The 58790-nt window shown below is 31.8% G+C and overlaps 2 protein-coding genes across 2 annotated transcripts; both read left to right on the top strand.

Moving 5' to 3' along the window:
* The first annotated feature begins 27526 nt into the window (after positions 1 to 27526).
* Positions 27527 to 41452, top strand: LOC132719749 (uncharacterized). The gene is made up of 7 exons (XM_060703599.1): positions 27527 to 29638; positions 30020 to 30641; positions 33990 to 34253; positions 34865 to 35134; positions 39669 to 40222; positions 40420 to 40593; positions 41267 to 41452. Exons 1-7 carry the CDS (start codon positions 29624 to 29626, stop codon positions 41450 to 41452), a joined length of 2085 nt encoding a protein of 694 aa, XP_060559582.1. The 5' UTR covers positions 27527 to 29623.
* A 482-nt stretch (positions 41453 to 41934) lies between these two features.
* LOC132719750 (uncharacterized) lies at positions 41935 to 58182 on the top strand. Its single transcript, XM_060703600.1, has 5 exons — positions 41935 to 42011; positions 42802 to 42867; positions 43410 to 43835; positions 48216 to 48333; positions 57223 to 58182. The coding sequence occupies exons 2-5, from the start codon at positions 42825 to 42827 to the stop codon at positions 58085 to 58087; spliced, it is 1452 nt and encodes a 483-aa protein (XP_060559583.1). The 5' UTR covers positions 41935 to 42011; positions 42802 to 42824; the 3' UTR covers positions 58088 to 58182.
* The last annotated feature ends 608 nt before the right edge of the window (positions 58183 to 58790 follow it).

Genomic DNA, 58790 nt, shown 5'->3' with positions numbered 1-58790 from the left:
CATTTCGTCACTCTGGCAAAAATACCAGCAAATATACAGGCTAAAGGAACACCGACTCTGCTTTAGCAACTCCCTATAAATACAAAATATCTCAAAGAAATTGGTGCTCAACCTTGTAGATTTTTTGCTACAGCTAAAAGTTTGTACCCCCCCTGTAAAATGACTTGTTTTTACCGTGCATGCTGATTAAAAGCAATGTTTACAAACAATGGCGGCCTTGACATCTATAATCAACAACATGTGATTTCTGGTCATGTTTTCGAATTTGCCAGTGATCATATTAGATGTCACAAAAACAAATTTCATGCTGAAAATGCACTTTAAAGACAACCAGTCATTTAACATTTTCCCTTATATAGACGTGTTTTGACGGCTTTTTGTCTTCTCCTTTCTGAGGCCTCAAACAGTGAAAAAATGCCCTATTTAGGTCCCCAACACTGTTTTTCATTTGAGAAATGTTGTTAAAACATTGACCACTCTTCGACGCAGCCCCCATCAAAATAGTACATCAGGGGGTTGCCAGAAGGGGGATGTGCCCCCTTCTGTTTGGGGGGGGGGGGTTGAAGGGGGCGGTAGACCCCCTCATCGCCAAGAAAATTTTGGACATGTGACAGGCTAAAAATGGCCTCAGGTCGATCTCAGGGTAACTAGTAACCGACGCTGAAAAGCCTTTTACTCTATCTTAATTCATTGAGAAGTTGCAGCACTTTGAATTCAGTTTTGATGGGAAAAAAACAATGCAAAAAAGTGATTTTTCGCAATTTTGAAACGTCCCCACGTTGCCATGGTAACAGAAAATATACGACTGAGCATGCTGATACAGAGGTTATGGTCCAGTCAACATTTATGCCAAGTTTTATCAGTATTGAAGCATTTTTCATAGCAGTTTGAACTTGTAACAGGAGGCTTTTCAATAAAAACGGCCATTTTTCACAATATGCTCATGGGGTAAAAGGTTAAATCCAGAATATTCACTATATCTAAGAAATCCTCCCTGGCCATTCGAAGCTGTGGCTTACATGACTGTGGTTTGCTACCTATAAACTTGGATTAAATCGCCGCTCACGGAAAATACCGAAGCGATACATGAGTTATCTCCCGTCACTAAGATTTTGCGCTAAAATTTAGGTCTGGTACCTAGCTAGGACACAATAAAGCAAATTTTAATCACGTGGTTTCTAGTTTTTTATTTGTTCTGCTGTTCTTCTTATTGAAATGAGTCAGTTTTATTTTGCTTAATGTTGTTTAATGTTGATAATTTCATAAAGTTAGAATATGGATAAATCTCTATAACAACAATTCTTATAGCCTCTACATACAAATTTATTTTCAGTGTGAATCGAATGGGAATAAGAGTTGCAGAAATACATTTGTAAGAAACAAGTTCGAGAAACACTTTCTTTTAAATAAGTAGAAATAGCACATGTTTAAAACAAAAAGTAATTTATTGGTATCTAATATTAAATTAAACGAATTAAGATGAACTGTACTGGCATTGGCTTTAGAATATTACAACTTATTATAAACATAGTAAAAAAGAATAAATAAATATTTAAGTAAAGAAATTCGATTTACTCACAGATGAATCAAATTTGTAGGAATATGATTTAAACTTAAGCAAATGAAAACAACAAGTAGTCAAATGAATAAATACTCAAATTCTGCTCCATAATGGGTTGCTGAGTCGACAATGTAACAAAAATAATTATCAGAAACTTTATCTATCTGGTCTTGATTTTTTTTCTGTTGTAAATGGCGAAATCTGGATAGAGACTTCATTCCGTTTAAACTGTTGTCGTTGTCGTTGTTTTTTGTTTTTTATATGTTTTTATATGTTTAGTCTCCTGGACCGCCAACATCACACCGCTAGCCCTTGGCCGCTTACTTCCCGTCAGTATGTCCCCATGCTGCTAGGTTGCCAACTTTAAGCTGAAAGGCCACTCGGCAGCCAACTTCATACATCTGATAATAAAACATTCACAAATATGTTTTGTGGAAAATCTCTATGCTCATGGGGTAAAAGGTTTAATCCAGAATAAAGCTGTATACCAGACCTAAATTTTAGCGCAAAATCTTAGTGACGGGTGTAAATTACTGACCCAGATACTAATTACAAAAATATATAAATAAATAAATATTAAATAATAAATTAAATTAAAATATAGTAAATATATAAATAAATGGATAATTAAAATGATGTTATTGACATAGCAAATTGTTATTATTTCATAAATATTATTTTCTAGGGTTATACGAGTTTGAAGCTTTTTCGAGTAGTCGTATTATAAGATGTCTTGCAATCAGAATGATTGTATTAAATCCGCCATGCGTTCGTGACATTTTAGCATGTTTTAGTCACTAAGTCTTTTAGTTTCTGATAAATAATGTATGTGATTGAACTAAAAATCATAATCATAGCCAGTTAGTAGTTTAAAATTGGAATTTTGAAACTGTATGCTGATATATCGTTATTTTGAAGTACATAGCATTGCGACTAGTTAAAAGTTTCAGTTACAAATGAATTTTGTTATCACTAGTTTATTTTCCAGTATACATAGATCTACCCGATCAAAAAGCAACGATGATTGTTGTACCATATTTTAAACTTTAAAGAACAATGTCGCCAAAATCATTCGACCGTGCATGATGCACACGGCATTTATTATGATAGTGACGGCCATTTAGATACTTATTAAATATACATGATGAACGAAGTTAACAGTTATTTCGTGGCGTTATAAAGAAAGCATAATTATGTACAAGTATGATACCTTTTTTTGAAAATAAACCTACAGTGGAGTGTGTTACAATAATAAGACATATTTAGTAAATGATATTATTCATATAAATTTATTTACTAACATACATAACAAACGGAAACTCACTATTAAATCCTTGTATAGACTGTTTGCTCGGCATCATTATCAAGTTTTAAAGAAACGGATTTATATCTGTAAGTCTGATTCTGATTCGATTAATGCATTGTTGTCATTATTTTAATTAATAAATGATTAGTGGAAACTTTGTCAATTTTGTGTATTTCATTGCAAAGTATGTTTCATGGTGGAATTAGTTTTGCCATAACTTACATTCATACAAAATGAGCTTTTCAAACCTGAGTTATAAGCAAATGTTTCTTCGACCGAATTAAACATTAAAAACAAAGTCTTTTACTGAGTATAGATACCTCAATATGCTTTTATAACGAAGTAGGTTTTACGATTACGATGATTTAGAAAATTAATCTAAAGGATCCTAATAAACTATGTTTTTCTACCAGCTTCTTCTGTCAGTCAACAAAGTTTTACAAAGATATTATAGATATTATTTCGGTATAATATGAAAAGAAAACATTATACGAACTGAAAATATGAATAAAAATGCTTTTTACAGTTGCTTTAAAATGCTTTGTAAACTATACAATCGAGGGTGTAAACATAACAGCGCATATACAAGTAGTCCCTAACCAGTGTTTATTGGCAGTTTAACACTTGTCTAGATTTTTTCCTTCTTTGTCTATAGTGACAAAATCACGTGAGTTATGTTAAGAGAAGAATTGGCCTTATAATGTTTTTTTTTTCTTTTATAATAGAATAACAGAAACAATTTTGGATTTAAAAGTATTACACTAGTATACAGATACATTGAAGAAAAAACAAAAATAGTATCCTTAAAAAGTCCAAGTATCAGATTTTTTATTTTTGTATAACAATGTCTATTTTTCTGTGTAACGAAGCTATATTATTGACCCTAAATGAAATGTAAGAACAGATACAAGTATAATTACTATAATTCATGAGATATCAAACGTTCCGGTAATTGCCGAAGTCTCTCCTTATTTTCCTCTTCAACCGCCGTGATATTACTGGTTGATTTTACAAATTGAATAATGTTTAATAATGTTTGATTAAAATTAATTTATATGTTAACAGGACGAATATTTAGATACCATCAAAATATAATGGCAGAAAATTGGGATGTTAAGATAATGCGTAATCAGAAACAAATGTGATGTGCAGTTAAATTTAGTTCAAAGGCAAGTGAAACAGTTCTTACTTCTATAGCAAATCATAATATATTGCGTAAATTGTCAATTCGATAATTTTTATTTTTTAAAAATCATCTTATTATTATCTCCTTTACATGTGCTATATTATACATTAAATATCACGACAAATATATTCACTGAGTGATGTCAAACAACCGTATTATACTACATTACCCTATCCAGTAACAATTTTTTAATTGGTGTCCTTAATGAAATCATAAAGGAAGATTTTTTATGAAAAAGATTTTCTTTTCATACAAAAATGTACAACCACTTTTACATGGTACATGTAAATTATTTTAATAATAATTTCTAGTAGATCAAACATGCTCTTAACGTTGTTATGAACTTATTGCCTTTGGTCTCAGGCTAATATGACAGTCTTCAGCCCAATAACAAGGCCAATATGAAAACGCTTAATTATTAACATTATAATATTGCTAAATATTAATAGGATATTTTTTCGTTTGAGTGAAATATGGAATATATTTTCACGAAACATGATAAAATGCCACATATTTTCACGAGCCGGGACGGCGAGTGAAAATATGTGGCATTTTATCATGTTGAGTGAAAATGTATACCATATTTCACGAAAAACGAAAAAATAACCTTTTTATTTAATTTCATTATCAAAGAAAAATGGTTACGAACCCCCTTGCTTGCTACGCTACGCGCAATTGTACAGCGCGCAGTAATATAGATGCGTCTTGTTTTGCACGCGATATTTGGCGCTACATTGTGACGTCACGTAAACAACTCTTTAAACGTCTGTACAGCGTTAATGACTGAATTAAAGATATTGGTGTTCGGATTTATTTTCTTAGTTAGACCATTTTCTATCATTCTAGATAGTTTTCAAAACGAAATTCAACAAAAAGTTGTTTTGTATTTATCAGATTTTTCAAACAAAATGGCGAAAGAAGTCCCTTAAAATAAATATGAGTTTTGACTCCGCCCACTTTCATATTTATATTTCATATTTATTTTTAAAAAATATGAAATATATTTGACTGATATAGCACCATATGTAAAATTAAATAAATATTGCTAAATGTAATATATACACCAGTCATTTGTTAAAGAATATTTCAGAAAAACCGTGGCGAACGGTCGTGACTTTTAGGATAAAGTGCACGGCGAAAAATATGCTAACAATAGCACATATTCAGATCTGTTCTTCGTAAATACCTTTCTGAATACATTATGAATGTCCTTCAAGTAAACTACAGTGAAAACATTGTCCTTAACTGTTGTTACCGTCTTTGTATGAGGTTCTTTCGATTTTGTACAATCTGTTCCCAACTACTTATGTCGATGGAATGGTTTCAACAACGTGCACGGATGAATTGACCTAATAAGTAAGTAAAAACATAATGAAAATGACAAGAGCAATTTCACATAAAAACGAATGCTTTCATTGAAGCTCTTTCTATTTATAGGCATATGCTAGCATTGTGTTTACCCAAAATGATTGTTATACCATTATCTAGGACCTTACAAACTTGTAATGTAATGAATGCTTATATGTAGTTTTCATTATGTTATATGTCTATAAGTTACCCCAGCATACGCCGTTTATTTCAAAATAATCTGTTTGAAATGTATCAACAGAGATACTTACAAACAAGAATATCTTGTCGAAGTAAAACCGGTTAACTTGCAAACGTTTTTCGATACATATAGAAATGTAAGCAATCCTTGTATAAAAATGACAAAATATTTTTTTTATTTCTAAGTTTTGAAAAAAAATATAAACAAAGAAATTAAATTATAAGTATATTAATATTGATGACTCTTGAAAATACAACAACTTCGATTTTACAGTATTGATTTAGGTGTCCCTTTTACATGTTTTTACGTCTGACTTAATAAATTTTGCACTCATGTGCAACATTGACTGTATTATCAAAGAATCACATATCAAATAAAGCCAATAGTATGGAAGCCTTGGAGGGTCACTTTTGAGTTTCGACTTACGAATGTTTTACTTTTGACTTTCGACTTTTTACTTTTGATTTGTGACTTACGTCTTATGACTTTTGGCTAACCCATTTTACACGTGCTTTAGAAGCTGAAAGCAGCAACTTTGGTTTCAGGTATGTTTCTTAAACGTTTTAAATAATTTCATTGAGATTTGTCATGGAGGAGAGGATGTGTTAAGGGGGGAATTTAATGTTATTTGATATAATCCCATAGTGGTAATATATCACAGACTTTAATTCCACAAGTGTGACTGTGTGTTTTGTGCATTCTGCTATGTTAAAAATATGTTCATTACATTAGTGCTTATACATTGTCTTTATCACAAAATCTGTTCATGAGTAACAAACAAATAACTGTTTTACAAGTAGACAGGGAATACAAGTTTTACGTCTTAAAATGACATGGTGCACAGTATTAAACATGTATCGCAATTCAGCATTTTATTGAGCTAACACAGAATCGGTATTTCTCTGAAGTACTTAGATAGTGTTGACCAATTTCATAAAGAACGGCAAGTGCTATGTTCATACACACAAGTACAAAGTTAACTTATAATTGTGACCGAGCACCATTTGCATTTAGCATTAATGTCAAATTTTGTTGTATATTTTAACAATTGAGAAAAGAACACTTAAGAACAAACATAGATATAGGACCAGTTAGAACAAAATATCCTACTAGCATTTTAAATGTTATATTTTTTTTTCGCACCTATCAATCTTTAAAAGACGGAGCTAAGAGATTTACCCATTTTATATACTATGAATGTATAAAGATTAAGATAAAAGATAAATTCTTATTTCAGACACAACTACTGGACAAAGGTAACGAGGATGAAAACCTTGATGTTGATCTGTGTCTTCATCATTATACTGTCCGGCATTACCAAAGCTACCGTGCCAAGATACCTACCTTCAATATCTATAACAAACAAAACTCTGCTGATAATAGAGTACTTTCTGGTACGGTATGCATTACGACGTCATTTAGTACAGAGAACAAAATTTGTAAACGCTTAAATTTAAAACGGCATAATGGAATATATAATCCTTTTGAGACTGTGTCTGATGTTATAAACAGAGAAATACAAACAAGTGGACAATGCATAGGATACCGTACAATGTGGCGTAGGTTAATGCTGGATTACAACATGTACGTCAAGGGGGCGACGTCATGGAAATAATGAGAGCGCTTGATCCAGATGGTAATGAGATGCGGAAAGCTCATCGCTTCTGCCGCCAAAGGACTAGTTTAATATGACATATGGACGGTTAAGACAAACTAAAACCAAAAGGATTTTGTATCCATGGTGCTGTAGAAAAAAATATGGTTAGAGGTTTCAAATAACGACCCACACCTTATTGCAAGATACTTTTAGACACATTTAATGAACATTATTAAGTCCCCCCAACCCAATACTATAAACGTTGTGATATTGGTACGGAAAACAAAATGCATTGCTTTACTATTGTAGCAATACTTCAGACACGATTCTACAGATCCGATTGCTGGTACTCGAAGCGTTGTAGTTAGAAAAAGCACATCTAACCAACGCATTGAGAAGTGGTGGTGTACATTACGGCAAAATGGAATCTATTGGTGGATTAATTTTTTTCAAAGACTTACGCGATACATGTGCATTTAATGATCTGGACCCGATACAATGTGAGAACTTAAAATTTTGGTCAATGGACCTCATACAAACCGAGTTAGACCGGATTGCACATGAAATAAGGCAACAAACCAGTTATTCTGTTATTTGTGGTAAACCTGAACCAGGTCTGTATGAAACTCACGACTTTTGCAATGCAGTTAATTTGAGAGGCAAATGTTTGCAAAGAACATGTATTCTAGCCCAAAAAGACAATGTGAGGTATTCGTAGAATTAGCACCCCTTCTGAAGCTAGACCTACAGATGTCATGGGACGCTGATTCAGCACTACAACTGTGTACCGAGTTGAACGATTTAATTTTGAGAAAAGATTTAATATAAATACGCTTTGAAACGTCTAATACTGATTTTTTTCGTGTTATTGATATATACTAGGTACTATAGGTTAAGTTTCAAAAAAATGATGTTTTAAAATCATAAAGACGATAGTCTACGATTTCACTTCATTATATGGTTGTTTTAAGATATTGGTTTGTAAATATTGAGCAAATTACAATATATTTGTAAATTATCATTTAAGTTATAACCACTCTAATTTGCACTGTAAGGGATTGTAAAATTGACAATATTGTTGAGTGGTATATCTAAAGGACACCTGTATGCAAAATTTAAGCAAAATTTACCGTTGTAGGCATTATTTTGAGTCAGAACATATACATTAAAAAGGCTTTTTAAAAGAAATACATGTATTGAAAGTCTAAAAAAATCCGTGTCATCTCATTTAAACAAGTTGTTTTAACAAGTATTTAAAAGGCATATATAATATATATTTATTAACACGTCAATTGCAAACTGATAATATCATCAGTGAACGTACAGAACATGGTAAACATCGACAGATATATGCAAGCGTCCGGCAATATACTTGTACATTCAAAGGGGGGAATTTAATGTTATTTGATATAATCCCATAGTGGTAATATATCACAGACTTTAATTCCACAAGTGTGACTGTGTGTTTTGTGCATTCTGCTATGTTAAAAATATGTTCATTACATTAGTGCTTATACATTGTTTGTCTTTATCACAAAATCTGTTCATGAGTAACAAACAAATAACTGTTTTACAAGTAGACAGGGAATACAAGTTTTACGTCTAAAAATGGCATGGTGCACAGTATTAAATATGTATCGCAATTCAGCATTTTATTGAGCTAACACAGAATCGGTATTTCTTTGAAGTACTTAGATAGTGTTGACCAATTTCATAAAGAACGGCAAGTGCTATGTTCATACACACAAGTACAAAGTTAACTTATAATTGTGATCGAGCACCATTTGCATTTAGCATTAATGTCTAATTTTGTTGTATATTTTAACAATTGAGAAAAGAACACTTAAGAACAAACATAGATATAGGGCCAGTTAGAACAAAATATCCTTTTTTTCAGTAAATTGCAGCTATTGCTGAATGACCCCGAAAAACATAGTATTGAGATATTGAAATCATTAAATTCTTTAAAATTTCATTGTTAAACATAATGTTATGATATCGTTAAAGCAGCATACCTCAAGATCCATGTTTATTTTCATAACAATTTGGAAAATGTATTTAAAAGAACAATATTGTGAAGTGAACAAAGGAAGCAGTTTACATATTGCAAACGGCACTTACAATCTACGTAAAATAGCCCCTACTGTATTATATTGTTGATTGCTTTGTTTTTCTTTTTGTTCTTGTTTTTTTTCAATATGGTATACATGTACATTTATATAATCACACAACGACGTGACAATCCATCAACATGTCCATACGCACTCGTGAAAAATAATTCTCTTACTTCTTTGTGTGATATAACATAGCACTTTTACAAAACAACTAAATATCCTCTATTCACATGTACGTACATTTTTGATTAACACGTTTATGACTATTCACGGTAATAGGTAATAACGCCGTCCAGGAACCTATCAGATGACCTTGTATCGACCATTATTCCAGAACAATTTCTCGTAAAGAAGACGATTCATATTACCGAAGCTTGACTGAGCATTCAGATTTTTTCACCATATTTCTACTGCGTTACTAACACAGCAAGGGTTGTTTTATATATCTAAAATTTTCATGAAAATTAGAGCAAAAATCTTGAGCGTGCTGCCTTGAGGATATGATATCACAGTTACACAGTATTTAAATTGTATGTTTATGTCATGTCTTGGAAATAAGATGATTCTTGAATGTATTCAAAAAGTGATATCTCATTTTTTATTTATTCCTGCAATTTTTTGAAACATAAATGTTGGTATTTATGAGCACATTCATTACCTGAGTCGTTTGACCTTATTTAAGAATGGTTCCACATACTATATTCAAAAATGCACATCGTATAATGATATATTGACATCATATAAAGACACATTGAAATCAAATATTGTTCAGTTGACTACATATAAAGATGGATCCACATAATATATAAATGAGAGTGCACATTGTATACGGAAAGGTTGACTCAATATATTGCTAGTTGGACATAACAACGTTCAGGTTTATAATAATAAGACAGTCAAGGCTTTCCATATACTTGTATATGTCTATTCGTGCAACAAGTCGTTACACGTACTTAAGATGGCTTACAATTGACACGGTACTCTTTAACAATAAAAATGTGAGCTTCGTCGTTAGTAACGTTAATAATTTATATGCTAAGATACATGTATATAGGAGTATATGTCAAGCAAAACGATGATTCAGTTTATTCACGTTGCATTTTTAATCCGTCAAATAAAACGACGTCACTTATAATGTTAAAAAGCGTTATAAATCAAGTTTTCTTTGTCTAAAGATAATAAAATTTGTCTTGAATGATTTAGAAAAGATTGCATTTTGAGAATCTTTGAAAAAAGTAAAATGTCAAATTTGACCACTATGTTGGAAATGTCATGTCACGGCTCATATGATTGTTATTTCAAAAATAATAATTGATCTTTGTAATAAATGCTGACTTATTTTTTGGGGTTTTTTTTAGGTTTTGCCTTGTGACTTTTCACATATAATTTATCACTTTTTACTTATGACTTTTATCTTTTGACTTATAACTTTTGCCATTTGCTGTTACCCTTTGCCTTGGTATAAACATTAGTTTTACTTGATTTTAGATTAATGCTAAATGAGCAAATTTGTGATACAATCACCAAACGCAAGGGAGCACATCAGCCGAGAGTGGTGTTGAAGTCATATAATGTTTACATGTACATTAAGCCACTAGCCTCATTTTTGCATTAGAATTATTGCATTCATATGTTTTTATCATAGTTGATCTTTTTTACGCGAAGAATCAACATCAATTGTTTATGTGAAAACATACGTATAGAAGTTTTAATTCGGGACATTCATTTATAAGTGCCGTCTGCAGCATTAGGTATTAAAGTAAATTAACTATTTTTAAAAAATAACGAATTTTTTATTCAGAGTAAACAGTTCTAAGCTATTTCTAGATGTGTAGCTTTATTACAAATTTTATTAACATTTTACATCTTGAAATAGATTATTTAATTATTTGTTGAATTTAGTCACGGTTGACTGGTACGATATTTTCCCGTGTTCACTATTAAAGAGGCAATATAATACATTAAATTAAAGGAAATATATACGGAATATTATGTAGTAGTAGCTTTTTAAGGCTTTGTATTTTGCTACGAGCAGCGGTGGAAAATTGATATCTCGCGACACCGAAGGTCGAGTTAGATATCAATTTTCCAACGTTGCAAGTAATAAAATACATAGCCTCAGAAAGCTACTACAACATAAGTTTACTTTTATTATATACCTTTTCGTGTTTAGTAAAATGATTTTCAATACACTACACTTCTATAAGAAATTTCAGAAAATGAAAAATAAATTTATGACTGACGGATGAATACGTAATTTATGAAAAACCGGCGACGCCTCTTATAATTTTGGTTCACGTTTCCTAATGCTTACGTTAGACACAGCTAAGATCGGAACCAACGTCAAAAAATAATCCGGCATTTCCATATACGGTTCTGTATTTGTCACTAACATAATACGGAATTTTCTATCCGTTGGGAGAAAATTTATAGGTATTAAATAAAATTTAGAAAATGGTTTTGACACAAATATGACTTGAAAACTCTTGATGATTTCTACTTCAAACTTTTACTTAATATTTACATTATCATATTAAATCTTGTCCTGAATTGTCCTAATTTGCTGACAATTTATTATTGTGTTATTGTACTTTGTTATAACCAAAATAAACTTGCAATTTACTACCGGAATAAACAGAATTTAAATGTTACAGGGAATTTATTTATCTATGTAGAGATAGTGTTCCATTAAATTATAAGTAAGAGGTTGAAATGAGCAAAGTAAAAATAGAATAGCAATCACTATAGAAGTAAACTGTGTGGAACCAGCCAACTCCCTCAACAGACTATCAAAATATACCTCTACCGGGAGACCACACTACCAAAGGTTTTAACCTCACGGTCTAGACCGTGACAGGTGGGCAAAGCTATCAATAATTTTTGCGTTTAAACAGATAACAACAACATTTTTAATTCTACAACCGTGCTTTATTTTGTTTAACAAAATTGTTGTCTTATAAGAAAACAAATGTATTAGATATGCAAAACAAACTGCTTTTGAGCTTCATTATATTTAATTAAAAAAAGAGATAAGAAATACAGAGGTAAGCATTTTTTTTTCTAAAATAACACATATGACTCACTTAAAAGCTAACACTAAGGAATAGCTAAAATAAACACTGCCATCAAGAAAAACTTCAAGTACTTACGTCACAGAAGACATATATACATGCAATATTTCTACAAAACAACACATTGTTGATACGTTACGGATAAAAAACTAAGAAACTCACGAGTGTTCCATCGAAGCTTTTGAAAACATAAGATAAATTAGGTAAACTAGCAACGCTAGAGTGTCTGAATTATTATTGAAGTCAAGATTTTTTAAAATTATTGTCAGAGCTTATTTCTTCATTTCTAAATGTTCAAAAGAAAGAAAAAACAAACACAGTGTCTAGCCAAAGATTTCCTAGTTAACTTTAAGAAACTGTATACATTGTATAATGTATATATTAAATAACGTCCACAAGTTTTTTTTTTTCGAAGAATGACCGATTTTATATGTAATGGAAATCTCACAGTAATTCGTAATGAGCATACCCCCAACCGACAGCATGTCGAAAAAGGGAATAGAACGATTAAATGTTATAATCAAAAGTTTTGTTAACAACACAATGCACTCTGTCTCGCCGAGATATATCTGCCAGTAAATTCAAGTTGATGCCTTCAACAGTTTTTGAGATAATTATGAGCTTAAATAAATCTAAGTATGAAAAAAAAACAAAAAAAAACGGGACTTTCTAAAATTTATGATAGCTATGATAGCAAGAAGTACGAGTATGTTTCTTTCTGCCTCGCCAAGCTATATGAACATGCAAAGTTTGATTTCGATACCTTTCATATAAGTATGGAAATTTACACTGGGCAAATACATTCCGAATATACTACATTTAATACATGTATACAGTCAAACGCCTGAGTTACCGAGGATGACATGATATTAATCAAGGAAAATATTGCTTTAAAACGTATTTACCATTAGAATAACAAAACAAAGCCAGATATCTCTATTCTAATCAAAATGTTTAAAACAACATGTTTTGTTTCATTTTTTTCCTTATTTCAACATACCTAAACATGAGATATAATCAAGTAACAAGGAAAATATCGCTTTTAAAACGATCTGTATGACCATAAAACGAACACAACAGATTAATTGTATAAGTGTTACAATAATCTATAGCATCAAAACCACACCTTAAAATTTATTGATACGCGATCACTTAGGTACATAAAAAATTAATAATTTTAAAAGTGCATTATGTTAATATTAGAGCATAATTGTTTGTGACAATATTTCCTCAATTTTACTCTTTAAAATTAATCCGATATACTTTAGTTATATTATTACGCAGTTAAAATTAATGCCTTACTAGTCTGGCAGAAATTCAAGTCAAAACCTTAAAAAAAGAAAAATAACATATAGGATTTTGTATCGCATACAAATATCTAAGGAAAAAGAAAATACGGTTTATTTAAAGCAAGAGTGGAAACATATTTTAGTTTTGTAAAAAGAAAAAAGAAGAAAGAACATTCTCTCATATGGCTTTATTTTGTTTTTATTGTAATTTTATCTCTGTTCTATATGTATATATAGATGAGACTATTATAAAATACTGTAACGTTTTGACATTTTTATAATAACCTAGTTTTGAATAAAGATTATCGTTTACTGAAATGATGTTAGGGTTACTTAACTATTATATTATTTGTTTATATTGCGACAATGTATTTTAGTTTACGGTACTTTACAATATACGTTTGGTATACGTATTTTCAATGAACGTTTGAAATTATATAATGTAATAAACGTCTCAGTGATTATGATCATTCTTATCAGCCAATGAAAATAAAGTCATGCTTGAGCGATCATCTCAGCAGGTATAAATACGGCGATTTGAGCAAAATAATTCAGTCTGCAGAAACATTCACCGAGACCAGGTTATTCTATGTAACTGAAGCCTCGCTTCATACATAGAGGATAATTTCGTCAACCTAACTGAAGCCTAGCTTCATAGGTAGAAAAGAAGAATTGGCCAAAACTAAATACCCTTGTTTATCCAATTGAAGCCTAGCTTCATGGATATAGTGTAGTTATAGTTTAGTTGTGAAATTGTATTTGACTCTGGGTACTTATAGACCACCACATTTTCTGAAAGCCTCGCTATCAGGGAATTGGTAACATATAGGTATTAAAAATCCAGAGGTAGATTTAAAAAGAATTAGATTTGTATAGTTGGAACTTTGTTATAGATCCCTACCAGCAGCTAATCTTTCTATCTAAATAGAAGCCTCGCTTCATAGATAGGGAGGTAGTGGCTGGACTAGAGGAAATTATCGGGTTGCATCTTGATATGTATAGCTTTTGAATTATTTCATAGTGTTATATTGTAAACATATTTACTGTATTTTGACTTTTGATAATTTAATAGTGTATTTTGGAGTATTGATTCAAGCTGGTTGTTTATGATATATGATAATTTCATAATCATTTGTATCTAATCAAACGGCAGATAGTCCAAAGAAAAATTTATTATACATATCTAAATATTCGCTCGGTACACGTTACAATACATAAAAGATGTCATTGTTTGCGGAAATATGCAACTCATGTCCATAGTCAATGAAATATGTTTAAATAGCTTTGTATAGTGATATATCTTGAAAATCTACTATTTTTACGGACATATGATTAAAAATATTATTTACAATAAGTTGAATTCGGTTTGTGATGATAGTTGTTGGCAAGTGTTTGCTGCTAAGATCAGATTTGTAGGAACCAAAATATTCTACACAAAATGAAGATGAAATGAATGTGACAGACTAATACATTGACAAACAACCACAGTATTAAATATGAAAAGGCTGACACGTATTCCTTTGTACTACAAATGCTCCAGACAAACATAAAGTTCAGTAAGGTTTATAAGCATAAAACATTTTTTTTTAAGTTTTAAAAATTATTATTCTTAATAAAATCCACATAGGGTTGTATAAATTGAATTTTTATAGTAATTCAATCTACTTAATAATTGATTATTTTTATTACAAATAAAAAACACAATAGAAAATTTCTCGCTAAAATTTCTTCCCGTGTTCTTTTCTCTTACATGAATGTGCTTCACTCACCTTTGATTGTATGAACATATATTTGACAAAGGTTACATCGTTGGCATACCTATGGAATCAATAAGCAGCTACGCAACTATAGATCGATCTACATCTTTTTTTTCACGTCATTTTTTTAAATTTTAATTTCTCGAAACTCAATTCATTAAATACGCCCGTGCGTATTGGCGTATCCGCAGGCACGCCACTGCTTATATAAGAATAACATTCTGTTCTTGCATATGAGCCCATAAATATTGTTTTTTTTTAAATAAGTCTCCAGGAAACTTATGTAAGTTTACAAATCTTCAATGTTAAGCTTTGTTGATTGCCATTGGTTATGTCATTTAAACATAAAATTTTGTGTGCAAGTGTCTACAGCTCATATAACGTCAGCAGCCATCTTGAAAGTCACTGAGAGTTGATTATTTTGCACGTGCGCTCATTCACTCGCCCATTATAGAAAAATAATGCCGAGTAGCAAGGCGGCCGAAATTGCATAATGACCTAGATCTTGCCATAATGGCCCTGAAATACCCTATATTTTTTACTATATATAGTAATATAGGTATTAATAATATATAAACTTAAGGTATTTTAAAAAATAGAAACATCATTGAACACATCATTGATCATATTATATTGGACACTTATTGAACATCATAAACTATGAGAACCTGATATGTCCGGATATTTTGGTGTGTTTTCAGTATTTTCTTGTGCATGAGAGATCTAAATGCAATGTGAAGTGGTTTCTTGGAGGAAGTATGGTTAAACAGAACTTTAATATCTCAGCAATTAACAAGAAGGGTAAATAACTATCCTGTATAATTTATTTTAGAACTATACTTTACATTTATTTGATAATGGTAAGACGCATTATACACATTTTATTTTAGAACTATATTTTAAATTTACATTTAGAATGGCAAGAACTATCCTTTACATTTTAGTTTAGAGTTTCAGATTGTTACTTTAAAATTACCAATGGAAATTCTCCTTGTATGTAAATTTTATAGAAAGAGAGATTGATTTTAGATTTGAGCTATTTTTAGAATTTTCAGCGTACACGTTGTCCACAAGTCAAGTCGGTTCGCCACCTTGTAAATGTTATGCTTTGTGTTCACATAAGAATTTGTTAATCATATGCTTTCAATTTACACATTGGTGTTATTTCTTTAAGAAAAAAAACTTCTAATTGTAGTTGATATACGTATTTCCTTGTATTTAACAAGCAAATGGTGAAACATTTTCTATTCGTCTATCTTAATATTTCGGACTTTCTAATTGTAGTTGATATACTTATTTCCTTGTATTTGACAAGCAAATGGCGAAAACTTTGCTATTCGTCTATCTTTACAGGTAGAAACAAGATAGGATTAACATAAATCTATTCATGAAAATGTAACTGACATAATTTGATATTCCTTTTTTGTCATACCTGTAAACATTTTGATAGTTACATCATTTTGTTCGGAAAATGATTTCTTTTACCTGTTAGGCTGTTACCATTTATATGTCAATCTAAAAGGAAAAGGAATGGATAAAGTTAAGTCACTCTTATATCAATATCTATCCTTGAAAATGAAATACCATAAAAAAAATTTTGTTGAAATCAACCGTATAATAAAGAAATTTGAGTTCTAAGACAATATCTATTACTTGAGAAATAAGTTCATTGGCGCCGCCATTTTGACGATCTTTTACACAATTGAGACCAAAATTATGACGCATTACACGGTAGCGTACGCTAGTACAACAGAAATATATCTTGATGGACAAACCCTTACAGCGTATATTATATTCACATGCATGCATGCATGATTTTACAAAAATGCGTTGACAATTATTTTTTTTTCTCCGAGAGTATAAATAAGAATTATATGTAGCTACCGATATTGAAATAATCGCATGTTTTGGGACCTAATATGGATGCTTTTGGAATGATTACTATGGCATGTTAAACGTTGCAATATTCAATGAATAAATTTTTTGTTCTATATCCAATATGTATATTGTATAACTCTAATTTTATATTCTATACTGTACCATTATATTTATTTAACCCTGCTGAATATTTGTTCATCTTAAAAATATTAAATTTTGTGTGCAATAATTTTCTATATACATGTATATGTTCTATATTTGAAAATATATATAATTGTATAACTGAAATATTTATTGTATAGATCTACTGAAAAATATTTATTCGATAATTTGAATCATGGGATAGAACACTAAGCATACCAAGCCCCGCATATAAAGTAAGCACGAATTTCTAAAGCATTATTATTCTGATTAAACTAGACTATAGTGAAGTGGAAATAATCAGTGCCCCTGTGAATGTCACTTGTAAATAGTGCATATGCTTGATTTTCCTTATAAATGAATATGTATATGTAAAAATGGAAATAGATTTTATAGTCTTCAGGACATGCAATCGTATAATAATGGTTTTTCATATGCCTAATAATTTAACCACGATATGAACCTATGTGAGGATATCATGTAAGATGCATTTACATAAAAATACACGGAACATAAATCGGAATACATCCCCTATATGAAACGAAAAATACCAACAAGAAACATAAACAACTGAAAATGTTATGCCGTTAATGCAATGTGCATGCAAAGCGACCCGGCGCACGGTATAGCTTTAAAAAGGCTAGGTTTAGCAAGAGTGAAAAATTACCTTGCGTCAGAAATTCATCAAAATTTCAGTAAAAGTATATATTTGTGTGCTTAATCAGAAACAAGAACACACTTGGCGAATATTTTATTTATTTGGTTACCATAGCAACAAAGCTAAATTCAGCATTTCTTTTTCAGTTTTTGAACATGTTTCGGTCTCATAATATTGTTTGTTTAACAATAAATGAATTCATAAACGAAAAATTCCACGGAAACATATCTTTTGACACTGCAAAACAGCGATATTTACCGAATTCTTTACATTATTGCAATCTAGACTATTGTTAATTTTATCAAATGAATAAACTGTAAACTCTTAGCACAATGAAAAAAACTAGTAAAGGTCTTATATTAATATATTTTTGCTGCATGATAATGTATCATACATTCGAGAAAATAAAAGAATAATACAACTAAGAACAAAATTGTCATTATTTAAAAACAAATGTAACGCATAACCAATTTTGAACGGGACTAATTAATTGTAAAAAAATCACGATAAGACTATTGCGAATAATAGAAAAATGATTTATACAATTGTAAACCAAGAACATGATAATCACACTGGCCATAGTTTACGCAGAAGCGGTGCGTCAATCGAAGCCGCGGTGGATATTTCGCCGCAGAAGCGGTGGATAAAATATGGCCGTTTGCTTTTGTCGATAAGTTTATGACTGAATTTTGCTTTATGCTTGAATGTTTTACTTGAAACACCTAGTGAGACTTGAGCCCACATATGTACTTTTCCGACTTATTACAAGCACACGGTGCAAGTCATTGCTATTTGTGCAATCACTTCTGTACAGTTTGACGAGGAGATGCCATTTTTGCCTAATTTTGGTTAAAACACGTACACATGTGTGCAAAACGACCACTTAATACGCCAACATTACATGGTATGTATGATAAATGCACAAAACAACCATATTTTGAAATATTTAAAAACTGTAAAAATTGCCTTTCTTACAGGAGAATTGACAAAATTGTTTACAACGCAGACGGAGGAGGATTCGGCTGCAACGCCGATACAATTATTGTCTTTAATGAGGGTTTACTTGACATAACTCATTTTTCAATAGAGTACAACACTTTTCTTACTTTGGCATCACAGAAACGTGTTTCTTTAGTTTAATTAAAATAATATATATGATTATTTATGCAAATAGATGTTAGACTTGCGCTTCCATTTTCCTTCCAGTGTAATTCCTTTGGTAGAATAGTTTACGTTCAACCTGGGACTTAAAAAGACCTTGAGTTCGAGATTTAACAACAAACACACAAAAAATTCCCGTAAAGATTAACAGAACCAGCTTCTTAAATATGAAAAACAATCTCAGTTTTGAATGTCACTGTGTTCTATTACCATACTGAGAACATCAATTCATACTTGTATATATATACCATACTGAGAACACTTATTCATATTTGTATCATAGTTTGGGGACCTCTTTGTTGAAAATGTGTCAGAGTTCAATCGTATACATATACAGTCATAGTGCGTTAACTGGAGTGCAGTTTTAGTTTCCCGCACAGAATTAAAATTACCTCTTATGAAAAAGGTAACAGAAATATTTCATGGATTATTTTTGTTGAAAATACACTGAAAAACATTACAAAAGAAAAAAAAGAATTTTCAGACGTATGTATAATGTATCTGCCCCTGAGATTACCGCAAATAAGTAAGAAAATGAAATTCAAGTGCAGGAAATGAGATCGGTGATCCCTATTTTTTTTGGCTTGAAATGTTTTATAAAGTTTGTTTCTTGCATATCAGACAGGATTATCTACCGTTTACTCCGATGCTAGAAAAATCTGTCTAACACCACCATGTAAGACAAGTCGCGCGCTTTAAATAACGTCATTGCTGCGCGCCAGTTATTCTCAGGAAGGCGCCATTTTACAATTATGAATGAAGTGGTAATTTTATACGCTACTATAAGAAAAAAGTGCGTTATGAGAATATCAGTTTACAATATCAAATACCGGCTGTCGGAACAGCCGGGAATATCTTGCTCTTGGCAAGAGCCTCGTTACCACAGTAAACAGTTAACCTCGAGCTAGACATTCTGGTCTATACCGGCAGCCATTGTAAGATTCTTATAATAGATAATCATATTGTTTCAAACACTAAACGAAAGCGTTTCTCTGATGTCAACGTAAGAAATGGGTTGTTCTAATTTGCAAAATGTATCATGTCAAGTTAAACGCTCACAATAGACATTAATAGTATCGGGTCCACCGCACTGCGTTGCAACCGAAGCATTTTTGTCAATTCATTTATAAAAAGGCAATAACAATTTTCAAAAATTCCAAATTACAGTTGTTTTTGGTGCAAATATTATACATATGATGTAATGTTGGTGCATTATGGGGCCGTTTTACACACAATTGTACGTGAATAGGCAAAAAAGTGGCGTCCCAACGTAAAACTGTACATGAGCGTGAGCAGAAATCGCAATGAATTGCACCCTGTGCATTTAATAAGTTGGAAAATTACATATGGGGGGTCCAGTCGCACTAGGTGTTTCCGGTAAAACATTAATTCAGTCATAAACTTACCGACAGCAGCAAACGGCCTTATTTTATCCACCGCTTCTGCGACGAAATCTCCATCACCACTGCGATTAACCAACCGCTTCTGCAAAAGATATGGCTAGAGTGATAATAATTGCATTAATATTTGTCATTTTAAATCCCTTAGTTGGAGTTGATTGCACAGTCCTGTAGCTACTGTCGAACATCGTTTATAATGTCCGCAGTCAATCGCCTGTCACTTTTCAACGTCTCTGTCGCGATTGACGTCACAAACGTCCTTGAAAATTTCTTATTTCTGTCTCTCCCTTATTTTTCTTTTTGCAATTTCTCAGTCACCCTTTCTTAATCATTTATTTCAATAAAAAACTGTGCTGTGGCTACCTGAACCTTTCCCCTTTTTTCCATTACCCCTTTCTATGTTTTAGACAGTTTCTCGACTTACTAGTGACAAAATTTCTTATTGATCGAATTTTGTGACGTTCCGACGGCATAATTGTAATGCGAGTTTGTCTTTTGAAAGTTACTTATGAATTGTGATTGCAGAGATAAATGTGGTTTAAATGATGTCATTTTTTCTGACAACACCAAATATGTCTCATGACGTTTCGGCGTATTTTGAAATCGAATTGTGTCATATTGTAAAATATACACTTCATAAAGCGCCTATTGTCAGCGCAAATTTATGCACTGCACCGGGTCTGCGTTGCTGTGTTTTTTTTAATTCGTTGTTATGTACAAGACATTTGCGTTATCAAATTAGATATGGTATAGTTTTCCGATTAATTGTGATATACAACAATAAGTGATAGTTTGAAAATTCTTCAATTGACAGCACCAGTCCGGTTTATTTTTGATCATCCATCGTATGTCCTGAAGACTTTAAAATATTTTTTCCATTTTTAGACATACATATTTATTTATAAGGAGGATTAAGCTTATGCGCTCTTTACAAGTGACATTCACAGGGCCATATATATATAGAAACTTATCGCACACAAATATTTTTTGATAAACAAATATTTTTAGTAGGATAGAATAAATATTATGGTAAAGCATATAAAATAAGAGTTATACAATATAAATATTGGATATAGACCAAAAATTTAATTTATTGAATATTGCAACGTGTAACATGCCATAGATTGCATCGAAAAATCTTTATTCACACATTTTTATTTGAAGTTCAGAATAAAACTGTAAAGATTAAATTGCTATTAAGTAGGATGGTTATCCCCGTTCGATCATTAACAGGCCAATTATTTGTTGGTGCATTGGTTTATTTAATTGCATTGATTGATAGTGAGATTATGTTATATTATAGCATATGTATTTGTTAAATCTGTTAAAAAGTGTTCAATTATATTTAATACTACTTAAATGAACCAAGCTTTGTTTGGAGTATCGGGCATCATCCGGTCTGAAGAGGTGTGACCGGTGCCTAACCAGGCCTTATTTTTTTCTTGGATATTGTTACGCATTTGAACCATAAATACTTGTTTCCTACACACCCTGTTGTAATTTATTTGTCTGGTCAATAGATTTGCAATTTATAGAATACTTTTTCTTATATTGATTTTTCATTTTTACATTGCCTTTCACTTAAAGTTAGCTCTTTATATTTAACCTCAAGCTTGTATTCGTTATATCTATAAATGTTTATCAAACAAAAGTACATATAAGAGGAACATTATGTTTATTATATCTTCATCATTTTAAGATCTCTTGTTAAAGAAGTATGTGAAGTTTACTGGCAAATATATGTTCATACATCCAGATGAGCCAAAATATTCTTGAGGAAAATGTATTAAGATTATAAGTAAAGTTAAAAGATTCTACTAATAATTTACATGTAATGTGTGATTATTGACGGATTTTGCAGTATTAATTGCGTTTCTAACTAAGTAATTGATGTTTTTTTTTGCATATGTTGTCCTCTTCTTGGTTATCAACATGGATTGTAAGCGCCGCCTACAATTTGTAAAATTCTATCTTTATTTCACACAATAGACGAGGAACTGGATGTATGTCTTTTTCCTGAATTCTGAAGAATTTCTGATTATGAAATACAAACAAAAATATTTCTTTGCTTAATACTATTTAACAAATACGTTATAAAATATTGAAAACATAACGCACAAAATAAGAAAAAGTACAAACCATTTCTCATTTTTCTTGAAATAAATGTTATGCATTTTGAAGCTATTATAACTAGTACTTAAACAGAAAAATATGTTTTATATTAAATGTCAAATACGGAAATTCGTATTCATAAAATCGTCTTCAGGAAAGGATAGGTCATTGAATTTTTAAAAATGTATACTGACTCGTATAATTGGTTTTAAGTGTTTCAATTTCCGTAGAATTCAATAGATAGAAGGAAGCTAATGCACTCCAGTGCATTTCATTCTACATGTATTTCAAACATAACCTAGGTCATTGTTAAGTTGTATTAACAATGATGAAAGACTTGACTTTTATATTGAAATTGAAAGAAGCAGTGACGTGATATTTCATAAATATTTAAATTGTCCACAACCTTTTATTCTTCTTTATTTTAAATCTTTCATTTCGGACAGTTTCTAATTTACCATTTTAACCATACTTATATGACTGAACAAAGAGGTACAAAAACGTTATCGTCTCAAATGTATTTGTGTAGAATATTTTGTATATCTGGACCAACATTACCTGTCATGTCAAATTTAGTGTAAAGAAATGTAAAGTATTTAGCATTTCAAATCGAATATTTCTTTTGTATTTTTAATCAAGAAAGCTTTTTTCTATGTCTAAATTGTGGGTATTCCTAATAAGTTCATAATCCGATCAGGACAGTTACAGGTTCTTAAGATCATTATGTTTAGAAACAATTTGATTTAGACTTGTGTCCTTGCATTTTAAACGAGGGTCATCAACTCTGGTGTCGCCAACACGTGGCCCCCGTCAAGTTGTTTTTCCAGGATAGGTAAAGAAACGTAACATAAATCCGATCCTGAAGGGCTTACATATGTTTCACATGTTGTACGCGAAATATGACTTACCGTGTTGATTAGATTTCACGCATGCGCTAACTTCGTCCTTGAATATACATGAATATGGAATAAAGGTCAGGTAGATAGAAATATGTTTTGAATTGTTTAAACTTTAAAGTTCTGTTTCGAAAATGTTTTGGACGATATTTTTCAAATGAAAATATACTTTTTATTATTCAATTGTATTGGTTAACCTTTTTATAGGAAAGTACAGGTTCAAACTTTTAGAATTGCATATTCCCCCGTCCAAGATTGTTTAAAGAATATTGACTCCCAGGTAATGATATTATGACCCCCTTCAATTAACATGATTAACATACCATGACCTACCTAACGTCATCGCGGAGAATGGGAACCCATAAATAATGGGTACAAATTATACTTTGCATAGAAACTTAAAAAATAAGGATTTAATTTTACACAAGAGAGAAAGACTTTAAAATTGTTTCAAGTCAATTTCAAGGAAATCGATAAAAGACATGTAAATGAGTCTGTTGCTCAAGTCAGGGATCATGAATTCGAGCCTTACTGGGGTCACGAATACGTTCTTCAAATTTGACCAGAACAAGCAAGTTACAGGAAATGGACTTTTGAGGGGTTTAAATAAGCTGCATACAATAAATATGCTTCTTTTGACGTCATATCTGTGATATGCAGGCTTCATAACATCAGACCCCCTTTCAAAATTCCATTTTATTTAGTTCCGCCCATTGTTTTCTCGTTTAGGGCACATGTCTTTTTTTACTTAGGGGCCATATGCCGCTTTTCATGGAATGGCACTAACGTGTCACATTGAGCGTTCCATGATAACCGCCATATGAGCACAGCTGCAGATGTTTCAAAATTCTAAATTTTACCAGTTCATGTTAAATGTTGAATTCTGCTTAAGCCGGTGCTAGGAGGCGTGGACGGTAGTTTGCACTTGACAGTGCCGTCCATGAACAGGCTCAATCAAACCGAGCCTGCAACATTTTCAATTTTGCCGTGTTGGGCTTTCTTTATGGATTCTTATTTCTCTCTATTTCAACTAAGGCATTCTTTACTATGAAGGGGGAATGTTTTCCTCTCGAAATCCGACTAGGGTCAATATTAAACATTTTTCAGATAAGGTGGATGTTAATTTAGTCTTAACTCGAATTTCCGGGGTAATTATTTCTCAGCAGGAGTATATATACCTAAAAACGGGTAGTTTATTTCCAAGTGTATTGAAAACGGTGTCAGGATTCATTGAATTTCGTCCGACTTCTTTTCCGATAAACGGATGGACAACGATATCACGTAAAAACACCTTTGATAAGCAATAAGCAATTTTTGCAATTATAAAGATAAACATTGTTTAAGCCAATAGTTTTGTGTGTGATTAGACCCATTAGCTTATGTTTTATTCTATACATTCAGTATTTTACAGAAAAGGGTTCACTTTTACCAAAGAATTATTACCTAAAAGTCAATATTAATTAATGTTATTGACCCTCCATACTGTTTTATAAAAAATGTATGTCTTGTGTGTTCTTACATGTGTTTGAATGTTTGCACGTTTTGTGATGATGTTAAATTGTCGTGAACCGTAAGTATTATTTTGCCATTCTCACTCTTATCGTCTTGTGCGCCCTGCCCCTTTCCTTAACCTTACGCACTTTGTCCCTTTAAATCCCTTACAGTTCGCCAAAGTTACTCTGCCAATGAAATCGCTCTATTTTTTAAAATTTTGCTAAAGTATTTTCCATACAGTGCTGTAACTCAACTGTATGTATTAAATTTATACGTTAAATGAGCCGATTTAATGGACTCCGCCTATTTATATAATGAGCATGCTCGCTCATTATTTTGTAACGTTTCTCGTATTTTTAAACATTAAACACGTACTTGGAGTAGCTGTTTTATGGCTATGATGATGGAAAAGGTGTTTTGTTTAAAACTTTGGGATTTTAACGTTCTTTCATGGAGAAATGACAGGGAATTTGGCCAGAAGGATTAAAAACCATTGACTGTCATCTTTTAATATACATATACATTGTACAATGAATCCACAGACACATGTTTAAATCAAGAACTTAAAAACAAAATCCATACAGAAACTGACTGATATATTAGTAATGGTACACCCGATTTTTTAATATCTTTCATAATAAATGGCAGTGTTTCTGACATTAATATTGTCTACGTGATAAAAATTATTATAATCACCAGCAGCAAAAAAGTGAGTTAACATAGTCAATATTGCACATGCAGCCATATCATATTTGAATAAATATTATATTAGTAATAAAATTTAAAATCAACTCAGAAAAAAGTAGTCGATGTTCCTTTATCAATTTCTTTAACAGTAAAGTTGTTTATTTTGCATACACTTTTCATAGCGACATAGCAATTATATAACTGCTTTACAAATACCTACGTGTATGAACATTTGAAGTCGCAACACAACTTTTGCTTTTATCTTAACTTTATTAAACTTTCTCCATAAAAGTAAATAAAAGTAATTTCCTTGCTTTTATGATAAAACTTCTGGCATTAAAAGGGATCAAATGTTATGCGCTACTTAAATGTTATGTGTAGTTATGTGGCAGTGTGGTGTCATTTCTAGATCACAAGGGAGTTAGCACTACAACATACACTCTTGCATAGTTTGCCAAAGTTTTTCTGCCAATGAAATCGCTTTTTTTTGTTTAAATGCCGAAATATTTACCATACAGTGCTGTAACTTAATTGTATGTATTAAATTTATACGTTAAATGAGCTGATTTAATGGACTCCGCCAATTACATAATGCACTCAATTTCTCAATTTGAATGACGGGGCTAACTATAAGTCGGTAATAGGTTATATACAGAGATTTAAGAAACTAATTTTTTCGCTTCACTTCGTTCGTACGAAAATTAATTTCTTAAAGCTCTGTATATAACCTATAGCCTATACGTATTGGCCATTTTAAGTTGTTATCATTTCACGTATTAAATATCCCTCCCTTCACTGCCCTTTAGCTTGGTGCCTTCTTGGTGTCCAGCTGGTGTGACTAAAATGTATTCCGTGAACATCGCCTTTCCTTGTTGATAGTGTTTCTCTATTTTGAAAGAATGTTGACTCCACAGTCAAAACTTTACTACTCATATATACGAAGTGTAAGATGCCCAGTCTAAGAATTGCAAGTGGCCTTCTCGTAAACCTCAGATGAAGAGCACGATGAGAATAGCAATGGCAAAACATTTAACTTAATCTCACTAATATTTTCGTTCTCTTCAGAAAATCTCACGGGAATCAATTTTAGACGTTACTATAAGATTTGATAATATGACTGGCAGCTAGTGCAGTTGAAGGTCTTTAACAGGTTCAGTGGCTTCTGAGTGCCCTTTTGGTATCACTTGATAATGTCTGGGGCAGCTTTCTGTGAATATCGCCTTGCCTTGTTGATTTTTGTTGATCCTTATTTCCTTTAAATTCATGACATAATACATTGTGCTATAAAATTTGTATGAATAACCAAATTATTCATACACTGAATATCATATATATATACAGTATTACTGTTCAAATGTGGAACATCAAGCATATACATTTATGGTGTAGTTGGCTATCCTGAAATTCAAAAACATCTAAAAATACTATTGAATATTTTATTTGTAATTTAACACAAATCTTATATCAAAAGTGAAAAATATTAAGAGTAAGCTTGTCTCCATTTGATTTGAAAACAAATGTGGAGTATTTATCATTATCACCTGAGTAATGAATAACATTTGTAAAAAAGACAGTGTCGGTTAATGTCAATAAGTGCATATCATTACTTATTGAAAATGAATACATTTGTACCGCTAAAACCGGTGCTTAATATTAATTCATTATATCTCAAGAAGAGTCTCAAGCAAACCATAAAAACAACAAGAGCACAAAATGTAAATCTAAATCTAAATGTTATTCAGCCTTGGTAAAAGGTGCATTTAGGACGTAGGTCAATTGTAAGGTCAAGGTCATACTTAAGTCGAAGATAATTTACGACTTATGTTGCTTCAAACAAAAGCAGTTTCCATAAGTTGATCTATTAAATGGAAGGGGTCAATATTCTACAGGTTTCTAAAGGAGGGGCCATTTTTTTTTAAAGAAAATCAGTTCTTTACAAAAGAGAGTCATTTTTCTATAGATTCTTGACCGGGTCCATCATATTCTATGTGGTCACTCTACTAAGTAACCGGCATATACGTTATACAACTAACATAAACTACGCACAAACCAAACTCAAGATGTTGATGAATTCAGAGTTGAGATTGGTAGTGCTAATTAGTTAAAGTCACAAACAATTATAGCCTGTGACCGTATTTTTTATGTGAATTACAAAAATGATTAGTTAATTTTTAAAAATGATGTAACTATCATACAACACTCAAACTATTCAGTTTACGTTTTACGCATAAGCGCAAGTCTACATTAAATGTTGGAGAATGAAATCTAATGTTGTTATCCATTTTTAAAGCTTGACCAGACTACTTCTCTTATACCCTTAAAGCAATGTCAATGAAACTTTACAGGATTGATTTGTATCTCAAGTCCTTGCGCATATCGCATGGATTTGTCAGTTAAATTATTTTTGTCCGAGTTATGGCCCTTTAATAATTTCGAATTTTAAAGTTTGTCAAGACTTCTTTTCCTATACCACTGATGGAAGTTCAATGAAACTTTACAGGATTAATTTGTTAGACAAGTCCTTATGCATATCGCACGGGTTTTCCTGTTAAATGATTTTTGGCCGAGTTATGGCCCTTTAATAAAAAGTGCTTCATTTGTTAGTGTTGCCATATACAAAAAAGCTTTTCAGGACTACTCCTAAGAAACTAAAGATTTCTGAAGCAAATGTCATCAAAACTTAAGGGGAATGATCAATACCCTGTCTAGTTGTGCATCCTTTCAACATTTTTTTGGTTCATTGATTTTTGTCACTTTTATATTCTATACCATTTCTAAAAGATGATACTTAAAGATGTTTTTGTGTTATTTTCTCAAAATATTCTGTAAAGATATTAATCGTTTATAAAGAGATTGCAACACTTTCAATCCCTGAAGTGAAGAACACGACATGTTCTTACAGCTGCCACATGGCACTTGACACTTGCTGTTTTTGAAGTATAGTAATCTTAAAAACATGTAATCCCTTTAAAGAATCAACAACATTTGATTGTGTCTGTGCATGACGGATAATGAAACAGTGCAACATTCCTCATGTCCCCAGGCATCAGCGTAAGCCGAGCTCATTTTACAACACTTAACGTGTTTGAAATTAATGACCAGAAGGACCAGAAAATCATAACATAAATAAATTATAATTTATGATATTTATAAATTACCGGCTAAGAATCCAGATCAGAGTACATGTAATTTAAAGTGGATAAATTTCTCAATCTTTCAACATTGTGCTTGGCCAAGATAAAATTTACAAGAATAATTAAGGTAACACCTTTTTTTAAATACTTTTCGTTACTCGATCTTGGAAACCATATATCGTATCCTTCACTTAGCGAAGCTGATGATATATTGAGTGAAGTTGATGATAAACTAACAAACAAGAATTTAAAAAAATACACAAAACATTCGTAAGGTAGGTATTTAAGGTTTTTACTTTGTCTTTGAAAATTTCAGACCTATACATTGTATTCTGCTGATTCAGTAATCTTTGTATCAAAATCTTTTGAAAACAGAACAACATGCCTATTCTTGGCCAGATAAATAAAAGATTCATCACCTCTATATATGTGTACAGATATTAAATATTGCTGTGAAATCTTAATACTAGTACGCAAAAGTATCTGTTAGGTTCTTATCATAAAATATTGTATGAAGCACGTATTTATACTTATATTGTTTTATTTTCTTTCTACACAGACTAAATTTCTGTATGCCTGACAATTAATAGAACGAAGAACACCATGACGAACAAACAATAAAGAAAGTAACAATGGAGATATCATCGGTAAAGTTTATTGTCTGTTGAAAGGTTGTCTTTAAATTCAATATTTCTAGTTCTCAAATTAGATAGAGTATCATAGGTATAAATGGTTCACTATTGTATCTTACATCTTATATGAAATATTAATCTTTAATTCTATTATAATAATATATCGTAATGAAAATTGTTGTCATATATTTATACTAGTAAATTCTTTGAATTAAAGCGGGTCAAATTTCAAAATTATCATAACAACCATATATCAGTTCTGTCATTTTATATATATTTTCTGAAAAAGAAAGGAAATCGACTTAAACTAAATCATCACGCGTCAAAAGAAGCACACACTTTAAAGCATAAACTTCAAGTTCATTCACTAAACATTTATTTCAAATAACGTTACAGAGCAGTGATGTAACTAGAGGGCATGAACACTACCTGATGCATATATTGTTATTGGAACAAGCTTCGCCCATCGCATTAAAGGCCATTTTGAAAAGGGAAGAGGAAAAGTTTGGAAAAAATATTAGTATTGTGTTGAATGATAATAGACATACATTTAAAGACTGGTACGAAACAGAGTTTCTACAATTATTTCAAGACGAGAATATCAATTACGACATTGATACGTGGGACACTCTTCAATTATGTGCTGTAACATTAGTTTTGTTTAAATCAGGTCTAACTGATCAAGAAGTTAAAGCTATTCAATGTATATATGATCAGAGAAAAGATATTGAAAATTACGTAGGAAGTGCCTCCCTTACATACAATACCTACAATGAGAAACAGCATTTATTGCAGGAACAACTACTGGAGTTGATAACGCTTATAGACTGCAATTCTGGTTATAATTGTAAACGTATGATGGTTTCATTTGAAACAAAAGCCTTGCAATTAAGCGAACCACAGATAGGCGAACTAACACGGACAAGTGATTTTAAAACTCATCTTAAAATTGCATTTGACGTAGATATCGTAACAGACAATGATATTACTGGCGAAGAGAACGATCTAAAGACAAATGGTAAGTTTTTGTGTTACAGTACGAATTTAAACCGAGTCTGTAATAATCATATAATTTTGTTGTGATGAATGCTTCCGAGTGATCACTTTGTTTCCATATTTTTAAATTGTATTCATTGGTTATCTTGTTCCTAAATGCATTACTTTATGCCAAAGTTTAATTAGCGTTTATCTTTGGCTGTAGCAATATAATTGTTTAAGATATTAGCCCGAATCGAATATCAAATTAAGAGAGCATGCTTGTGTGTATATTCTAAATTTGTATTCGGCTGATACATAGAGAATAACATGTTACTGTCTTTTGATATCAATTTTATCAGGCGAGGCTGATATGGGCTAGAAAGGGGCGAGGCTTGCCGAACCCTTTTCTGCCCATATCAGCCGAGCCTGATAAAATTTGTATCAAAAGACAGTAGTATGTTTTTCTATTTATCATGTAACATATAAAACAGTCAAACTTACAAAATAATCAAATTTTAAATAGCGAATTTTGTAGAAAGATGCATTTTTTGTTCAAAGACATCTTGACAACAAATTCCTCCGCCCCTGAAACTTGTAATTTGTAAATGGCGGCCATTTTTTCTTTCGAATCGAGATTATGTCCTGTGATAAAAGATACAACAGAATGTAACACGATAAGATTCTTACCTTTAAAAATCCTTAAGTATCACATAAACTTTACTGCACTTTTTCCTTGAATTGTCAAATTCAAAAGTTCACGAAAATTTCAATCAAAGAAAAGTCAAATCGGCAATCAAACACAAGCTACACAAACATGCGTTGTAACACCGCAAAACGTCCGTCCCGCAAAACGTACGTATATGGACGTTTTGCGGCGCATATCGTCCACACTTTTTTGACGTACATTTTGCGCGCAAAAGGCATGGTCCTGCCGCATAACGTCCTAATTTTCGTTAATTTTTACCAGTTATTATCAGGTGTTATTGTGTGTTAATTTTAGCTTACCTGAGTATGCGCCTGTCTGTCTGTCCGTCCAAATTTAGCTTGTTACCACTCTAGTATCCACATACCCTAAGCAATATGTCCAGAGTTATCTACCATTGAATTACAATATCTGTTATATTTCACATTGTTACCACTCCAACGCTTTCATTTCTTCTTCAATCTTGACAATTTTCAACAGAATATCTATGACCATAAAATCTCAACAAAGTTAGATTATAGGCTAAATCTAACCAAAAAAAAACAACAACAAAACGATAAACGCACTATATTTCACCTTGTTAGTACTTTCGTTTCTTCTCCATTCTTAAAATTTTTATACAGAATATGTATAACAATAAGGTCTCGATCAAGTTCATTTATGAGCTAAAACGACAGAATATGTCAAGAGTTATTTGCCTTTGAATAATAAAAATAAAGACATATTTTAAAGTCAAATTATTGAATTGCGATTAAACTGCCATTTCTTTGTTATCAATGATCAGATGTCATGCATTCATTTATGACAGGACGGACATCTTGAATAGTTCAACTATAATATTGACCTTGAAATGACCTTGACCTCAAGGTCACTATAGAATTTTGCTTAAATTACCATATCTTTGTCATTTACAGATATTTGGATATTAATGACCATTTCAGACGTATAATACTGATATCAGTTACCCAGATTCTGACCAAGTACATGAAATGTACTTGCTTTTTATTTTTAATATTCAATGCTATCTTCCCTTGTCATGTGGAGCCTTTATAGGCAGGTGGGCGATATAAGGCCAACATGACCTTTTTGCTTTGTTCAATTATAAAGTTACATGGTTCAATTATAAAATTACATTATGGCATTCAAACAAAACGCTTACATTACGATATTTTAAAATATGCTTTAGTTTTTATCAATAGAACACATTTAACTTCTTTTTCATCATTTCTTATGCAGAAGAATGTTTGTTATAACATACTCTATTACACATTATCTATGTAACTTATAGGTGAAATGTTTTGTTCTTCAGGCGATAAAATAATACGGTTTTAGTAAAGGGACGGACTTTCCGACTAACCTATAAATTAAATCATTTTTTAAAGTTATATTTTATTACAATTTCATACTTACATTTACTAGATTTGTAGTTGACTACGCTGTCAAAAGCCACCATCCATCTCCCGTAAAAATGAACGGTAGAACCAAACCTCCATAGTCAACAAGAACACAAAAAATCATTCCCACTTCTTGATGCAATTATATGAAAAGCTATTATCAAAAGCAAAGCTAATTTTTTTAATATTTTTTGTCATTCACTCAGTCCAATCTCCGGTTCGTCCGTCCGTATAGTCGTTCTTTTCTGTCTGTCTATAAGATTACATTTATTTCAATATCATCGCTTTAATATCTCTGCTGCTGCTGCTTGATTCCATTCCATTAAAAAATCTATTCAAAAAACATCCTCGGCTTAAGTATATTTCTTTTTTTTTTAAATAAAATAGTCAGAATTATATAGGATCACAAACATATTGCACTTTTAATGTTTATTTCGTCATATCTTTACCTGAAACAATATGAAAGTGACAAAACCAATAAAAGTAAGATTTATAATGAATATATTTTAATACAGAAAATATAGACGAAATGCTTCGCATAGACAACTCTCGCCGCAAAACGTACAAAGTACGATATGCCCCGCAAAACGTCCACACGAGTACGTTTTGTGGTACGGACGTTTTGCGGTGTTACTATGCGTTTTAATTTTTTAACGAAACAATTTGTTCACTTATTAAATAATAATCTGGTGAAATAAAGTAAACATTTACAAGTTCTCAAAGAAAATCGTCTAGCCTGTTTGTTATGTTTACATGTATAATATGACGTGGACATCGATGATGTCATTTGCAACATAAATTATGATGTCACTTCATTTAGTTGGTAATTTACTATTCGATATCTAATTTATTCGTAATTGAAATTCGGAACAAAAATAATAAATAAATAAATAAATATCGAATCTTGATTCAAATTTTGTAAGGGTATGAGATAAAATTGGTAGAATTCACATGGGGATAAAAAGTGCAAGTGAAAACAAAAGTTTGCCTGTCTGAACCAGAACCAGGCGTGGATAGAACGATTAATCTAGAAATCATCTCTCGTAAAACTATTGTTACCCGAGGCTTATGCCTCGGGTAAAATATATTTCTCGGGAAGATATTTTTAAAAGTACTTTTACTTACATAACAGTACACATTTCTTGGTAATGTGATACACTTGCATGAACAGTATGAATAACTCCAGCGGCCTATTGCAAATTAACATTACCAAAAGTGCTAGAGGTAATAATAAACAATAACTTTATATAGCTGAATTATAATCTTATAAACAAAAAACAATATTTTTCAGGCCAAGTGTTCACTGAAGAACTTCAGAACAAAAGTGTCTACATCAATGATTCAGCTATTTTGACATGTAAACTCAACATTCCAACAGATGAAAATGTTGAGTGGAGGAAAGATAACAAGCCGGTTGAAATTTCAAATAATGTTATGGTCATGAGCAAGAATCACAACCATTGGATAGCGATTTCCCGTGCATCATTGGAAGATACGGGTCAATATACGTGTATATATGACCATATTTCAACATCCGCTGATCTTATTGTTATAGGTATGCTTCAATCGAATTATAGCATTAATACTTGTATTCTTGGTCAATGCTTAGAAACAGACAAAGAGATAGTCAAACCTTACCATGGCATTTATTATTTATAACTTTAAAAGCTTTTTATCTGTTAAATAAAACAAGTATATGAAAATTAAAATTTAGATAAGGCTTTAACTTAAGCTTGACTTTATAATTTGCTACTAATCAGTAATTAATCGGAACAGCAATAACCAAAAAGACAATTGATTAAGTGGAATGTAAATATATGATAAATAACATTGGCGATAGTTTAGAACAGTCTATTCCAAAACTAAATTATAATTGTAACTTTGGTTACAAGGATTAGAAAGCGTAAATATTGAACATTCACCAGAAAAATTCTGCTAGGAAAACTTTGTTCTGACAACAATATTTTGGTTTTTTAGTACATCATTGCGAACGAAAAACACCTTTGCCTCATAAATAAATCATTTTAATGTATAATTTATTTCAATACTATATGTTTGTATATTTTTTTCATATATTGCAATATTAGATTTAATATCGAATGATCAAAGGAATGGAAAATTTATCATGCTACGTTAAATTATCATGATCCCATCATATTGAAACAGATGAAGCATTGCGTGTGGTCGTTGATTTGCCTGTCAAGATTGAGGTTATTGAGAATGGAAACATTGATATAGAATGTAAGGTGAACCTGCTAACGAGTAAACCTATTTGGCGACACAAAGGGAAACTTCTACAATCATCTGCTAGAAAGGTTATACTAGCCAAGGGTAATACACACAAATTGATGATCACGAATGTAACATTACACGACGAGGGTGAATATATAGTTGAGTTTGGTAATGTCTCATCTAAAACAACAGTTCAAATACAAGGTAAAATCAACACATTTGGAAGTAATCTTAGTTTGGGTAATATTGCTACTAATTGTTAGTTGGTTAAAATTATTTCGATCAGGTCCTTTTTGTAAATCTTTTTTGTATGTTTTTGTCTCTTAAACTTTTTTATATAAGATCATCTACTGTTTTTGAACGTAAGCTTCACATTGAATTGAAATGAGTATGAAAATTTGTACTTTTAATGTAAGAGGTTTGGGAAATTATATGAAAAGGAAGCAAGTTTTTAATTGGCTTAATTTACAAAATTATGACATATGTCTTTTACAAGAAACGCATTTAAACACAAAACAATATCTTAAATGGACATCAGATTGGGATGGACGGGCTTTTTTCAGTGGAAATACTAACAATAGTGCCGGCGTATGCTTCTTAATTAACAGCAAATTCGATTGCAAAAACATAACATATACAGAAATAGTTTGTGGTAGATTAATAGCAATTGAGTTTGAACAGACAATGAACACATATATAGTTATAAATATTTATGGACCAAATAATGATGATACCTCAATTTTTGAACAGCTAGATAAATTTTATTTTGGAACATGAAGAGAAAAAAATTATTATAGGTGGTGATATCAAACACTGTTTTAGATACAGAAATAGACAAAAAGAATGGTAGAAAAGATGGCCACAAAAAATGCAGACAAAAACTTAAGGACATAATTGAAAAATATAGCGTTTTTGATATTTGGAGAACTAAAAACCCACATAAACGTCAGTTCACATGGCATTCACATGACAAACCTGCTATATTCTGTAGACTTGATTTTTTTTTAATTTCAGAAAATCTTTTAAATAATGTTTGCCTATGTAAAATTGAAAATGGATATACATCGGACCACTCTAGAGTTACACTATCAATGAACACACATATTCATACAAAAGGAAAAGGGTACTTTAAAATTAATAACAGTTTACTACTTATACATGAATACCAAAACGTTATACGAAAAATTATTGAAGAAACCGCTATGATAAATGCAGGTGCAAATCCAAATACAATGTGGGAAATAATGAAAGGAAATATTAGAAACGAAACTATGAAGTTTGCAAGTAAAACCAAACAAGATGATGAAAAAAGGGAAAAAGAAATAAATTTAAAATTAATTAACTTAGAACAGACATTCAGTTCTTGTTCCCTAAACAATGATATTGATAAAATAAAGTCAGAAATAGAAAAAAATAAAGAAGAGTTAAACGAAATCTACGATAAGAAGATAAATGGAATAATATTAAGATCAAAAGCGTTAAATGTTGAATATAATGAGAAAAATAGTAAATTGTTTGCAAATTTAGAAAAAAGAAACTCTGAAAAAAAGGTTATGATTCAAATAGAAGTTAGTGGCCGAATAATCTCAAAACAAAATGAAATAATAGAAGAGCAGAAGCGCTTCTATAAAAATCTTTATAAAGAGGTTGAACAAAAAACAACTAAATTTAATTTTATGGATCCAACTATACCAAAAGTAAGTGATATAGAACGGACATCTCTAGATAGCGAACTTACTGAACTCGAATTTACAACAGCTCTAAAAAGTATGAATAATAATAAAAGTCCTGGATCAGATGGATTAACAACAGAATTTTATAAAATCTTTTGGAATGATATAAAATATTACTACATTAACTCTATTAAACATTCGTTTGAAATTAAAAATTTGACTGAACTTCAGAAACAAAGTATCATCACTCTGTTACCAAAAACAAACAAAGATACTCTTTTCTTAGAAAACTGGCGTCCAATTAGTCTTTTAAATATTGATTATAAAATAATAGCAAAAGTTATAGCAAATAGAATGAAAAAAGTTTTACCTCTAATCATAAGTCAAAATCAATCCGAAATCATTAAAAGATAGATACATTGGAGAAAATATACGGACGATATTTGAAGTATTAGAACAAATGGAAAAAAGGACCAAGATGCACTTTTATTTTTTACAGACTTTGAAAAAGCCTTTGATAGTATCAACCATAACTTTATTTTTCAAGTTTTGGAATTTTTTAATTTTGGCAATACAATAATCCAATGGATAAAACTTATACAAACATATACAATGACCCACAAAGCTGTGTTATCAATAATGTCAGATTTCTTTAAAATACATAGAGGTGTACGTCAAGGATGTCCACTTCCTCCATATATATATAGTATATATATATATATATTGTATGCATCGAACTCCTTTCAAACTGTATATGTAAACATGAAAAAATAAAAGGCATAAACATAAATGGAATCAAGATTAAAAATGTGTTATTTGCGGATGATGCAACCTTTGTAACTGATGGGTCAAAAGAATCTTTCGAAACATTAATTGCAATACTCGATGATTTCAATAAAATATCAGGCCTAAAATTAAATGAAAAGAAATGTAACGTATTAAAAGTAGGCTCATTAAGAAACTCCGAAACTAAATATTGCCGAAATCGAAATTTCCAATGGACTTCTGACAATGCAAAATCTTTAGGTATGACATTTTGTACAAACTCTACTTTAACTCTCCAAAAGAATTTAGAACCTAAAATTGATGCTTTTAAAAATTGTTTAAAACAATGGCAACACCGAAAACTTACACTTCTTGGAAAAGTTACTGTCATCAAATCTTTTGCTTTACCAAAACTGATCTATGCTTTATCTGTATTACCTTTACCTAGCTTGAAAATTATAAAAACTTTAGAAAAATGTATGTTTGATTTCATTTGGGATAATAAACCAGAAAAGATAAAAAGGGAAACATTGAAGAAAAAGTATGAAAATGGGGGAATAAAAATGATTTATTTGAGAAAATATATATTATCAATAAAAGCGACCTGGGTGAAAAAAATTATAAATGATGACTCGACATCTTTAATAAAATCTATATACGTATCTCAATTAGACAGATACGGAGGCAAGTTACTTTTTGAATGTGAAATAAATGACAAATTTATACAAAGCAAATTTAAAAGTTATCCATTTTTAAGAGATATAATTTCATCCTGGAACCAAATAAAAGTCATACCAAAATGTAACAACCCAAATAAACAAATAATTTGGAATAATATGAAAATAACATCAAATGAAAAATCTTTCTTCTATAAGTCTTGGTATGAAAGTGGTATTGTGTATTTGGAACATCTGTTTGACTTTAGAATTAATCAATTTTACACTTTTGAAAATTTTAAAACAATTTATCAAATCCCTGATGCAGACTACCTCAAATATCAGACTTTAATAAGAAATATACATCCTGACGTCATTACAGGTATCAATCTAGACAACGTCAATATCAATACCCCAAATAGATGTATTTTAGCGTCGTTTATTAAAACAAATGAAACCAGAAATTTCTATATGAACATCAGTTAAAACGAGATAACATTATCAAAAATACTGCAGAAAATAAGTGGGAAAATATATTTGAAAACGAAAATGTATGTTGGGAAAAAACATACAAAAACATTCTATCAACAACGATTGACACTAAGTTTAGAAATTTTCAATATAAATATCTACACAGAAAAATTGCTACAAACAAAAGTCTTCTAAAACAAAACATTTCTTCCTCGAGTCTTTGTGATTTTTGTGCAATGGATATTGAATCTATTGAACACCTCTTTTGGCAATGTTCTTACACGCAACTCTTTTGGAGGGATTTAATAGAATATTTCAAAAAAAAGGAATATTATTATAGAAATTAATTTGAAAACAATATCTCACTTAATTACAAGCACAGATACACAAAAAGATGCAAAAAACTTTATTCTTTTGGTGGCAAAATACTACATATATAGTTGCAAAATTGGAAAACGCACACCACAATTTAACTTATTTTTACATTATTTTCGGAGCAGACTATGTATTGAAAAATGTATTGCATTTAATCGAGATAAACTGGAAACTCATTTTCAAAAATGGAATAGAATTTTCCCAGATACGAATATAATAACATATGAAAATACCTTACTTACATGAATAAAAAACAATTATGTTTAGAAGCAGTCAAAAACTGTAGATGTATCTTCTGTTTTTTTTTTTCTTGTTCTTTTGTATTTAATTTTTCACCCCCTTTACTTTCCCTTTTTTGTTTGTTTAAATATTAGGTTACACTAATACGAGTATCGTATTGCCGATGGTACCCGAAATGTATGTGTGCTATTTTGTGTGTGCTGTTTTGTGTGTGCGTTATGTTCGAAATATGTATAGTTATAAATCCTGTTGGTATCTATGAATTGGAATTGTGGGTGTATGGGTGCGGATGTGTGTGCGTTGTGTTTGGGTGTGAAAAAAACAACTCTTTGTGACCATGCTTTAGTATTATCTGGACAGAAGTTTATTATATGTTATGTACACTGTATTACTGTATGATCACTGAGAAAAAAATAAATAATAAAAAAAAAAATCTTTTGTCACAACATAATTTTTAGACAAGACTAGTAAATCTAAAAAGCAAATAATGCTATTATTTTCATACCAAATTTCCAGATGCCCGATCATTTGTGAATTTTTGTCTTAAATTTATTGTAGGCGAAACAGACCTTATTCATAGAAAACAGATAACACACGAATTGTACAGAAATTGGATGAGAGGAGCTCTATCGTTAAAATATTTGAAAATAGGTTTAGAGGGTTTTTCCGACAAGGCTGTTACCAAACAACATGATGATCTAATGAAAACTCTTGGAAATACATGCAACACTTGTACAGAGGGAAGTCTTCTTCCACATAAAAAAGATCAATGCCCACGGCAAGGAAAAAATCAATGTTTATGTACTAAGATTCAGAAAAAAAAGTCAAGACAAATGTGTCCAAATGGGGGATTTTGTGGAAACGTTTATGATAAAATAGTTTGTAAACATCGCTTTCAACATCCATTGTTCACGAACACGGATGTCCAGAAATGGAGCAGTGATCCATGGAGTGTTGCAACATGCTTTATAAATACTACTGGCTACAAAGGCAAACAATCAGCCACAGATATCGACTGCTCTGGTTTACTTAGTATGTGTATAAACAACATTGATATAGAAATGATGCTTGGAGAAGTAATCATCGATGGGAAAACAGATGCATTTGCACAGGTAAACATTTTCACAACAGTAATCACCTATTGATGTTTGTATCTCAATTGAACATTGCATATACATGATATTTAGCCTATTTTGTGCAAGTCTAGAACAGCAATTGTCAAATTGGCTTTAAAAATTGATTAAGTGAAAATTTTAGCGACAAATAAGAATGAGACTTTAAATTTAATACTGAAGTGTTACTTTAATAGGCAAGGGCAGCGCGGAATGATATTCTTCACAGTCCAAACTATGAATTATCTGAAAATCAACTAAACAAGTTTATCAAATTGTTCAAAGAGGTACTAGAAATCAAGGACAAACGTGGCAATACACCTCTGAAAGGGGAGCCAGGCGTTGCAAACGCCTTACATTTACTAGATATGGTAACTATCCTATTAGAGTAATTATAAAGACAAAATTAGCCGAATTGGGATACATTGTATTGGTTCTTTATGTAATCAATCGTAGTATCAATTAAGAATATATTGATCAATTTTGTAATATTTGTTGCAAAATATACTTAAGCAATTTCTAAATTCTAAACTACTTATTTTGCAATACATGTATAATTTCAAATAATGCGTCAGGTCCTTTTGCATAATTGTGAAATACGTTTATGGACTATAATAGTAAGGGCATTATTGACTATAATAGTGAGTACAATCACTTTATCTGTTGTACCTTTGTAGTGGATCAATCTGAATCATCTTGCAAACGTAAGTTCGTTAATTCTAGGCTTTTCACACATATACACAGTCAATTGTTTGAGTATTAACACGATTATAACAATACAGAATGTAAAAAACGATCAACAAAGCTTTTTACATGTAAATAATCCGGGAGTTTGTTTTAAAACAAAATAACCTGGAAAAACTTAAGTTCAATTTGACCGTCCCTTGTAGTACTTCCTTTTATTTCAAGTGATACTAAAGGTCCTTCCATTCAAGATAATAAAATGGGCATAATATGGATTCTGCCATTTTTGTTGTGATATGAAAAAGACAAATTCTTCAAATGAGTTTACGGACCGGAGTCCTATCATAATTTCTTTTACAGGTGCAACAAAATCAGATTGAGATTAACCTTGAACATGAGATGATAGAACTGAGAGAGCATGGAATGTCTATATTAGAAGAGAAATACCAAACAGCACAAAAACAGGCAAGTTTTATTATAATAGCTTATGCATTTGAGTATTGTTATAACATGTTTTCAAGACCGAGTAAGGCAATATTAAAGTAAGGCAATATTGATTTTCAAGTCTAATACAATGGATAATAATTTCAAAAGGTATTTTAAAAATACTGCGATTCTAAAGTTTCTAGTCTATTTATTGTATACGAATCATAACTGAGAAACAGATGTTAAAACAGATGCCTTTTTACTCGTCATAGTTACATGTCCCTCTGTTAACCATCATGCACGCTTGAATATATACAGCCTCGTTTAGATTTCTTTAAAATTACATTCGTTAGTAATGGAAAAGAGTACAACTTTGAATGACATAAAAGTGTTATTACGTAAATATCCTTTATGGTCAGTTCTTACCTACTTAGGTAATCAAATGTAGTATTTAGACGGTGGTATCAGAACTATTCCAGTGTTCTGTAAGTATTATATTGGGTTTTAGAAAATAAGAAATTAAATAAATATTACCAAAAAAGATATAATTAGATTTTAGTTCCTTTTCGTAATGTGTATGCACGATAAGCGAAAGGTTCGAATAATATATAAGACGCCACACTTTTAACTTTTTTTCAGCATGAAAAGAAACTTCAACTGATAGAGCAACAGATAAAAGGTTTGTCCTTGAATTTTAATTTGAACAAATAAGAACTTATCCATATACGAAAATTCAACTAGGTCATTAGACCATCATTTGAAATCAAACGTGATACATGTAAAAGTGTAATTCAAAAATCCTGCATCAATTTGAAAAGAATTACATTTATTCCCTTAACTTGCACAAATTCATTAATTGGTTCCTTTTAAAAATGGAACGGTTGTATTTGAAAAAACAGTAATATTATACGTAACTGACATACGGTTTATAACATATGTTATACAAATATACCCGTACAAAATGTATAAAAAGCAACAAAGAGAAGAAGAATTTAAAAAATAAATTGCAGCTACAAAGAGAATCAGATTTTGAAATATAAATGATGGGTGAATAGACATATTTCAGAACATAGGCTTTTGAGGATTTGACACAGTTTATATAAATGAGGTCATGCAAGAGACATTTCCTTAAGAAAAAGTATTGCTTGTAAAAGAATAATCAATAAATATTTATAGTAATTATATTTATAATAGAAAATATTCCAGAGTTTGCAGACTTTTACATTTTAAGTGGGCGGGCAACTATGAACAGAAACAAAAATGTTGTTGTTGTTGTTTTATAGTAACAAACACACAAATGTTGAACTGTCGAAATTATCTTGCAAAATATTTGGTCTAAATATGTATTCTTCACATTCAAATACAAGCCGAATTACTTAAAAATGGGACACGCATCTATTATATTTAACATAATTGCATATTATTTCCTTAAATTTATGTAATTGCTCGAGTTGTGTTTTTATTTACAGATAAAGAAAAAGAGCTTTGGCTTATGCTAAATCTTAGATCCGCGGGAAAACAAAAGAATCTTAAAGGTAGTTAATGAAAAAATACGTAAGAATCTGTGAATTCACAACTCTTATCAAAAAATATTTGTTAGCATTGAAAAGAAGATAAAAGGAAATGAGATTAAGAGCATTATTGTTATATATTTATACATTTTTACTTTTTTGAGGACTAAAATAAGAATGTAACTAAAGTAAGTTGAACTAGCTATATTTGAAATACATGTACATATATCAATAATTCATATTGAAAATACTAATTCTCTAACTTTCCTTGTTGTTCTTGCATTAAAATTGCGCACGTAGGTATATATTAACGAAGACGGAAACATGCTTTAAGCAAGCATGCACTTTGTGTTTAATATACATGACTCAGGCGCCATGTATAACGGATATACACTGGAAAGCATGACGGACATGTGTTACATTTATATGAAACAAAAAATAGCGGAATGAAATGTAACTTATTTGAGAATGGCGCTGATACACATGCAATTTGAGCGTGCATATTTTGATAATACGTTAAACCGTGCATTAATTCTCTATTATGTTTTTTTTTGTTGTTTTTTCAGAGCACTTCTTGCTTGATCTAAAGATAAATATTATTGCTAAAAATGGTGAAAAAAATGCCGAAGGGAATCAACGAGTTTATAAAGTAATGAGAGACTTTATTAAAAATAACGATGATATGACTGGTTCGCCTTTTTATGAAAGCTCAACAGATACACCAGTCTATCGTTTCGTAGATTTCATCAAGGCCATAAAGAAATGCCATATCGTCGATATTTCTCCCACTTACCAATCGTCAATAGACATACTTATCAACTGCCCCAGTTCGAAGGCCATGGAAGATTTTCTTAAGTCCATCATCAGTAACGAATTTCAACAAGAACTGTTTGACCTTAGACGATGGCTACAAGTGCAATATAACATCGAATCGAATGACATAATTGCCAGTTGCTCATCAAATGGCATAGATAAAGCAAAACAACGTCTGCGTAAGTTAAATATGGATAATAATGATATTTGATATATTTTACATTTAACAGTGTATTCTGCTCCAGTCGGTGCATTTGTTATCAGTGCAAATATAAAGTATTTATTGACTAATTAAATCAAAATAAATTAAAAACAAGAACGTGTTTGTTAAACACAAATGCCCCCGGCTCCGATTCTTGTCAGTAGCAATGTTTCAAAAAATGTTTACCCATTCACTCAGTTATGGGCAGAAACATTGCCAAAAAATTGTAAACACAAGTTATATAGCTTGACAGAGTCGTGGCATTTTGTAATTGTGAAATATATAAGTTGCAAAGTCATTGCTTTGACTTGTGAAGTGATAAATATTCAACTTTATCAAATATATATAAATGTAAGAAATCTATACTTGGCACCCTTGACCCACTGACACCTATAGAATATCATGCAAGTTATCTTCCTACCAATATGAAATACACCTGTCAAAAAATAAAGGCTGTATGGGCAAAAATGTTAAAATCTATTTTGAGCATGATGACCTTGACCAAACTGACCCCTAACTCCATCCAAAGGAAGAATACCATGCAAGTTATCTTCCAACCAAATCTGAAATAAATCTGTCAATAAATAAAAGCTGTATGGGCAAAAGTGTAAAAATCTATTTTAGCACTTGTGACCTTGACCCAACTGACCCCTAACTCCATCCAAAGAAAGAATAACATGCAAGTTATCTTCCTACCAAATATGAAATATATCTGTCAATAAATAAAGGATGTATGGGCAAAAGTGTAAAGATCTATGTTTAGCACTAGTGACCTTGACACACTCATCCCTAACTCAATCAAAAGGAAGAATTAATACCATGCAAGTTATCTTTCTATCAAACATGAAATACACCTGTCAATAAATAAAGCCTGTATGGGAAAAAGTGTAAAAATCTATTTTTAGGACAAGTGACCTTGACCCACTGATCCCTACCCCAATCAAAAGGATGAATACCATGCAAGTTATCTTCCTACCAAATATGAAATATATCTGTCAATAAATAAAGGCTGTATGAGCAAAAGTGTTAAAATCTATTTTTAGCACTGGTGACCTTGACCCAGCTGACCACTAACTCCATCAAATTTTATGTTCCTATCAATTATAAATGACATCTGTCTATCGAATATGGTTAATACACCTGTAAAAATGTAAAAATCTATTTTTAACATTGGTGACCTTGACATTGGTGACATTGACCTTGACCAAAATGACCCCTTACTATACCCAAAAAAGGAGGACCTCCCTTGGCATGTTTGCATTAAACATGAAAGACATCAACCAAAAAATAAAGGCTGTATGAGCAAAAATGTTTAATTTTATTTTCTAAACCAGTGACCTTGACCTTGACCCTAGAGACCACTTACTCCACAAAAAATCAGAGGACCATTAAAGGTATCCACCTACCTAATATGCAAGATATCATTAAATAAATTAAGCAATTAAGAGAAATTTACGATAAATCCAACTTGCCGGAATAGGTTAACCAGACAAGGCCCTATTTTCAAAGTGAAAAAATGGAAATTACTGGGAAATATGGGCGACACATTTATATAACTTGGCAATATCATGTACTTTGTATTGATAAGTAAGTGTGAAAATTATGAAGCTATTAGTATAGATAGAACTTAAGATATTTCAAACTTGCCGTTTTAGGTTAACCATTATTCATTTTCTAAGTGCTGAAAAGGGCAATAACTTGGTAAATATGGAAGCCATAGTTATGTAACTTGACCAGATCATGTACTTTGTATTGATTAGTAAGTGTGTAAACTAAGAAGCCATTGGTACAGGTAGAACTTAAGAAAAATCCCACTTGCCGTTCTAGGTTAACCTCGTACGGACAGACGGAAGGACGGACAGACGGACGGTTCAATTACTATATGCCCGGGGGATAAAAAATTTTGCTCAATATCATTTAGATATCTAAGGAATTTTGAATACGTTGATATAAATGGAGGGTATTCGTTGCCAAAAATCTAGCCTTGTTGTTCTGAGTTGAACAGTTTGTTTACAAACAAAATACAATTGTATTTCTTTGTTTGTAAACTCCGATGTTGCATTCTTGGATTGAGTTTGCCGATTTAACATTGTAAACATGTATTTAAAAAATAGGTTTTGTTATAAGACAAAACATTATCTGGTTTTCTGAGATTAGCAATACCAAGTGTTCATCATAACATGCGAAATACTCATTCTTCGTGTATACGCCGACAAAAACAGAAGTTACTTTCTTAGCTTTACTTTGTCAAACTATCATGATTCGAATCAGCATAATCCAGCTGTACACGTTTTGCAATAGGTGATACAATAAGCTCCGCCCATTTTTCCGCCCACTACATCATCGTACGTATTAATCCGCTTATTTTCGGTATTTACCGTCATCGACTGGTTCTCCTTAGGCGGTCTGAGATCACAAGGAAGCAAGGAAACAAGAACATGCACCGGCGTAGTTTCCGTTAACCTTAAAACATTATGGAGCCTTTTATGACAGTTATTCACCAAACATAATTCACTTGCATGATTGCCATTCTATACCCTTATTCAATCAACATCAGCGAACTTTACATAATTATAGGCCTATTAGTTTTGAAACGTTGTAGATACCCCATTTCCTAAAAAGAGAAACTAGAAAAACTCACCAGGAAACCGTCTCATTGGGGTTTTTTGAGGATAAATATTTTTCAAGGAAGTTGAAATTAGTGTTAAGACTATATTCAACATGCTCTCTTTAAAGATAAAAAAATTTTACTGAAGTAATTCTAATTTGCATAGAAAATTTATTGAGTCACATCGACAGTTAAGTTGCTACCTTACCACTTTCAAATTTTCAAGTCAGCATCTGATAGAGATTTTACTTCGATCAAATACTTATACAGACCAAATTCTGGCTGTTGTTTTTTCCTAATAGTAGCATTTACTTTTACATTAATAACCTTAATACTAGCGTATGACTTGTCAAGAAAAAATCTTTTAACAATAGTAAAATAAAAACCAAAGTTGTATGTACCCATTCGTACATATCTTTAAATTTTTACAATACTGTATAGATATATTGTACCATTTCCACTATTTTTTTTTCAATTATAATATTTAAATAAGTCGAAATGTAAGTATGCTGATTATTAATTTATGTATACCTTTTGATCAGAAAGACAGCAAGTCTAGGTAACAGCTATTGGCAGCATGTATACACAGATTTTAGAGCTGTGATTGATTTGATAAAATGTATATAAAAGGGTTCGCCAACGTCAGCTTACATTTATTTCATAATAAAAGGCTAAATCACATCCTATGACTCAAAGCTAGAATACACTGAATATATATTTCATCATTAAAATGGGACAAAATAACAAGTTTCTGGTTATACAATGGAATTATCAATAGTAAGCTTTGCATAGTTCCGTTGTTATACACTTAGTAAAAATATGGGTTTTTCTACAACTAAATATAGTCCTTCAAGGAAATGAAGCACAGGCTTACGGTTCAGTTCTATTTTTTCATTTTGCCAAAAGTAAAATTCATGTGTCGCATTCTAGTACAAACTGATGAATATTAAGCAAATGGAAACAAATAGTTCTGTATACGAATTCAACAAATTATAGCTTCTAAAAGTGGTTTGTGTCGTTATATATGGGAAACATTTCCTTATGTTAAATGACAAACTTTAGTTTTTGCATATTATTATACTCACTATCAGTATCATGACGTGCTACCAACGTCGTCACATTGTTACATTATATCTTAAGCACTTTTGTATTGCATGTACTTGAATATCCTGTGCTAATAATACGTTTTAAATTCAAAGCAACTTTAATGCGGTTGATGTATTGACATATTATTATATAACAGTTTCATTTAATTTCTCTTTATATTCTGCTGTCGTGAAAATTGGCTCCGCCTTTTAAATCTTCGTCTATTTCCGTGATGTTGCCATATATGAAAGTTTTAAAATCGTTTACAAAATTAATGTTAATCGCGTTCGAATGTAAATGGAAAGTGTGGTGTCGTCAACCTGAAAGTGTTAACTGGTGCAGTTACACTCTCAACGTCATAATGTGTTCTGTGCGTTTCATCGTCTACTTTTCGCAATTTGAAGTTATACATTCCTAAATACAGTTTGCAATTTATCTAAGTTACATGTTACCAACTTTCATTTTGTCAAATCGAGATAATCCAGTGCAGTATGTAACTCTCGGATCGACAATAATATTTTTACTTATCTGTTAAGTAGAAGTATGCATTGTCAAGTTTCAAAGAATGGATTTTTGGCAACTAAAAGCCTCCATATATATTTTCTATTCTGTAAACACAAAAACATGTACAGATATTTGAAAGCGTAAATCTACTGTCTTCAGATTTTACTGACGTAACCAGAACTATGACTTGTGCCGAGCATCAAAATACACAATGTACTCTCTATTGTCCTGACCATGACACGTTTTTATGTACAGCATGCAGGGAATCAAAACATGGGTAATTATACATTTCTTACAATCAGTAATTTATAGTGGTTAATATGGTACAATAGTTATCAAATTAAACAAACGCATTTTTAAATCGTGCGACAATGACTGACAACTTATCTGTCAGAATCATTAAATTTGCTTTCTCTTAAATTACTTAAAAATTTGTTTTAGAAAAAGTATGGTTTGACTAAAAAGTAAAAAATAAACATTTGATACCTCTTATTTGAAATATTTCCAGCTGCCATAAAGAATCTGTGTATCTCTGAAATAGATTTATAATTGAGATTAATCTAATTATTTGGTTGTTGGTAAAATATGATTAATGAAAACAAAAATGTCAGCAATAGTGAAATCTCTTTTATACAACAAAACAACATTAATTGACCCGACACTTTTATTCCTCATTTTAATTCAAAGCGTGCGACAATGACGGTCAGAAACATTTAAGTTTGATTTCACTTAAAACATTTGTAAACAAATTAGAACAATATATTGTTTGACAAAAATACTCATTTGATACTTTTATTGACCCGACACTTTTATTCCTCACATTAAGCTGCGGTCTCACTTACTACCTGCAGAGCCCAGGACCATCCCGGTAAGTTCCCGGGTGAAATTATTGTTGCAGTCACACTATCCCCGGCAGCACATTTTGTAAACAAATTAGAACAATATATTGTTTGACAAAAATACTCATTTGATACTTTTATTGACCCGACACTTTTATTCCTCACATTAAGCTGCGGTCTCTCTTACTACCTGCAGAGCCCAGGACCATCCCGGTAAGTTCCCGGGTGAAATTATTGTTGCAGTCACACTATCCCCGGCAGCACTACGGTAATTCCCAACTAACCACCCAGGATGCGCTCCGGATTTTCAAGGCAGAGCCCAGGTGAAGCTACGGTTCATACCGGTGCTTCCCCGGTCGTTCCCGGATGACACCGGAAGAGCCCCGGTTGACCCAGACAGAGCCACGGTCGATCCAGGCAGAGCCCTGGCAGAGCCCAGAACGATCCAGGCAGAGCCCCGGTAGAACCCCGATGGATTGAAAACGAGTGAAAATGATAACATTGATACATAATTCTTATTAAATATAATATCTATTGTTCCAGAATAGTAATTCATGATGATTTTCTGAAACAAATCCTTATGCAAGACTGGATAGAAGGGAAATGGGAAGGAAGGGTTTTAATACAAACAAGAGCAATCATCGCAAATTGTCGTGATTCTTTTGAAATGAACCGGTTTTTGCCGCGGCTCTACCGGGATCAACCGTAGCTCTATCGTCTTCCTCCGGGGCTCTGCCGGAATCCTCTGGGGCCCTGCCGGCATTCACCGGGGCTCTGCCAGCATTCACCGGGGCTCTACCTAGCTCTACCGGCTATATTATACCCCGGATCATCCCCAGTTTGTGCCGGTAGAGCTACGGTGCTTCCCCGGTGTAACCCCGGTCGTTCCCGGCGGAGTTAAGGATGAAGCCGGCAAAGCTATACTTCCCGGATCATCCCGGACCACCCCGGTAATATTAAATATTTTATTCCATCCGGAGTTACGGATGTACCCCGGTTGTTCCCGGTCGTACCCCGGTCGTTCCAGGATCACCCCGGATGTCTCCCGGGGCTCTGCCGGGATGTAAGTGAGACCTTAGCTTTTGAGTGTTGGCAGAAAAATAAGTCTTGTTATAGCAATTGGTCGTTATCACATTTGGTCTACACTGAGATACAGGTACAGTGAGCGACTAAATGGCTTCGAATCACTGGAGTTTTTTTTATTCAGTAGGCGATGTGGTTTTAAAACTGGGCGCTGCATTGAAGCTTGTAACATCCGAGGTTAGCCAAAATTATCCGTTTCTGTTTTGGCGCAATATGACCTAAATTGTGTTGACCATTACGCCGTATAACAAAACAAACAAACAAACAATACATTTTCATATCGACAAATTCCAGAATTTTATTGTTTGTTTTATTTATTAAACAGTTAATCCGCCAGATCGTCTTTCATATGACACTTTTCTTATATGAAAAGGATTATATGATAAAATTTGAACCGGAATCTTTTATCTTTATTCGTTTTATGTAATAGTTATAGTACATGAAACGAGTTAGTTACGAGGATATAACACTGGCTGGGGCGACATCAAGGGGTGTTTCTGCTAAAAAATGGCGAGGCCGTTAGGCCGAGACAATTTTTTTTGCAGAAACATCCCGAGATGTCGCCCCAGCCAGTGTTATACCCCCGTAACTAACGAGTTTCATATACTATAACTGTTTTATCGCAATGACATAATGTTTTCTTTTTTGTAATAGAAACAAATAAATAAATAAATCGTTAGCTACATTACAGTTATTTATGATAAGGCAGTTTTTTCAAGTTGTTTTCGCTGCCGCAAAAAAAATATACAAAAGACATCCAATATTAGAGGCGGATTGTATACTGTTACCAAGATTGATTCAAGATTAAAGGGCTTTTTTTTCAGTGGAAATAATTCATTCAGCGGATGTACCTTTTGATTAAACGAGAGTAAATTTCATTTTATCTTTGTTTATATTTTTCATTGTATTTATATATTTATTTTATTTTACAAAATGTATTTTATTGATTTCATTTTTAGCTCACCTGAGCTTGCTCAGGGTGAGCTTTTAGGATCGGTGAATGTCCGTCGTCCGTCCGTCCGTCCGTCGTACGTCCACAATTGCTTGTGAACACTCTAGCGGTCGCATTTTTGCCTCAATCATCATCAAACTTGGTCAGGATGCTTATCTAGTTGAAAGCTCGGATGAGTTCGAACATGGCTCATGTCGGATACAAAACTAGGTCACAAGAGCTAAAAATAGAAAAACCTTGTGAACACTCTAGATGTCACATTTTTGACCCAATCATCATCAAACTTGGTCAGGATGTTTGTCTAGGTGATAGCTCAGATGAGTTAGAACATGGGTCATCTCGGTTGAAAAAGTAGGTCACAGGAGCTATAAATAGAAAAACCTTGTGAACACTCTAGTGGTCACATTTTTGCATCAATCATCATCAAACTTGGTCAGAATGCTTGTCTAGTCAATTGCTTGGATGAGTTCGAACATGGGTCATCTCGGATGAAAAACTAGGTCACAGGAGCTAAAAATAGAAAAACCTTGTGAACACTCTAGTGGTCACATTTTTGACCCAATCATCATCAAACTTTGTCAGGATGCTTGTTTAGATAATAGCTCGGATGAGTTTGAATATGGGTCATCTCGGATGAAAAACTAGGTCACCGGAGCTATAAATAGAAAAACATTGTTAACACTCTAGCGGTCACATTTTTGCATCAATTATCATCAAACTTGGTCAGGATGCTTATCTAGTTGATAGCTTGGATGAGTTCAAACATGGGTCATCTCGAATGAAAAAGTAGGTCACCGGAGCTAAAAATAGAAAAAACTTGTTAACACTCTAGCGGTCACATTTTTGCATCAATCATCATCAAACTTGGTCAAGATGCTTGTCTAGGTGATTGCTCGGATGAGTTCGAACATGGGTCATCTCGGATGAAAAAGTAGGTCACCGGAGCTATAAATTGAAAAACCTTGTTAACACTCTAGTGGTCACATTTTTGCATCAGTCATCATCAAACTTTGTCAAGATGTTTGTCTAGGTGATAGCTCGGATGAGTTCGAACATGGGTCATCTCGGATGAAAAAGTAGGTCACAGGAGCTAAAAATAGAAAAACCTTGTTAACACTCTAGCAGTCACATTTTTGCATCAATCATCATCAAACTTGATCAAGATGCTTGTCTTGGTGATAGCTCGGATGAGTTCGAACATGGGTCATCTCGGATGAAAAACTAGGTCACAGGAGCTTAAAATAGAAAAACTTTGTTAATACTCTAGTGGTCACAATTTTGACTAAATTGTCAGGAAACTTGTCTAGGTCATTGCTGGGAATAAATCGACCATGGGACATCTCGGATGAAAAACTAGGTCACAGGAGCTAAAAATAGAAAAATCTTGTTAACACTCTAGTGGCTACTGTTGTGATCCAAATATTCTGTTAATTGGTCTAAAAGTTTGTTTTGATGATTTCTAAGTCAAGATCCAACATGGGTCATCTTGGATAAAAAACTAGGTCACACCGCCCAAATATGGAAAAACCTTGTTAACATTCTAGTGGTCACATTTTCGACTCAATTATCATCAAACTTGGTCAGGATGCTTGTCTAGGTAATTGCTTGGATGAGTTAGTTCGAAATCGCATGTGAAACTAGGTCGCCGGAGCTAAAAATAGAAAAATCTTGTTAACACTCTAGTTGCTACTGTTTTGATCCAAGTATCCTGGAAATTGGTCTGAAAGTTTGTTTTGATGATTTCTAGGTCAAGTTTGAATATGTGTCACCTGGGTAAAAAACTAGGTCGCACTGCTCAAATATGGATAATCCTTGTTAACACTGTAGTGGTCACATTTTTGACTCACCTGTCATGAGACTTGGTCAGAATGCTTGTCTAGGTAATTGTTTGGATGAGTTTGATAAGTCAGGTGAGCGATCTAGGGCCATCATGGCCCTCTTGTTTTTTTTTTGCTACTGGGAATGGTCGTAACCACTGCCCCATTGGAGCCTCTATGAAAAAAAATGCATTGATATATACAAGGTGCGAAAAAAACTCGACCGATATATAACAGTCGAGTTTTTTTCCTATATGAATCAATGAAAAAACTGTACTGTTATATATCAATACAGTTTTGAAATGCTCATTGAAGTGTACTGAGTATAATGGGTTAGTAAGAACAAAGGAAAAGGTCAAAACCATGCGGTAAGAAACAGACAGTTGTCAATATCAACAAACAGTTTAACAAACCGGCAAATAATAGCAGTGAAGGGTGCAGACCTTTTGAACATATGCTTATATATAAACACGAAACTTACAGAATTATAGGTACAAACAATTTGTTCATACATTCGTTTATAATAGCTGCCATATTTTTTGACGCCAGTTTTTGGCAAATTCAACGCTAATTTATTTCTGCACGCTTAAAAAACGAATACATACCAGAAATAAATCGAAATTGAGTGTGGAACTAGTTTTCCCCCAACAAAAGTACATACGATTATAAACGAAATTGACAAGCCGTTTGCGTACGTGTATATACTTGTACATATAAAATTGAAAGAATATGTATGAATAAACCCGGAAATATATCTTATGTAAGTAAGGGTGCAAGCTTTTTTCGTACATACTTTTTGTATTTTCTGATCGCAGACATTCAATTTCTGGAATAGCGCTTCCCGACAAACCTTAAAACACAAAACAGCTTAAAACTACCGATGTAAAAGAAAGAAATATTTTATTATGTTACAAGTATCCAGCGAATTATAATGCATTCAAAGCTTAAAAGTAACTTTGGCTTATAGAGTCACAATCACAAATTACGCCGATGAATATTTTTAATCAATGAAAATTGCTCGGCTATTTCCGTGAATCTTCGGATTATTATGCCGCCTAAATGAACATTTGTTACTTAGACCTTCTGAAATATAAATTAAGGGTGTTGACTCTAGGCTAGGACAGGAACGAATTTAGGGCAATCGACGATCGATAATCAATTTTTACCATAATGTCTTATAAGTTAAATACCCGATAATTTAATCCACATAAACAAAGCGCTATTTTACCGAGTGCCTCTATGGCCACACTTCAGCGCGTATTACACTGTTGAGTAGTGAAATATTATATACATGTCGGAATGTTTTTGCGCTTAATTATTTTACATCAATGTTAAGGTAGACCATGGGTAATGCATTACCTCCACTTTGAACAGTATTCAAGTAGGCTAGAATCACTTGTAAACTAAATTGAAATTGAGGGGTGTGGGTTCAAACCCTAGTAGGGGAACCGCATTTTTGCTTTCTGTTTTTTCTTTTTACCATTTTTCATGTATGTCTCAGATCCCTCATGGAAGAAAAAAGTGTTAGATTTTAACTGTATAATTATTGTAGGTAATTATTTGCGAAATAATGCCAACTTTAATAGCACATATGATACCAGATATTTTCAAAGTTTAATTAAATAAAAAAATCATCGCAAAAGTGTTTTATATTTCGCATGATCAACCAATATACTATTAAGAAAATTTAACCAATCTTTGAAAGCAGTCCCTCATTGTGGTAAATTTTAGGGATATTTGGAATAAGGGATTTTTAGATGGGAAATGGTAAAAAATTAGGTGTTTAAAGTGGGTGGGGGGTAGGGTAACATTTTTTTACATATTAAGAACATTTTGTTTAGAAACAAACATTTTTGCTTGTGTAATTTGTTACCTTGAATGCAATAGAAAAACATTTTTATTATAATTGATTTATATTACAGATAATTTAGAGTTTCCTCATTTCTGAAAATAAGCTCTTCTAATGGCAAAGTCTTAGGTTCAGAAATATATCCATAACTCATAAACCACAAGGTTAATTTTATTTAAATTTTGCATACAGGTGACCTTGAAGACATTTAACTGTCCTATGTTGTCAAATTTACAGTTCCGTATGGTGCCCATTACCCATGGTCTACCTTAAACAACAGGTTTACCATTAACAAAATATCTCGAAATTAATAATGTTCTACTTGAAAATAAAGCTAGTTCCCTTGCGCTGGTCACTTATTTACACTATACTCTAGCTCTTACTGAAAACTCTTAAACGGAAAAAAACCTGAAACTTTCCTGTGCTTTTGTAGATTTCTCTCAAGCTTTTGATAAAGTATAGATTGTCACTTATTTTACATAATTGAGCGGTATCGGCGTCGTTCATTTCCGAAATAAGGGTAAGACAGGGTAAAAATGTGTCTCCTGTCCTATTTTCCATGAACTTAAATGACCTCCAAACTTATTTACAGAATAGTGGAACTGTTGGATCACGACGATCTTACTTTATGGCTTACACTTCTTGTTTTTCTCTATGCAAACGACATTATCCTGTTATCGAACATCGCTGACGATCTCCAAATTTGCATGAACAATTTTAATTATTACTGTAATAATTGGCATCTAAAGGTAAACTAAAACAAATCTTAAATATTAATTTTTGATGCTCGATAAACAAGAAATGATATATTTTATTTAGGAGATGAAAATATTGAGATATCCAATTCTTACCATTTCTTGGGTGTGACATTCTCTTGCTTAAAGCTACAAACAAGAATCTAAGGCAATGTACGACGTATTTACGTTTTACCACTTAATGTTATTATTAAACTATTTGATCACACTGCTTTACCAATAAAACAGTCTTGGTAATTGCAGATACAACATTCACATTGTGAAGAATATTTCAAAATTTTAGAGCAATCTGATTATATTTCTTTACAGCAATTTATAAACTTTCAGTAGGAAAGTGATACGATGGTACTCCGTATAATACATTGTGTAGCGAAAATCAAATCAGTACCGAACAGCATTACTTTTTACATGTGTTTTTCAGGCGACAAAGAGGGCATTTTTTCCACAACGCAAATTTAATACATAAACGCGAAATTTCGCTTAAATCACTATTAATATCAAATAACATACAGTTTTAGGGAGCCTTGTAACAAATTTTAATTCTACTATGAAAACAACCTTAATGCCTCCATTCAAGATTTCATTTTATATTACTCATTCGTTATTTTGTTTGTTTCCTTTTAATTGTATGTTATATATGTTATGTGCAATATCTTATTTACTAATGAAGTCATTATTTCAGTTAGAAATGCAAGTATATATTATCTTATTGTATAATTTTTAAATCGATATAGCTCACATTTCACAGACAGAGTCGTTGCCAACATAGTCCGATAAATCCCATTGGTTCATTATAATTAAGATTTTCTCCTATGCATGTTGCAAATTTAATTATAGTGTATCAAAATAACCATATACAGGAAAATACATACAGATACACAGTATGATTAAGATTGCAAATATCAGAAAATACCACAGAGCTTGCATCCCTTTGATTACATTTTCGTCGGACAGAATTGCAATAACCGTTTTCTTTCTATCAAACTTGAGTATACTTGAGTATATGTACTGTTAATGTTTGTTTATCTCGGGTACATGTATACAAACGCTTCTCAGTCTTAATGTTTAATAAACTTTGTTATATATGCATTCTCAATATGGAACAGATTGCACTAATTCTTTCCAGTAATGACGGATACATTATAATTATGAACCGATTTACTTCCGATCTATCGGACTAATACTTACATAGGCACGCCAATGAAGCGGGCGAAATCACTGTAAACGACAACAATGAGCGACCTATTTTAATTATTAGATATAAATTACTAAATAAGGAGACAACAATGATATTCGAATAGTAATTGAAATCTTTAGAAGACTTCATCGTATTGTCACAAGGTATATTAAAATATACTGGCGAATATTCCCTTCCATAGTTATTGTCTTGTACAAAACTTAACGTACATGCCTTTTAAACATGCAAATAGTATTAATACATTTAAACGAAAACTATTTATCTATAATTAATATAATTTGGAGTTAAATGTTCGTGAAGTTGGCAGCCTAGCACTTCACGAACATTGGAGTTAACCCGATGTTTGTAAGTAAGTAAATAACGTCTTATTTAACGATTCACATTCGGTTTCCCGATCTTCTAATTAAGCCACAGCTTAAATACACAATTACAATGTATAAACAGTTTACATATACATAACATATACACGAACGTCATATTAAAATATGAGTCGTGTTATTAAATGTCTATAATTAAAGTCATGACATTAAAACTAATGTAAAGGACCGTAGAACTTTCAATGTTAAATGCTATATGATTGTATGGCTAGTGTTTTTTTTTTCGATATCAATATATTTTTGAATTCATTATCATAAATGAACATTGTGTCAATTTTTTTTTTCTATTTATACAGAACTTGTCATGGAATAAAACAACTTATGTCTGAACTGTCTCTTGTTGAACAGAAACGTCGTCTAGCCATCAAAAAATGCAAAGGAAGTTATAGCGTTAGGATAGATAATACTTTGTTTAAGAGAGACAGCAAGGATACATTTGGGTGTAATATCTCTTGTATGTGCATGCTTCTTAATGGTGAAGTTCTCCTTGCTGATTTCACGCATAAAAGGCTGAAGAAACTGGACAGTTGGTACAAAGTAATAAGTTGCACTGATGTAATTGTGCATCCCTATTCTGTATGTTATATAGGCAACGATATAGCTGTTGCTGGTTTAAAAGGCAATTCCATACAGTACGTGAATGTGTCAGGTCATATCAAACTAACTCAATTAGTGAAGCTAGATCATGAATGTTTCAGTCTAGCTTACCACGATGGCACACTTTATGTTAGCAGTGCAGACACACTTTACAAATATGACAAATACTGTAAACAAAAGCACATCATCTGTCCTAAAGAGCTGCACATGTCCAATATATACACAATTGCTATTAGTGACAACGGTGAGCGACTCTACATCAGGACACATAACGGACTAACTTCACTGGATGCCAAAGGAAATCATATATTCAGTTCACAATTGGACGGTAATCGCTGTCATGACATGTGTATTGCTGGTGAAGGTATTGTTCTTATATTAGCTTTAACAAACAATGTTCATCAGCTAGATTATAATGGAAAATTAAAGTTTGGAACTGTAAATGCCGTGCCATTTGGTATTTCAATACAATCTATGTGTTTCGACAGAGAAAGATGTAGACTTATTGTTGGTGGAAATGAAGACATTATACGTGTTTATAATTGTGAGTTTTTGCCAAAGTAGTTGGGTAAACCAAGAACTAAATGAAAAATGAATTGTTAAACTACATTTATTATCAACTTAATAAGTTTTTATGTTGTTTATTTCTTCCTCTAGTCTTTTTTAATATATTTGTTTTCGAAACTTAAAAAATTCCCTTTAAATTTTCATTTGTAAATCATGTATTTTAACTTTAATTTTTCGAATAAGGGGTTGAAAAAGTTACAAGTTTGCAAGTCAATTTTTTAAAAGGCAAAAGGGCATTTTTTTATATTGAGATTGTTTTAAAACCTGCAAATTCTTTCTACAAACAGTTACAGTCTATTTTGGTCATATTTTGCAATAAGTTTAAGGAAAATATAAATAATTATTTAAAGTGGGGAAAAAACAATTTCCTTTTCGCGTTTTTGCGTTCCTCCATGTATTCGTAAAGAATGGAATAAAAACATTTGAAATTCAAACCGGTTTGACATTATTTTTTTGTGGTTTTGTTTGTATGTGTGTGTGGGGTTTTTTTTGTTGGTTTTTTTATTGTTTATTTTTTGTTTTTTTTTTTGTTTTTTGGTGAAATTTGCGAATTTCAGCTTAGGAAGTTATGATACTGTTAAATAGTTAAATATTTGTTAAGTATTTCTTGATCACTATTAATTGTTATTCTTCCTTTAATAAATTTACTTGTTGAGAATCAAATATTTTTTGTTATTTACTGGTCAGCTCGGTCGATCAT

Source organism: Ruditapes philippinarum, unplaced genomic scaffold (genome assembly GCF_026571515.1).
Source record: "Ruditapes philippinarum isolate M1 unplaced genomic scaffold, ASM2657151v2 ctg221_1_1_1_1, whole genome shotgun sequence".
In the NCBI taxonomy this organism is placed as follows: Eukaryota; Metazoa; Mollusca; class Bivalvia; order Venerida; family Veneridae; genus Ruditapes; species Ruditapes philippinarum.
The sequence above is the reverse complement of the archived record's forward strand: the minus strand, read 5'-3'. Positions and strand labels throughout refer to the sequence as shown.

What these genes read in the sequence shown, in the direction of transcription:
- LOC132719750 (XM_060703600.1), top strand. Translation starts at nt 42,825, where the DNA reads ATGCTAAATCTTAGATCCGCGGGAAAACAAAAGAATCTTAAAG. An exon ending in TAAAGCAAAACAACGTCTGC is followed by an intron (nt 43,836 to 48,215) that starts GTAAGTTAAATA and finishes TACTGTCTTCAG; the next exon opens with ATTTTACTGACGTAACCAGA. An exon ending in TGCAGGGAATCAAAACATGG is followed by an intron (nt 48,334 to 57,222) that starts GTAATTATACAT and finishes CTATTTATACAG; the next exon opens with AACTTGTCATGGAATAAAAC.
- LOC132719749 (XM_060703599.1), top strand. An exon ending in GAACGATCTAAAGACAAATG is followed by an intron (nt 30,642 to 33,989) that starts GTAAGTTTTTGT and finishes AATATTTTTCAG; the next exon opens with GCCAAGTGTTCACTGAAGAA. An exon ending in CGCTGATCTTATTGTTATAG is followed by an intron (nt 34,254 to 34,864) that starts GTATGCTTCAAT and finishes ATATTGAAACAG; the next exon opens with ATGAAGCATTGCGTGTGGTC.